At 47.9% G+C, this 71,772-nt stretch overlaps 2 protein-coding genes and 1 pseudogene across 3 annotated transcripts; all 3 read left to right on the forward strand.

The window, feature by feature from the left end:
* Positions 1–6,057: 6,057 nt before the first annotated feature.
* On the forward strand, positions 6,058–7,312 carry LOC147979816 (uncharacterized; annotated as a pseudogene).
* Positions 7,313–9,150: 1,838 nt separating this feature from the next.
* On the forward strand, positions 9,151–11,477 carry LOC147979817 (uncharacterized). The gene is made up of 3 exons (XM_087515358.1): positions 9,151–9,987; positions 10,291–11,193; positions 11,355–11,477. Exons 1-3 carry the CDS (start codon positions 9,151–9,153, stop codon positions 11,475–11,477), a joined length of 1,863 nt encoding a protein of 620 aa, XP_087371484.1.
* Positions 11,478–56,552: 45,075 nt separating this feature from the next.
* On the forward strand, positions 56,553–61,704 carry LOC125544106 (kinase with adenine nucleotide alpha hydrolases-like domain-containing protein). 2 transcript variants are annotated; one of them, XM_048707672.2, is made up of 10 exons: positions 56,553–56,813; positions 57,690–57,935; positions 58,222–58,361; positions 58,547–58,641; positions 58,735–59,747; positions 59,937–60,100; positions 60,441–60,517; positions 60,595–60,742; positions 61,005–61,154; positions 61,256–61,704. In XM_048707672.2, the coding sequence occupies exons 2-10, from the start codon at positions 57,710–57,712 to the stop codon at positions 61,487–61,489; spliced, it is 2,247 nt and encodes a 748-aa protein (XP_048563629.1). In that variant the 5' UTR covers positions 56,553–56,813; positions 57,690–57,709; the 3' UTR covers positions 61,490–61,704. The 2 variants fall into 2 exon arrangements, with proteins under 2 accessions (XP_048563629.1, XP_048563628.1); XM_048707671.2 differs by lacking the exon at positions 56,553–56,813 and adding an exon at positions 57,044–57,535.
* The last annotated feature ends 10,068 nt before the right edge of the window (positions 61,705–71,772 follow it).

The following is a 71,772-nucleotide window of genomic DNA, read 5'->3' on the forward strand; positions in this document are numbered from 1 at the left end:
TGAGAATTGAGAAGGGGCTGGCCACCCTAACTCAAAACTAGGAGAGCTTGGAAAGAATCGTGGAGCAGAAATTCTATGACTTGGATGTGAAGGTAACTGAGATTCAGTCTGTTGTGGAGCAACTTCAAGATGATATGCAGGAGAGGAAGGGCAAGACAACCACTGATGCATTTGCCAGAGTGCCTAGAGCTCAGAGGTCTGCTGCAGTGCCTGTTCCAGACACTAGAGCCACGTCATCTGCACCAGCTACAACTTCAGTGCCACCAGCTCCAGCACCTACTCCATCAGCTCCATCTACTTCGACTGAAGCCTTCGTTATTGGAGTTATGCGGACACCACCACCTGAAGACCAAGCCTGAGAGACGATTTAGTGCTATGCATTTTCTAGGAACTTTTTGGTAACTTGTTGCCGAAGGGGGAGAAAAATGTATGGATCATAGGCTTCGAGAGAGAGTGTTGCTTTTTATTCTCTCTTGCTTTGGTGGTTGAACTTTATTTGCTTTGCTTGTTTGAGATACCTTTTGTCTATGTGATACTTGGATGATCATGTGTTTGATCATATGCTACATTAATGCGTGTTGGATGACATTATCTTTTATCCCTATATATTCATTCACTTTGCTTGGTGATGAGTGCATTCATTTAATTATTATCATTTTGAGCGCTCCACCAAGATGTATGTGACATGGAAGAGTAACCCATGAGCCTAACTCTTTGTGCATTTGCAGTCCAAAGCAAACTATAAACTATGCACAAATTTAGGGGGAGCTCTTGCCTTTCACATACTTCTCAAAGCGAAAATGTTTTTCACTCTTATTATCATTGTCGAAGCTTTGATCTATATGTTGTCATCAATTACCAAAAAGAGGGAGATTGAAAGTGCATCTATCCCTAGGTGGTTTTGGTAATTCCTAACAACATATAGCTCATTGAGCTAATGCTATTCCATGATTAATATTTCAGGAAAAGCTCAATGAATGGAATGGCATGGATGAGGAATGTGGACCCCTCAAAATATTAAGGACAAAAAGATTGGCTCAAGCTCAAAGCTCAAGACTCTACATTTTATATTTTAGTGATCCAAGATCACATTGAGTCTATAGGAAAAGCCAATACTATCAAGGAGGGATGAGGTGTTGTTTAATGAGGTTCCTGCTTCATAGTGCTTAGTGATACGCTCCAAAACCCTCAACTACCTTCCCACATCCACATATGACCTAAACCAAAAGTCAAACTCGGCCCTACCGATTCTTTCTATCCGGCGCCACCGAGTTTCAAATGTCATAGCCACTTCCACAAACCCTAGGCAAATCGTTCTTACCAATAGGGATTTCGGTCACACCGAGATGGGGTTGTAATCTCTCAGTTTCCCTTCGTAACGTTTCGGTCCTACAGAGATGAGCGATCGGTCCCACCGAGATTGCAATGTAAACTCTCTGTTTCGCTTTCGTAACATTTCGGTCCCACCAAAATGAGCGATCGGTCCCACCGAGTTTACCTGACCAACTCTCTGGTTAGCTTCTTACCAAAATCGGTCCCACCGAGTTTGTGTAATCGGTCACACCGAGATTACGTTATGCCCTAACCCTAACCATATCGGTCCTACCGAGTTGCATCTCAGTCCCATCGAAAATCCTAACGGTCACTAGGTTTGCTAAATCAGTTCGACCGAGTTTTTCACTTCGGTCTCACCGAGATTGGTAAATTGTGTGTAACGGTTAGTTTTTGTGTGGAGGCTATATATACCCCTCCACCCACTCTTCATTCGAAGGGAGAGCCATCAGAACATACCTACACTTCCAATACACATTTTCTGAGAGAGAACCACCTACTCATGTGTTGAGGCCAAGATATTCCATTCCTACCATATGAATCTTGATCTCTAGCCTTCCCCAAGTTGCTTTCCACTCAAATATTCTTTACACCAAATCCATATCATGTGAGAGAGAGTTGAGTGTTGGGGAGACTATCATTTGAAGCACAAGAGCAAGGAGTTCATCATCAACACACCATTTGTTACTTCTTGGAGAGTGGTGTCTCCTAGATTGGCTAGGTGTCACTTGGGAGCCTCTGACTAAGATTGTGGAGTTGAACCAAGGAGTTTTTAAGGGCAAGGAGATCGCCTACTTCATGAAGATCTACCGCTAGTGAGGGAAGTCCTTCGTGGGTGATGGCCATGATGGGATAGACAAGGTTGCTTCTTCGCGGACCCTTCGTTGGTGGAGCCCTCCGTGGACTCGCCCAACCGTTACCCTCCGTGGTTTGAAGTCTCCATCAATGTGGATGTACGATAGCACCACCTATCGGAACCACGACAAAAACATCCGTGTCTCCAATTGCGTTTGAATTCTCCAAACCCTTCCCTCTACATTCTTGCAAGTTGCATGCTTTACTTTCCGCTGCTCATAGACTCTTTGCATGCTTGCTTGAATTGTGTTAAGATTGCTTGACTTGTGCTAAGATAGCTAAAATCTTCCAAAGACTAAAATTGGGAAAAGGATAGATTTTTATTTGGTCAAGTAGTCTAATCACCCCCTCTAGACATACTTTCGATCCTACAGGTTCCTTAATGATAGCAAAAAGATTGGGATGAATACTTATAGATTTAAGATCCGCAGTTCCCTTACTAGATGATTCACCCTTATTTTTAGGAACATACATAAGCTTGGCAATTTTAGTAGGAGGACTTGGAGTATTCTTTATGGAAGAAAAAGTGGTTCCCAAGTTCGTAATGATACCCTCAAGTTTATCGATTCTAGTAGAATCTAAGTTTATTTTCTCATTAACTATGGGTTCCTTTTCCTTAATATTTTTCAAAGTCATTCCTACCTTAGATCTATATTGGGTAATTTGATTTTGGATATTTTTATCTAGATTTTCAATTAATTCAATAGTAGCAACTTTATTTTCAATAATTTCAAGTCTTTGCATGACATGCTCCAAAGTTAACATAGTTCCATTAACCAAAAGAGGTGGTGAGCCAAATAAATCTAACATAGCATTATAAGAATCAAAAGTATGGCTACCCAAGAAGTTCCCTCTGGTAATGGTATCAAGGATATATCTATACCAAGGATTAGCACCTACATAAAAATTGCGGAGAAGAACTGAAGTAGATTGCTTCCTGGTAGATCTATTTTGAGCATTGCAAATTCTACACCAAGCATCTTTTAGATTTTCTCCCTCCCTTTGTTTAAAATTTAGAACTTCATTCTCGGGAGACAACGGAGAAGATATGGGACTAGCCATGACGACAAGCAAACAAACTAACACACGAGCAAACAAACTGGCAGAAGAGGCAAATATAGTGAGAGAGAGAGGGAGGATAGAGAGAGGCAGAGGGGGAATAAAACGACAAGGGCGAAGTGGGGGAGAGGAAAACGAGAGGCAAATGGCAAAAATTGTAATGCGGGAGATAGGGATTGTGATGGGTACTTGGTATGTTGACTTTTGCGCAGACTCCCCGGCAACGGCGCCAGAAATTCTTCTTGCTACCTCTTGAGGACTGCGTTGGATTTCCCCGAAGAGGAAGGGATGATGCAGCAAAGTAGCATAAGTATTTCCCTCAATTTTTGAGAACCAAAGTATCAACCTAGTAGGAGGCTACGCTCGAGTCCCTCGTACCTACACAAAAACAATAGCTCAATGCAACCAACGCGCTTAGCGGTTGTCAGTCCCTTCACGGTCACTTACGAAAGTGAGATCTGATAGAGATGATAAATAATATTTTTGGTGTTTTTGGTATAGAGATGCAAAGTAAAAAGTAAAAGCAAAGTAAAAGGAAAGCAATAATAAAGTGATGGAGATTGATATGATGAGAAAGAGACCCGAGGGCCATAGGTTTCACTAGTGGCTTCTCTCAAGAGCATAAGTATTCTACGGTGGGTGAACAAATTACTGTTGAGCAATTGACATAATTGAGCATAGTTATGAGAATATCTAGGTATGATCATGTATATAGGCATCACGTCCGAGACAAGTAGACTGAAGCAATTCTGCATCTACTACTATTACTCCACTCGTCGACCGTTATCTAGCATGCATCTAGAGTATTAAGTTAAAAACAGAGTAACGCCTTAAGCAAGATGACATGATGTAGAGGGATAGTTTCATGCAATATGATAAAAAACCATCTTGTTATCCTTGATGGCAACAATACAATACGTGCCTTGCTGCCCCTTCTGTCACTGGGAAAGGACACCGCAAGATTGAACCCAAAGCTAAGCACTTCTCCCTTGGCAAGAAAAACCAATATAGTAGGCCAAACCAAACTGATAATTCAAAGAGACTTGCAAAGATAACCAATCATACATAAAAGAATTCAGAGAAGATTCAAATATTATTCATAGATAGACTGGATCATAAACCCACAATTCATCGGTCTCAACAAACACACTGCAAAAAGAAGATTACATCTAATAGATCTCCACGAGAGAGGGGGAGAACATTGTATTGAGATCCAAAAAGAGAGAAGAAGCCATCTAGCTACTAGCTATGGACCCGTAGGTCTGAAGTAAACTACTCACACTTCATCGGAGGGGCTTGGATGATGATGTAGAAGCCCTCTGTGATCGATGCCCCCTCCGGCGGAGCTCCGGAACAGGCCCCAAGATGGGATCTCGTGGATACAGAAAGTTGCGGCGGTGGAATTAGGTTTTTGGCTCCGTCCCCGATCGTTTGGGGGTATGTGGATATATATAGGAGGAAGAAGTACGTCGATGGAGCTTCGAGGGGCCCATGAGGCAGGGGGGCCTGCCTTAGGGGGGGCGCGCTCTCCACCCTCATGACCACCTCATGGCTGTCTTGACGGAGGGTCCAAGTCTCCTGGATCTTATCTGATGAGAAAATCAAGTTTCCGAAGGTTTCATTCCGTTTGGACTCCGTTTGATATTCCTTTTCTTCGAAACCCTAAAACAGGCAAAAACAGCAATTCTAGGCTGGGCCTCCGGTTAATAGGCTAGTCCCAAAAATAATATAAAAGTGGAAAATAAAGCCCAATAATGTCTAAAATAGTAGATAATATAGCATGGAGCAATCAAAAATTATAGATACGTTGGAGACGTATCAGTCGCCCGGCTGCGGGCCCCCTGTTGGGCCAGGCAATGGGCCTGGGCCGATCTTGATGCATTCAGGCCCAGCCTAGTTTTCGGACCTGGTGGGTCGGCCTGCCCTGCCATCCGACCTATTTGGCCTCCGGCGGGCTTCCCTCACCCCCTCACTCAATCGTCCCGTGCCCTAACCCACGCGCACCCGTCTCCTGCCGCCAGCACCCCGCACCCTCCCCCGTCGCCGCCGAATTCGCCGCCGGCCGCCATGCCCCGCAATTGGAACGACGCAGAGCCGCGTCACAAACGTCGCGCCGCCGATCGCTGACATGACGCCCCCCTTGCGGTGGAGCGGCACGACCCCAGCCGCCCGTCCCCCAACTCGCTCCGCCATGAGGCCGATCTCCGCCGACACATGTCTTCCCGCGGCGACCGCCGGTCTCATGCACATGACGTCCACCGCTCCCCTCCCCGCCGATCTCCACCCCGAGCTGACCGTCGTGGTTGTTCTCGCTCCCGCTCGCCTCCCCCGGTCGCGGACCGGCGCGAGTCGCGGCGCAGGTCGCCTTCCCCGACGCGCCGGCGGGAGGCCAGCCGCTCCCTGGCTCGCGGCGGCAGGCCTCGCTCCCCCGCCCGTTCCCAAGGCCAGCAAGCCCCCCTCCCACAGCTGCCTCAGTTTGCTGGTACCAGCCACCTCGGGAGGAGCCGAACTTCCCCCCGGCCGGCAATGGTGCGGGCCGGGGCCGCCCCGGTGGCAAGCACAAGAAGAAGCGCGGCCTTGGGCGCGCCAATGCCGCCGCCCCGGGCAATGGCTCCACCCGTGACCTAGCTGCCTCGACTGCGACCACTCTCCTCCCCGACAATTGCTCCTCCAACCTCGTGAAGTGCTTCAAATGCGGCCTCTCCAACCATTCCCAGGTGGCATGTATGCGCCCTCAGTGTTGCTACCTCTACTCGGACCCCGGACCACCCCGCCTTCCTTCGCCCCGACCGTCCGGTGGCGGAGGAGTTGATGATGTATGGGCACGGGATTGAGGGCCTCGGCTACTTCCACATCGAGGTGCCCGACATCCCCGTTCCCTCACCATCGCTCCTGGGCATTGTCACCATGAAGGATGGGGTGGCCTCACTGGAGATGATTGAGGCCAAGCTCAACCACCTCTACCATTGCACCTGAGATTGGCAGGTCACCATGCTGGCTGGAGGCCAGTTCTCGATCGTCTTCCCGAACATGGTCAGCCACGGATACGGCACCCGCAGCGGAGACATCACCCTGGCCCTCAATAAGCTAGTGGTGGACATCTCTGTGCCGGTGCGGGACCCCCTGGCGGTCGCGGTCCTAGACACGGCCTGGATCCTCATTGGTGGCCTTCCGGACATCGCCCGCTCCAAGCAGGTCATTCGGAACATGTCTCGCATCCTCGGCAAGGTGGTGGTGGTCGACGAGCTTCCCTTCGCAAGGAGGAGGAGGTCCGGGTCAAGGTCAAATCCCTCGACTCTTCCAGACTCCGTGCCACGATCCGAGTGTTCTTCAACGACCAGGGCTTCGACCTCCGCATCTCCCCTGAGCCTCCCAACCACATTGGCCGCCCCCGCATCGATGACATCTTCTTGGGGGGCGGCACAGATGGGGGAGGTGCCGGCGACCACTGCAGCGACCGAGACCCCCGTCACGGCCACCCCTCTAGCTCAGATGAGGACGAGGATGATGACTTCGAGGACAGCCCCCCCCCCCCATGACCAACCTCTTGCGCCAGCCGCGAGGGTGGTGTTGGGGCGGGCCGTACCCACGTTGCGGCTCCACCGTCCCCCGATGACGGCCTCGATGCCTCAGATGCTAGCCCTCAGGTCTTCCCGGCTTCTTCGCCCCGCTCCCCGACGTCTCCTCCCTTGGCATCTTCGCCTCCTCCCCCGCCCGGGCCGTCCCGGCGCTGCTCACTCCGCCCTCTCCTGCTGCTGCCAATCTCCATATGGAGCCGTTGGGGCGACGGACTCGGCCCCGGTCTCGCCCCATTCGGTGCTCCCGGAGATGGAGGCCGGTCCGGCTGCGGGGTCGGTCATTCCGCCTCCGATGGATGACGTGACTACGGACCCGCCGTCTTCCTCTGGCGCTCCCTGCGTGATGATTCCTGCTCCTTCCCTGGCGCCTCCGTGCTCCTCTTCCGAGGGACTGGCGGTGGTGGTGACCACCCCGGTGGCCGGTCCTCTGCCTCCCCCTCGGACTGTGGCCTACTCCAGGAGGGTTCGATCGACCTCAACCCCGGTGACCTCATCGCGCCGCAGTGCTCGGATTGAGGCGCCAGACTGGTGGGTAGCCCGGCTCTACCTATCCCCGAGCAGGCCGCCGCCCGGAACCTCGAGCCAGGTACCACGACCATCCCGGCCACCTCTCCTACTTGCTCCTTTTCTGCTTTGGAGTCGGCTCCGCTTGGCCACCTTGCTAAGATGGCAGCGGACTCGACCATAGTGTTCAGGGGGGAGGTTGCCCCCCTCACCCCCGCTAGTTCAGATCGAAGCCATCCGTGCACGGGAAATCCTTGATGGTCGGCTTGCCGAGGCCCATGCACGCCTCCATCCCTCCTCGGGAGCTCCGTCCGAGGCTGCCCCGAGCGCCCCTCCTCGCGTGGCGGCCGCTTCGGCTGAGATCTGGGGCCGCATCCGCTCCCGTACCGCAGCCCTCCGTGCCTAGAGCGCCTCATGTGTCTTGGGGTCAAGCAGCCCCCCGATGGATGCGTGATGCAAGCCCTATTCTGGAACATCCACGGTTTCGGCCAAGATGGTCGTCGCCGCCAACTCATAGAATACATGCGAACCGAGCGAATCGACATTGTGGCCATTCAAGAAACGATGCATACGGAATTCTCCCTGTCGGAACTTGAACATCTGAGCTCTAACTTGTTCGTCTGGCACTAGCTCCCTTCTAGTGGGAGTACGGGCCACTCGGGTGGCATCTTCCTAGGAGTCAAGGATGCCACCCTTGAGGTGGGGAGCATGGACCAAGGCGAGTTCTTTGTTAGCATGGAGGTCTTCGAGCGGGCCCTAAACTTCCAATGGGAGATCATTGCGTTTTATGGTCTGGCCGATCACCGCCGGTCTGAGTCCTTCCTTGCTGAGCTCCGGAGGAAGGTAGCATCGGCCCAGCTACCGGTGGTAGTGGGCGGCGATTTCAACCTCATCCGGACAGAAGAAGACAAGAGCAATAATTTAGTGAACTTTCCTCGGATGCAAATGTTCAATGATTGCATCGCTGATATGGGGCTGCGTGAGCTCGATCAAGTCAGGGCCAAGTTCACTTGGACTAACCACCAAGTTGATCCGACTCGCTCAGTCCTTGATCGAGTCTTCGCCTCCCCTAAGTGGGACATTCGGTGTCCCCTAGCCTCGCTTCGGGCGATTACGCGGATTGGCTCTGACCATGTTCCCCTACTCCTCTCTTCGGAGAATGAGCGCCCACCCCTCCCTCCGCGCTTCCGCTTCGAAACCTTCTGGTTGCGTCAGCCTGGATTTACCGTAGTGGTGGCTGCCAGGTGGCACGAGGCGAGGGATGCCCCCACCGGGCCCTGTCAGCCATTGATTCCTGGCATTTCTGCGCCAAGCGATCACGACAATTCATGAAAGGGTGGGGTGCAAACGTGGGCCGGCACATCCGTGAGCGGAAGAAAGCCCTCCTTCAGGGCATCCAGGCCCTCGATCTGCGGGCTGACACCGCTGGCCTCTCGGCAGGCGAATGGATGCTTAGATACTACTTGGAAGATTAGCTCACGGTCATCTACACTGACGAGGAGGCATACTAGCGCTTGCGGGGTACGCAGAATTGGTCCTCAAGGGGGACGCTAATACTGCCTACTCCCAGGCTATTGCTAACGGCCGTAGACGCCATAACTCCATCCCCCTCCCGTGGGACGAACCGACCCTCCTACAGCGGCTGGAGGACATCCGGGCACATGTCGACGGCTTCTAAAGAGACCTATTCTCTGCCTCCCCTCGGGGAGGTCTTGCACTAGCGCAAGACATTTGGCCTGCTCACTGTTGTGTCTCGCCTGCGGATAACGCGGCCCTCATGGCGCCGTTCTCTGAGGAGGAAGTGTAGGAGGCAATTAAGGGCATGAACCCTTCCTCGGCTCCCGGCCCGGATGGCCTCCCAGTGAAGTTCTTCCAGACCTTCTGGGAGGTGATAAAACTTGAGGTGATGGCCCTATTTGACGATTTCCTTGTTGGGTCCATTGACCTCGCCCGGCTAAACTATGGGGTAATCACTCTCATCCCTAAAGTGACGGGAGCCTCGGACATCCGACAATTTCGACCAATTACGGTGATTAATGTCATCTTCCGCATCCTCGCGAAGGGGTACTCCATTAGGGTGGCCCCTATTGCCGACCGGATCACTCACCCTGACCAGTCGGCTTTCATCCAGGGCCGATATATCATTGATGGAGTCTTGGTGTTCCACGAAGCTCTCCATGAGGTGCACGCCAAGCACCTCAAGGCAGTCTTCCTGAAACTGGATTTCCACAAGGCCTATGACACGGTCAGCTGGGCCTTCCTTCGGGAATGTCTACTCCGTAAGGGCTTCGACGATAGGTGGGTGACCAGAGTGATGCAGATGGTTTCCTCGGGCCGCACCGCGGTGAACATTAATGGGGAGATTGGCCCATTCTTCCCCACGTTTTTTGGGGTGCGCCTGGGCGACCCCTTCTCCCCATTCTTGTTTAACATGGTTGTCGATACGCTGGCGGCCATCCTGGATAAGGCCAAGGCGGCGGGTCACATTAAGGGGATAGTTCCGCATCTAGTTGGAGGCAACGGGATCTCCCTTCTCCAATATGCGGACGACACCATTATCATGGTGGAGGGGTTGGAGAGTGATATTTCAAACCTCAAGTTCCTCTTATTGTGCTTCCAGCAGATGTACGGCCTTCGGATCAACTTCGACAAGAGTGAGGTAATGGTCTTGGGTTACGCCCAAGACGAGAGACGGAGCATAGCGGATCGGCTTAACTCCCAGCTCGGGTGTTTCCCCACGACATATCTGGGGATACCCATTAGTGACTCCAGGCTTACGGTGGCCGAGCTGCGCCCCATAGTGGGGAAGCTCTAGCACCGTATCGAGCCCTGGCAGGGTTGGTGGCTCTCGAAAGCGGCCCGTACGGTGCTCATTAACTCGTCCCTCTCCAGCCTCCTATTATTCATCATGAGCTTCTACAACCTTTCGGAGACCTTACATCATGAGATTGCCACCATTCAGGGGCGTTTCTTCTGGGCTGGTGAGGGTCATAAGCAGAAGTACCACATGGTCAGGTGGTCTGAGATCTGCAAACCTCGCGACCAGGGTGGACTCGGGATCATGTCCTCCAAACGCATGAACATTGCCCTTCTGACTCGGTGGCTCTGGCGGATAGCCAACAGATATGGTGGCATGTGGCTTCGCATCATTCAGCAGAAATACCTCCACGGCCAGCCTCTCGCCTTCTGCCAGCGATCTGGGGGCTCCCAGTTCTGGCTATCCATCATCCAGCTCCTCCTTGTCCTCTGGATCGGGACCTCGATTGAGATTGGTTCCGGCAACGCCACACTGTTCTGGTTCGATCGCTGGACTGGTGACACGCCCCTTGCGGCCCGCTTTCTAGACCTGTTCTCCATCACGGTTGCCCCGCAGATCTCCGTGGCGACCGCCCTTATTGACTTAGGGCAGATTGCGTTCCGGAGACCTTTTGGCCCAGCTGAGAATGCGGGCTGGCAGGAGTTGCTTGACTGTATTGCACTCCATGAGCTTGATCTCACGACAGACGATGACCGTGCCATATGGCGCCTAGAGCCTTCTAGTCAATTCTCCACCAAATCGCTCTACCTGGCCATCGCCCCCTCACTTGGCCATGAGGCGCTCCCCTCCATTTGGGAGATTCGCCTTCCCCTGAAAATTAGGAACTTCTTGTGGCAATGGATTCGCGGCTGCCTTCCATCTGACGTAGAGGTTTTGAAGCGCAATGGCCCTAGTGATGGGCGTTGCCCGCTCTGTGGGCCGGAAGAAGATTCTAACCATATCTTCTTCACCTGCGTGTCTGCGCAGTTCCTTTGGAGCTGTTTCCGCGAGATTGTGGGTGGAAGCTGGGACCGTAACAACTTCCCCGCTCTCTTTGCTAAACTCCAGGCAACCCCCCCCCCCCCCCCCCCGTGTTGTGCCACATTAGGTGGCTGACCATTGGGTTCCTTGCCTGGACGCTGTGGACTGTTAGGAATAAACTTGTGATTCTGCATATTCCTCTTCGCCGTGCTATTGACGCTTTGTTAAAATGGTCTGGTTACTTGCAGCTTTGGCAGCCTCTTAGCCGTCCCAGGGAGAGAGACGCCATCACCTCCATCATCACCCAGCTTCGCGCGATGGCTCTCCGGTTGGCTCCACCGCTTCCCCCGCCACCACCAGAACCAGATTAGTTTGTCGTCTTCTCGCCGCTGCCACCGCCATCTAGGGGTGTTTCGTTGTGAGTCTGTGTTGGGCTTGTTGTGTTGTGCCCACAACGGAACTTGGGTCTGTTTGTGTTGGTTTGTGTGTGAGTATTGGACCTTGTCTGCAGTGGTGTTGTGTTGGTTTGTTGTATGTTATGTTGTTACCTGTTACTTTGTGCTTGGTGGTTGCTTTATTTATAAAGCGGGGAGAAAGTCTTTTTTGGTAATGCATGTATGTTCCTATAGCTTTGAGAAAGCAGTGTACATAACGTATACGTATGTAATGGATTAGACAGATAGTTTGGGCCTAAAGAGCAAAAATGGTACACACAGAGACCTTTTACGGAGTGTTATAAGTCCTCCCTTAAATCCTCTCCACCCCATTAATTTCACCCGGGTGGGGTCACTCACCCCCCCTATGCAACGAAAACATGCCAATTGAGCACCATCGCGTAAACCTTAAGTAATTTGCCCGTTGATGTAGCATTTCTCGCCTAAAAGGGATATAAAATAGTTTAGCAGAATGAAGCATGTGGGTAGCGCTTTTCTTGTGTGAGCAGATGTCTCGGGATTGAAACCCGGTTACAATTAATTTCTCTTGGTTGCTACTCAGATGGATCCACATGATGACAGAGAAGAGAATGTGGACTTGCTGGCGTGCCATGCAACGACAAGTGACGGAAATGTACTCAAATGTTATCGAAACTCAAGTTATATGATTGATTTGTGTCATTTTCCAAGTTGTTGTATGAGTTTGTACCCACCATGAAAGTTTGTCTACCATAGATGTAATTAACTCTACAACAAATGTCGAGATATGATGAGCGAAATTTATTTGATTTTTTTATCCTTTCGTAATCCTTATAGCGGAGTTATTCCCATATTGACAGTATTACTTATATAATCCTAGTATCCAAGGAATTTAATACCTTCCCAAGAGTATGGAGATAAAACAATAGTAGATTATCAAGCTTTTTATATATGGTAATATTACTTTTAATGTACACAAAGAGGTGCATAAAATCCATATACTAATCAAGTGACTTTTCGCTTAAGATTATCATTCCTCACCATCCTCCACTCTACGCAATGATCGTGAATCTTATTGGCTACCGCGGTAGTAAGTAGAGAGAGTGTAGAGAGCAGAGGATCGCGAAGTTAACACCTTTCCTCAGCTTGGGAGAGACGCCGTATTAAAGAGCCAGCCACCAGGTGAGGACGTTGCTAGTAGTGTCAGGCGTCTAATTCGGCAGGCGGATCCATCTCAGGACATGAGCCTATACCTCATCCGCAAATACACAACACACCAACAAGTTCTTGATCATTTCCATGCCCTGGCAACAAAGCATGCAAAAGGCTTGGTGAGGAAGGGCATGCTTGGCAAGGCGATCGGATGACCACACATGGTTGCGGAGAACAAGACAAGCGGACGATCCATTGCTTCCAAATGTGGAGATCTCAACTCCAATCGATGTGACCAACGAAAGACATTTCATACACCAATCTGGTAGAATGCAACCCAGATGGCGTCCACTTCCACGTACAATTGTTCGTGCTAGGAAGTAGGGGGTAACAAGAGCAATAGTCAATGAGTTTGAGTATAACTACATTCGACAAACGTCCCCGTAGGTCATCCATCTAGGAGGTTGTACAAGAGCTTGTACAATATTATTAGTTCTATGGTCTAATAACAAGAGGTCGTAATATCTTAATTGTAGTTGCTCATACATATCTTATTTATTTTCATATATCTATAAATCTCTACAAGGGATTGCTGCTAGTTTGCTTTGATATAGGTTTATGGGTTTTTTACACATGGCCGAGCTTAGCCTTGGCTACAATACAATGTTCCGGCCTTAGGATTGGGCCTAGGCTTGACAGTTGAAATTCGGGCTTGTAAATTTACAAGAGTATGCATAGGTTTACTACATCCTAGGGCTCTTTACTTGTTTGTATTAGTTGGGGTGCTTTTTTACAAAATGAGGAGAAATGCCTTTTGGACTCTACATCAATTGACGCACATTACCTTCTCTTGTTGCAACGTTCCAACACCCAACTTGTTAGTCATGGCGCATGCGTGGAACAAGGTATATGATGCTAGAAACAGTTGTGTGTTCCTATTTACGATTGTGATTTGTTGTTAATGTTAAATTTCTTTGAATATGCATGTTAAAATGTTTCATTGAGATAAGATGATGAAGTCCAAGTTTTGACTAATTTCGAACAAGTAATATAAACGTTGATCCACAAATTCAAGTGGTGGTTGCAGATATATTCAAGATTTTAAGCAAAATCTGATGTGTTTCTGGATTGTTGCTGTTATATTTATTTGCAAGGTGTGACTCAAACATCAACATATACCACACGAAGGCCTCAATGACATTGTCGGGCCTGCCCATGGCGACATTTATATACTTTTTGGTTGTCACCACTTGGAGCCCATTTTTCAAAGGCTGGATTTAGGATACCGAGTAGTTTGCGGATTATAGAGCATGGGAGCGAGGGATCTCTCTGTACCGCACCGAAACACCCACGATGCAGCTATATCTCCCACATGTCGGGGCATGACTTAGAGGCATAACCGCATGGTAGGCATGTCGCAAGAGGGGTAATCTTTACACATCCCATGTACTGAATAACAAAGGGATAAAGAGTCAGCTTACAATCGCCACTTCACACAATACATAATATAACATACATCATCCAGAATACAATCAAGGTCCGACTACGGTACCCAAAATAAAGAAATACAACCCCAAATGCTAGATCCCCGATCGTCCCAACTGGGCTCCACTACTGATCAACCGGAAAGACACAAAACAACGGACAAGATCTTCATCGAGCTCCCATTTGAGCTGGGTTGCGTCACCTGCACTGGTATCATCGGCACCTGCAACTGTTTGGAAGTATTTGTGAGTCACGAGGACTCGGCAATCTCACACCCGCGAGATCAAGACTATTTAAGCTTATGGTAGGAAAAAGGTAGTGAGGTGGAGCTGCAGCAAGCACTAGCATATATGGTGGCTAACATACGCAAATAAGAGCGAGGAGAGAAACAATGCACGGTCGTGAACTAGAAGTGATCAAGAAGTGATCCTGAATCTACTTACGTTCAAACATAACACAAGAACCGTGTTCTCTTCCCGGACTCCGCCGAAAAGAGACCATCACCGCTACACACGCGGTTGATTCATTTTAAATTGAGTTAAGTGTCAGGTTTTCTACAACCGGATATTAACAAATTCCCATCTGACCATAACCACGGGCACGGCTTTCGAAAGTTCAAAACCCTGCAGGGGTGTCCCAACTTAGCCCATCACAAGCTCTCACGGTTAACGAAGGATATTCCTTCTCCCAGGAAGACCCGATCAGACTCGGAATCCCGGTTACAAGACATTTCGACAATGGTAAAACAAGACCAGCAAAGCCGCCCGGATGTGCCGACAAATCCCGAAAGGAGCTGCACATATCTCGTTATCAGGGCACACCGGATGAGTCAGACGTCGGGTTGGCATAGACCCTGGTTGCCCAGGGGGCGCCGGACATCACTCAGGTTGGACCAACACTTAGAGAAGCACTGACCCAGGGGGGGTTAAAATAAAGATGACCCTCGGGCTCCGGAAACGCAAGGGCAAAAGGCTAGGTGAGGCAAAAGTAAAACCAAGCTTGGGCCTTGCTGGAGGAGTTTTATTCAAAGCGAACTGTCAGGGGGTTCCCATAACACCCAACCGCGTAAGGAATGCAAAATCAAGGAACATAACACCGGTATGACGGAAACTAGGGCGGCAAGAGTGGAACAAAAAACCAGGCATAAGACCGAGCCTTCCACCCTTTACCAAGTATATAGGTGCATTAAAGTAAATAAGATATAATGATGATATCCCAACAAATCCATGTTCCAAACATGGAACAAACTTCATCTCCACCTGCAACTAGCAACGCTATAAGAGGGGCTGAGCAAAGCGGTAAAATAGCGAAACAAAGGTTTGCTAGGAAAGGCGGGTTAGAGGCTTGACATGGCAATCTAGGAGGCATGATATAGAAAGTGGTAGGAATCGCGACATAGCAATAGAGCGAGCAACTAGCAAGCAAAGATAGAAGTGATTTTGAGGGTATGCTCATCTTGCTTGAGATCCCGCAAGGAAGAAGAACGAGTCCATGAAGAAGACAAGCGGATGTAGTCGAACGGATCCTCACTAACGCGACGTTATCGGAACTAACCCGAAGAAGCAATACTGGAAAGAAGCAAACAACATGGTAAACAACCATCACATAAACATGGCATGATGCACAACCAAGTATGATGCATGTCCGGTTTAATGAGGCATGGCATGGCAAAGTGCACAAACAATACTACAAGTTAAGTGGGGCTCAATATGCAATGAGTTGCATATTGACAAAACACCACATCAATTATTTAGTTCACTCCCGATTATGCACCCAACAAAATTAAATGTTCTTAACATGGCAAGAGGTGGAACATGAGTAGAATACACAGTTAGGCATTTTAAATGAGGCCGGAAACATCAAACAACAATTCCAGTAAATCCCCATATGCATTTAGCAATTTAATGCAAACAACAATTTTAAACATATTAAATGTTATTATCATGATGCGGATGACATGTGCAAGTTTTATGCAAGTTTTAATGAAAATGTTGACATGAGCATGATATGAAGCATTTCTCATCGTGGCGGAAAACGAAAGGGGTGCCACGGTAATGACAACGAAAATGGTGCCACGGCAACATTCCGGTTCCGGTAACTCGATTGAGATGCCGGTGCAAAAGGAAGTGTGACAGGAGCGTGACATGCAAGATGGTGGGGTGGTCCCGGTTGCCGGGTTCCCACGGGTGGATGGCATGGCAACGGGAGGACCATGCAAGCGACAATTTCAGACACGGTGCAAACGCGGGGTTCATCTCATACACCACAGGCAATCGTTCTCGAATGGTCGTCTCGGGGTTATACCTTCGAAGCGTATCGAGTTCGTCAAGGGAAGTAGACGGAAGTAGTTGTTCGCGGAAGTCGTGGGAGCCGTGGTACATGCTTGAGAAGCGGTAGAGGTACGGGTCTTCGACAACAGTCGTCGTACACGTTCCGAGGTCGTCGGTACAGGTTCTCGTGATCTCGACGACGGTAGTGGTACACGTTCGTTTTCAGAGAGGTACTTGATGAGTCCAACGTTTTCGGGACGACGGTAGTGGTACATGTCATAGGTAGTGGAACTTGACAGATCCGAGCTCTTCGAGGGTCGTGGTGGTACTCGTTCATGTTGTAGTCGAACATGTTCAAGAAGAAACTTATGCGGCGTCGTGGAACTTGGCACATCCAAAGGGTACTTGACGGGTCCGAGGTCTCCGACCGTAATGGAACTTGGCGAATCCCGAAACGTTCTTGACGATCCAAAATGGCACAAGTGAGATGCACATCCACGGAGTCTTCCGGCTTGGGCTACGGGTAGGATTTGAGGGTCTCGTTCAGGAGCACTTGTGCAGAGAAGTGCCCGCGACCTGGTGGTGCTCGCTGGAGTAGCGGTGGCGAGGAGAAGAACCTCGGGTGGCTGAAGGCGCCAGCGAGCGCAGGGCAATGCAGGGAGCAACGTCAGCTCTAGGTACTTGACGTGGCGATGAAGCCGTCAGCAAGGAGAAAGGAGCAGGGGCACGCCGGAGTAGCTGGTGGCGCCTGGTCACCGGCGAGGAGACGAGCGCGGGGTTAGGCGCTGCTGCGGGGGTACTCGGGACCTGACGACAGCATGGCACGGGTGCCGGGTCCGCCGGAGTTGGCCCCTCGGGTGGTGGCGCGGGGAGGACTCGGCCGCGAGTCGACGAGCTCGACCAGCGAGTTCGCGCGGCGGGGCGAAGCGGCGTCCGGGCGGCGAGGCAGGGCGCGGCGGCCATGGAGGTGGGGCGCGGCACAGTGGCAAGATGGCGTCGGCTGCAGGGCGCCAGCGGCGGGCCGGATCGAGGAGGAAGGAGGCGAGGGGATCGGGGCGAGGGGTGCAGCGCGAGGAGGGAGAGATGAGGAGCGAGCGTTGCGGGAGGGAGAGATGGGATCGAGGGAAGGGAGTGGCGGCGCAAGGGAGGAGAGCAGGAAAGAGATGGACCGGGAGAGAGTGGAGTCGGGCTAGGGTTACGCAGTGGGGCTGGCTGGGCCTTGGCCTTGGGCCGGCGCGAGAGGGAGGGAAGCCCAGGCTGCTGGGCTTGACAGCGAGGCCCAAGGGCACTACTGCTATCTCTCTCTCTCTCTGAAATATCTTATTTTTTAGCAGAGGAAAGAAAGAAAGAAAAGAGAGACATGAAAGATTAGGGAACGAACTTGGGCAACGGATAATTTTCTTGAGCTCGCAAAAATGTGCTTGTTCCGAGAAAATAGAAAAGGCCAAGATTGAGATATTTAAATTCAAACTCATTTGATTTAAATTCAAATGATTTGAATAGGAAGTGAGGGTTGGGAAGGTCCCAAAATGTTCGGATTTTTGGGGAAGCTCTGGAATATGATGGAAGAAAAATATGGCAAGGTTTGGGGAACAAACTTGAAATAGAAAAGGCCTGGGGAATATTTGCAAGTGTGTTAGAATATTTATTATAGCTCCCTAATAATATTGGGAGACTTTTATATGGTGTAAAGAGAAATCACCATGTGCATTTCCCTCGATTTAAATGGATCGAAGATCCATGCAATTTATTTGGTTGAGTTTTAAACCGGGTTGCATGATGACATGATGCAATGCACATGATGCAATAATGAATGCAACGAACCAAACAACTCACACGACGAAACCCGAAAATCAAGGAAGGCATCTGAAGCTCCGGTCTTGGGGCGTCACAACACTCCACCACTACGAGAGGATCTCGTCCCGAGATCTAGAATGGCACCAGAGAGAAGCAGGAGAGGAAGAGAAGAGGTAAAACTAAGTTGCTTCTTTGACAAACGAGAGAAACCAAAGAACCTTGAGAGGTTGAACAAATTGAAAAAAGAATACAACGAAGATGAACGAGGTTGAAAACACTCCGTTAGAAAGGAGGAACATTACGAGAACCTTGTGGGTTGAAAGACATAAGAAAAGGTTACAATGGACAAGAAGTAGATGCAAGCACTCCAATTGAAACAAGATGCAAGACTTTATAAGACGAAAAGAACTTGAGCAGATGACACAACACTCCGGTTAAAACAAGACAGAGAAGGCATAATAATGATATAATTTGGAGAGCACTTCGGTAGAAAAGAGAAGAAAACTTGATAAGATGAAAAGAAATTGAAGGGATGACACAACACTCCGGTTGAATGTATAAGCAAAGGAAAGAACATGATCTTTGACCAAACTAGATGATGGGTGAAAATAGCAACAACATCACAAAGCCTCCGGAAGAAATGGAAGAATGAATTAAAAGAACGGAGAAGAAAACAACATCTTCTACCTCAAATGAGCTTGAAAAAGCATCTTTAGGAGAAGGTTCGAACGGAGCTGTTGGAAAACCAACAACGAAAAGAGTAAGCTTGTTGTGGGCTTATGGAAAACATCTCGAAATCATGAGGTGAAATTCTGCCACTAAAGGAAACAATAGATTGGATTGATATGAACAAGGAGACGAGAAACTTATTTCACCAGGAGGATAAGTGAAGAACTTGGGTCCTTTATAAGCACCATGATAGCAACAATCCTTAGGGAAAGCTTTAGGTGAAATATAACCCAATATAACTCCAATGAAGAGATTGATGGATTGAAAAGATGTCTTGAGCGAATAGAAAATGATGGATTTAGATATGTCACTCTAAAAAACTTGTGAATCATGAAACACGAAGGAAAAATTATCAACAATGACGTAACAACACCTCAAAAGATAAGTTAGAAAGAATTGCACTTTGGAATACAAGATGAAGAATGCTTGAGCTCCTTTGAACAGAATCTCGATGAACACTTCGAGAAGGAATTAAATCCTTGATGAGGCGTCATGTAGAGCCTCCTTGAAGAACTCTGGTAATAAAAAGGATAACGAAAAGAAAGAGAAAATGAAAACACAAGGTGAAGCCTTGCGATGATTTAGATGGAGCTTCGTGACGAGATAAAGTGGAAGACCTGAAACTCCGGAAAAAAAGATGAACAAAAGAAATCAAGAATTTTGATGAACCTCTGGAATAAGGAATTGAATTTACTCGATGAAACAAGAATAAGAATTACATTATGCTTATCCTTCACGAATTTAAATTGATGACAAGCAACGGATTTGGCATACTACTTGTTCTCGTAGAAAAGATTAAGAGAGATATAGCGCAAACTTGGGAAGGTCTTCAACGAATCGTTGGTAGGATTTGGAAGAACGAAAGAGTTGATACGATAACGAAGGAATGGAGATCTTGAACGAACCACCGTACGAATTGAAAATGAACAAAGAAAAGATAAAGAAACACCGGGGATAATTTGAGAACGAATGACGATACTTGATGGAAATTTGGATACATGAGAACGAAGATCTCACGAGCAGACTAGAGAATACTTGAACGATGCACCGGCAAGATTTGGAGAACAAGAGCTGAAAGCTAAGAATGAATAAACTCGAATTGATGGCCTTCGGAGAATCAAACTGAAAAGACTCTTGAATTGCTCCGGAAGGGTGAAAAGCATTCTCACAATCGAAAACAATTATGAGAGGATGGCATCAAGCTTTAACTTCGCATCTTTGGAAGAACGGGTAAGAATTTAAGAGGAACTCTTCTTCGGTCTTCAAATCCGAGAATGACAAGAAGAACACCGCCAAATTGTTGAGACACTCCGGAATAATGAAGAAGTTGAACCAACACTGACAAGGATTTGAAAGATCTTGGAGAAAGGCATTTGACTGATGATAACTCATTCTTACGTCGAACTTTGAGAAAATTTGAGGATAGCTCCAGGAAAATTACAAGAGTCAGGTAAGATCCTGGGAAAAGACCTATGGGTTAGGGCCCACTCAAAAGAAACACCATTGAACGATTTAAAAGAGAGATTGCGCCGGTTGAATTAAATGACCTGAATGGGATAACGTCCTCAAAAGAACTTGAATGAATTGAGCATGGAAACTAGAATCTTCTGAGATATCTTCAGCACTCCGGAACAAATGAATAGCGAGAGGTGAATAAAATAAGAGAGTCTTCGATAAGAATTTCCAACATGGAAAACATGTGAACCAATGAAAAAGATAAGATCAACACCGAAAGCTTGCATTGAATCCACCGGAGAAGGAAAAGAACGAAGAATGATGAACTTGAAGCTCCGTTAGAATCTTCATGAGAATCACCGGATAAGAACATTGACAGAAAAGAATGGAGAGGTTTCCCATCAATAAGATGGATACTTGATTAAGAAATCCGAGTCCTTGAAGAAAAAGAAAGGGTGGGAGGGCGGGAAAACAAAGACAACTTGGAACGGATGAAGCAAACACCGTTGCAAAGAACTGAGAATTGATCTCGCGAATGTTGAAATGATCGGATCCACTTGAAGAGAAACACGCGGGTTGAAAAGGATTGGCATGACCATCTCGATGATCGAAAAGGATTAGTATTCACATAGAAATATGAGAACACCTCTTAGGAAAAAGGCATGGAAACAACACTGGACTTCGAAGCAACTCGAATACCACAATCAATACAAAACAAAGGATTGGCTTGCAAAATAAGCCGGAACAAACATATGATAGAAATTTCGTCCGAAGTTTTCGTGGTGGGGCCCACATGGGCTCGATCGTACAACACCATCATGTACAAGGCAGTGCACATGACATATGAAGCGCCCCCGAGTCAGCATAGCCAAGGACTCTTTAAGACACAACGAGACCACTGTAAAACCAAAAGTGGATAGGCAGACCACTAGACGTCGAACCCCAATCTCAAATCATGCATCTATCAGAAAGATATCCTAGGAGCTACTTGAATTCCCACTTATAAACTCCCGAAACTTTCCGGTTATGCAATCAGGTGTTGGGGATATAGGGTAAGCATAATATCTCACCCAAAACTAACAAATCCTACATCCAGCTATATCCGTCCTTCAACACATAACCAAGAAACCTTCAGAAATCATTTACCTCAACCTTCGAAAAGCATCTGTTATACGAGTTGAACTTCCACCCCAGTACTGGGTGGCGTCAAGGTTATCTCACCAACAACTGCATAAAGGAGATTTTCGATGTCGGCGAACTCAGGTATTCCAGAACTGCAACGATAAAATTATGACGACAACACCTCGGAGCTCAACTCCCCGGGACACTGCCACAACCCCTAAATGTCAGGAGGCACCAAGAACAATGTTCTCGTCACAAAACTATCGGAACGATTCCAAGATACCCGCGTGATCCCAAAAAAAATCGTGAAATTTGAGGAGAGGAGAGTCAAAACTTCTACGTCAGGAGGCCTCACCAGAGCGACGAAGGGACTGAGGAGTAAATAGAATCCTACTCTCCGATATATATAATCCTAAGACACAAAACATTTTGTTCTAGACTCAACAATGTCAGCGATTCGATCAAGTAGGGGGATCCTAAGTCGGGGATGGCTCTGATTACCAACTTGAAACACCCACGATGCGGCTATATCTCCCACGTGTCGGGGCACGACTTAGAGTCACAACCGCATGGTAGGCATGTTGCAAGAGGGGTAATCTTTACACATCCCATGTACTGAATAAGAAAGGAATAAAGAGTCGTCTTACAATCGCCACTTCACACAATACATAATATAACATACATCATCCAGAATACAACCAAGGTCCGACTACGGTACCCAAAATAAAGAAAGACAACCCCAAATGCTAAAGGAAATATGCCCTAGAGGCAATAATAAAGTTATTATTTATTTCCTTATATCATGATAAATGTGTATTATTCATGCTAGAATTGTATTAACCGGAAACATAATACATGTGTGAATACATAGACAAACAGAGTGTCACTAGTATGCCTCTACTTTACTAGCTCGTTGATCAAAGATGGTTATGTTTCCTAACCATAGACATGAGTTGTCATTTGATTAACGGGATCACATCATTAGGAGAATGATGTGATTGACTTGACCCATTCCGTTAGCTTAGCACATGATCTTTTAGTTTGTTGTTATTGCTTTCTTCATGACTTATACATGTTCCTATGACTATGAGATTATGCAACTCCCGTTTACCGGAGGAACACTTTGTGTGCTACCAAACGTCACAACATAACTGGATGATTATAAAGGTGCTCTACAGGTGTCTCCGAAGGTACTTGTTGGGTTGGCCTATTTCAAGATTAGGATTTGTGACTCCGATTGTCGGAGAGGTATCTCTGGGCCCACTCGGTAATGCACATCACTATAAGCCTTGCAAGCATTGCAACTAACGAGTTAGTTGCGGGATGATGTATTACGGAACGAGTAAAGAAACTTGCCGGTAATGAGATTGAACTAGGTATTGAGATACCGACGATCGAATCTCGGGCAAGTAACATACCGATGACAAAGAGAACAACGTATGTTGTTATGCGGTCTAACCGATAAAGATCTTCGTAGAATATGTAGGAGACAATATGGGCATCCAGTCCCGCTATTGGTTATTGACCAAAGAGGTGTCTCGGTCATGTCCACATAGTTCTCGAACCCGTAGGGACCGCACGCTTAACGTTTGTTGACGATATAGTACTATATGAGTTATGTATGTTGGTGACCGAATGTTGTTCAGAGTCCGGGATGAGATCACGGACATTACGAGGAACTCCGGAATGGTCCGGAGATAAAGTTTGATATATGGGATAATAGTGTTTGGTCACCGGAAGGGTTCCAGAATTCACCGGAAGGGGTTCGGATGTTTCCCGAAATGTTTGGGTACGAGAACACTTTATTTGGGCCAAAGGGGAAAGCCCACAAGGTTTTTGGAAAGCCCAAAAGGAAGTTTTGCGGAGTCCAAGGGCCAGACGCCAGGGTCCCTGGTGTCTGGGTCCAGACGCTAGGAACCCTGGTGTCTGGGTCCAGACGCTGGGAACCCTGGCGTCTGGCCCTGGAGTCCGAGAAGGACTCTTGCCTTTCGGGTGAAACTGACTTTGTGGAGGCTTTTACTCCAAGTTTCGACCCCAAGGCTCAACATATAAATAGAGGGGTAGGGCTAGCACCCAAAACACATCAAGAAACACCAAGCCGTGTGCCGGCAACCCCGTCTGAAGAAAATATGCGCTAGAGGCAATAATAAAGTTATTATTTATTTCCTTATATCATGATAAAAGTTTATTATTCATGCTAGAATTGTATTATCCGAAAACATAATACTTGTGTGAATACATAGACAAACTAAATGTCACTAGTGTGCCTCTACTTGACTAGCTCGTTAATCAAAGATGGTTATGTTTCCTAACCATAGACATGTGTTGTCATTTGATTAACGGGATCACATCATTAGGAGAATGATGTGATTGACATGACCCATTCCATTAGCTTAGCACCCGATCGTTTAGTATGTTGCTATTGCTTTCTTCATGACTTATACATGTTCCTATGACAATGAGATTATGCAACTCCCGTTTGCTGGAGGAACACTTTGTGTGCTACCAAATGTCACAACGTAACTGGGTGATTATAAAGGAGCTCTACAGGTGTCTCCAAAGGTACATGTTGGGTTGGCGTATTTCGAGATTAGGATTTGTCACTCCGATTGTCGGAGAGGTATCTCTGGGCCCTCTCGGTAATGCACATCACATAAGCCTTGCAAGCATTGCAACTAATGAGTTAGTTGCGAGATGATGTATTACGAAACGAGTAAAGAGACTTGCCGGTAACGAGATTGAACTAGGTATTGAGATACCGACGATCGAATCTCGGGCAACTAACATACCGATGACAAAGGGAACAAAGTATGTTGTTATGCGGTCTGACCGATAAAGATCTTCGTAGAATATGTGGGAGCCAATCTGAGCATCTAGGTTCCGCTATTGGTTATTGACCGGAGACATGTCTTGATCATGTCTACATTGTTCTCGAACCCGTAGGGTCCGCACGCTTAATGTTACGATGACAGTTTCATTATGAGTTTATATATTTTGATGTACCGAAGTTTGTTCAGTGTCCCGGATGTGATCACGGACATGCCGATGAGTCTCGAAATGGTCGAGACATAAAGATTGATATATTGGACGGCTATATTCGGACACCGGAAGTGTTCCGGGTGATTTCGGAGAAAACTGGAGTGCAGGAGGGTTACCGGAACCCCCCGGGAGATGTAATGGGCCTTATGGGCCCTAGTGGAGAGAGAGAGGGGCGGCCAGGGTGGGCCGCGCGCCCCTCCCCCTCTGGTCCGAATTGGACTAGGAGAGGGGGGCGGTGCCCCCCTTTCCTTCTCCCTCTCCCCCTTCCTTTCCCCCTCCTAGTAGGAGTAGGAAAGAAGGGAGTCCTACTCCTACTAGGAGGAGGACTCCTCCTTGGCGCGCCCCAAGGGCCGGCCGGCCTCCCCCCTTTCTCCTTTATATACGGGGGCAGGGGGGCACCTCTAGACACACAAGTTGCTCTTCGTGATCGTTCTCTTAGCCGTGTGCGGTGCCCCCCTCCACCATACTCCTCGATAATATTGTAGCGGTGCTTAGGCGAAGCCCTGCGACGGTAGAACATCTAGATCGTCACCACTCCGTCGTGCTGATGGAACTCTTCCCCGACACTTTGCTGGATCGGAGTCCGGGGATCCTCATCGAGTTGAACGTGTGCTAGAACTGGGAGGTGCCGTAGTTTCGGTGCTTGATCGGTCGGGCTGTGAAGACGTACGACTACATCAACCGCGTTGTCATAACGCTTCCGCTGTCGATCTACGAGGGTACGTAGACAACACTCTCCTCTCTCGTTGCTATGCATCACCATGATCTTGCGTGTGCGTAGGAAATTTTTTGAAATTATTACGTTCCCCAACAGTGGTATCAGAGCCTAGGTTTTATGCGTTGATGTTATGCACGAGTAGAACACAAGTGAGTTGTGGGCGATATAAGTCATACTGCTTACCAGCATGTCATACTTTGGTTCGGCGGTATTGTTGGATGAAGCGGCCCGGACCGACATTACGCGTACGCTTATGCGAGACTGGTTCTACCGACGTGCTTTGCACACAGGTGGCTGGCGGGTGTCAGTTTCTCTAATTTTAGTTGAACCAAGTGTGGCTACGCCCGGTCCTTGCGAAGGTTAAAACAACACCAACTTGACAAACTATCGTTGTGGTTCTGATGCGTAGGTAAGAACGGTTCTTGCTAAGCCCGTAGCAGCCACGTAAAACTTGCAACAACAAATTAGAGGACGTCTAACTTGTTTTTGCAGGGCATGTTGTGATGTGATATGGTCAAGACATGATGCTAAATTTTATTGTATGAGATGATCATGTTTTGTAACCGAGTTATCGGCAACTGGTAGGAGTCATATGGTTTTCGCTTTATTGTATGCAATGCAATTGCGCTGTAATGCTTTACTTTATCACTAAGCGGTAGCGATAGTCGTGGAAGCATAAGATTGGCGAGACGACAACGATGCTACGATGGAGATCAAGGTGTCGCGCTGGTGACGATGGTGATCATGACGGTGCTTCGGAGATGGGGATCACAAGCACAAGATGATGATGGCCATATCATATCACTTATATTGATTGCATGTGATGTTTATCTTTTATGCATCTTATCTTGCTTTGATTGACGGTAGCATTTTAAGATGATCTCTCACTAATTATCGAGAAGTGTTCTCCCTGAGTATGCACCGTTGCGAAAGTTCTTCGTGCTGACACACCACGTGATGATCGGGTGTGATAGGCTCTACGTTCAAATACAACGGGTGCAAAATAGTTGCACACGCGGAATACTCAGGTTATACTTGACGAGCCAAGCATATACAGATATGGCCTCGGAACACGGAGACCGAAAGGTCGAGTGTGAATCATATAGTAGATATGATCAACATAGTGATGTTCACCAATGAAACTACTCCATCTCACGTGATGATCGGACATGGTTTAGTTGATTTGGATCATGTGATCACTTAGAGGATTAGAGGGATGTCTATCTAAGTGGGAGTTCTTTAGTAATATGATTAATTGAACTTAAATTTATCATGAACTTAGTACCTGATAGTATCTTGCTTGTTTATGTTTGATTGTAGATAGATGGCCCGTGCTGTTGTTCCGTTGAATTTTAATGCGTTCCTTGAGAAAGCAAAGTTGAAAGATGATGGTAGCAATTCACGGACTGGGTCCATAACTTGAGGATTATCCTCATTGCTGCACAGAAAAGTTACGTCCTGGAAGCACCGCTGGGTGCCAGGCCTGCTGCTGATGCAACTGACGACGTTAAGAACGTCTGGCAGAGCAAAGCTGATGACTACTCGATAGTTCAATGTGCCATGCTTTACGGCTTAGAATCGGGTCTTCAACGACGTTTTGAACGTCATGGAGCATATGAGATGTTCCAAGAGTTGAAGTTAATATTTCAAGGAAATGCCCGGATTGAGAGATATGAAGTCTCCAATAAGTTCTATAGCTGCAAGATGGAGGAGAACAGTTCTGTCAGTGAGCATATACTCAAAATGTCTGGGTATAATAATCACTTGATTCAATTGGGAGTTAATCTTCCAGATGATTGCGTCATTGACAGAATTCTCCAATCACTTCCACTTAGCTACAAGAGCTTCGTGATGAACTATAATATGCAAGGGATGGATAAGACAATTCCCGAGCTCTTCGCAATGCTAAAAGCTGCAGAGGTAGAAATCAAGAAGGAGCATCAAGTGTTGATGGTCAACAAGACCACTAGTTTCAAGAAAAAGGGCAAAGGGAAGAAGAAGGGGAACTTCAAAAAGAACAGCAAGCAAGTTGCTGCTCAGGAGAAGAAACCCAAATCTGGACCTAAGCCTGAAACTGAGTGCTTCTACTGCAAGCAGACTGGTCACTGGAAGCGGAACTGCCCCAAGTATTTGGCGGATAAGAAGGATGGCAAGGTGAACAAAGGTATATATGATATACATGTTATTGATGTGTACCTTACTAATGCTCACAGTAGCACCTGGGTATTTGATACTGGTTCTGTTGCTAATATTTGCAACTCGAAATAGGGACTACGGATTAAGCGAAGATTGGCTAAGGACGAGGTGACGATGCACGTGGGAAATGGTTCCAAAGTCGATGTGATCGCGGTCGGCACGCTACCTCTACATCTACCTTCGGGATTAGTATTAGACCTAAATAATTGTTATTTGGTGCCAGCGTTGAGCATGAACATTATATCTGGATCTTGTTTGATGTGAGATGGTTATTCATTTAAATCAGAGAATAATGGTTGTTCTATTTATATGAGTAATATCTTTTATGGTCATGCACCCTTGAAGAGTGGTCTATTCTTATTAAATCTCGATAGTAGTGACATACATATTCATAATGTTGAAGCCAAAAGATGCAGAATTGATAATGATAGCGCAACTTATTTGTGGCACTGTCGTTTAGGTCATATCGGTGTAAAGCGCATGAAGAAACTCCATACTGATGGACTTTTGGAACCACTTGATTATGAATCACTTGGTACTTGCGAACCATGCCTTATGGGCAAGATGACCAAAACACCGTTCTCCGGTACTATGGAGAGAGCAACAGATTTGTTGGAAATCATACATACAAATGTATGTGGTCCGATGAATGTTGAGGCTCGTGGCGGATATCGTTATTTTCTCACCTTCACAGATGACTTAAGCAGATATGTGTATATCTACTTAATGAAACATAAGTCTGAAACATTTGAAAAGTTCAAAGAATTTCAGAGTGAAGTTGAAAATCATCGTAACAAGAAAATAAAATTCCTACGATCTGATCGTGGAGGAGAATATTTGAGTTACGAGTTTGGTGTACATTTGAAACAATGCGGAATAGTTTCGCAACTCACGCCACCCGGAACACCACAACGTAATGGTGTGTCCGAACGTCGTAATCGTACTTTACTAGATATGGTGCGATCTATGATGTCTCTTACTGATTTATCGCTATTGTTTTGGGGTTATGCTTTAGAGACGGCCGCATTCACGTTAAATAGGGCACCATCAAAATCCGTTGAGACGACGCCTTATGAACTATGGTTTGGCAAGAAACCAAAGTTGTCATTTCTGAAAGTTTGGGGCTGCGATGCTTATGTGAAAAAGCTTCAACCTGATAAGCTCGAACCCAAATCGGAGAAATGTGTCTTCATAGGATATCCAAAGGAAACTATTGGATACACCTTCTATCACAGATCCGAAGGCAAGACTTTTGTTGCTAAATTCGGAAACTTTCTAGAGAAGGAGTTTCTCTCGAAAGAAGTGAGTGGGAGGAAAGTAGAACTTGATGAGGTAACTGTACCTGCTCCCTTATTGGAAAGTAGTACATCACAGAAACCGGTTTCTGTGACACCTACACCAATTAGTGAGGAAGCTAATGATGATGATCATGAAACTTCAGAACAAGTTACTACTGAAACACGTAGATCAACCAGAGTAAGATCCGCACCAGAGTGGTACGGTAATCCTGTTCTGGAAGTCATGCTACTAGATCATGATGAACCTACGAACTATGAAGAAGCGATGGTGAGCCCAGATTCCGCAAAATGGCTTGAAGCCATGAAATTTGAGACGGGATCCATGTATGAGAACAAAGTGTGGACTTTGGTTGACTTGCCCAAAGATCGGCAAGCAATTGAGAATAAATGGATCTTCAAGAAGAAGACTGACACTGACGGTAATGTTACTGTCTACAAAGCTCGACTTGTCGCAAAAGGTTTTCGACAAGTTCAAGGGATTGACTACGATGAGACCTTCTCACCCGTAGCGATGCTTAAGTCTGTCTGAATCATGTTAGCAATTGCCGCATTTTATGATTATGAAATTTGGCAGATGGATGTCAAAACTGCATTCCTGAATGGATTTCTGGAAGAAGAGTTGTATATGATGCAGCCGGAAGGTTTTGTCGATCCAAAGGGAGCTAACAAAGTGTGCAAACTCCAGCGATCCATTTATGGACTGGTGCAAGCCTCTCGGAGTTGGAATAAACGCTTTGATCAAAGCATTTGGTTTTGTACAAACTTTTGGAGAAGCCTATATTTACAAGAAAGTGAGTGGGAGCTCTGTAGCATTTCTGATATTATATGTAGATGACATATTACTAAATCGCAAATGATATAGAATTTCTGGATAGCATAAAGGGATACTTGAATAAGAGTTTTTCAATGAAAGACCTCGGTGAAGCTGCTTACATATTGGGCATTAAGATCTATAGAGATAGACCAAGACGCTTAATTGGACTTTCACAAAGCACATACCTTGACAAAGTTTTGAAGAAGTTCAAAATGGATCAAGCAAAGAAAGATTCTTGCCTGTGTTACAAGGTGTGAAATTGAGTAAGACTCAATGCCCGACCACTGCAGAAGATAGAGAGAAAATGAAAGATATTCCCTATGCTTCAGCCATAGGCTCTATCATGTATGCAATGCTGTGTACCAGACCTGATGTATGTCTTGCTATAAGTCTAGCAGGGAGGTACCAAAGTAATCCAGGAGTGGATCACTGGACAGCGGTCAAGAACATCCTGAAATACCTGAAAAGGACTAAGGATATGTTTCTCGTATATGGAGGTGACAAAGAGCTCATCGTAAATGGTTACGTTGATGCAAGCTTTGACACTGATCCGGATGATTCTAAATCGCAAACCAGATACGTGTTTACATTAAACGGTGGAGCTGTCAGTTGGTGCAGTTCTAAACAAAGCGTTGTGGCGGGATCTACATGTGAAGCGGAGTACATAGCTGCTTTGGAAGCAGCAAACAAAGGAGTCTGGATGAAGGAGTTCATATCCGATCTAGGTGTCATACCTAGTGCATCGGGTCCAATGAAAATCTTTTGTGACAATACTGGTGCAATTGCCTTGGCAAAGGAATCCAGATTTCACAAGAGAACCAAGCACATCAAGAGACGCTTCAATTCCATCCGGGATCTAGTCCAGGTGGGAGACATAGAGATTTGCAAGATACATATGGATCTGAATGTAGCAGACCCGTTGACTAAGCCTCTTCCACGAGCAAAACATGATCAGCACCAAAGCTCCATGGGTGTTAGAATCATTACTGTGTAATCCAGATTATTGACTCTAGTGCAAGTGGGAGACTGAAGAAAATATGCCCTAGAGGCAATAATAAAGTTATTATTTATTTCCTTATATCATGATAAATGTTTATTATTCATGCTAGAATTGTATTATCCGGAAACATAATACTTGTGTGAATACATAAACAAACTAAATGTCACTAGTGTGCCTCTACTTGACTAGCTCCTTAATCAAAGATGGTTATGTTTCCTAACCATAGACATGTGTTGTCATATGATTAACGGGATCACATCATTAGGAGAATGATGTGATTGACATGACCCATTCCATTAGCTTAGCACCCGATCGTTTAGTATGTTGCTATTGCTTTCTTCATGACTTATACATGTTCCTATGACTATGAAATTATGCAACTCTGTTTGCCGGAGGAACACTTTGTGTGCTACCAAATGTCACAACGTAACTGGGTGATTATAAAGGAGCTCTACAGGTGTCTCCAAAGGTACATGTTGGGTTGGCGTATTTCGAGATTAGGATTTGTCACTCCGATTGTCGGAGAGATATCTCTGGGCCCTCTCGGTAATGCACATCACATAAGCCTTGCAATTATTGCAACTAATGAGTTAGTTGCGAGATGATGTATTACGAAACGAGTAAAGAGACTTGCCAGTAACGAGATTGAACTAGGTATTGAGATACCGATGATCGAATCTCGGGCAACTAACATACCGATGACAAAGGGAACAAAGTATGTTGTTATGCGGTCTGTCCGATAAAGATCTTCGTAGAATATGTGGGAGCCAATATGAGCATCCAGGTTCCGCTATTGGTTATTGACCGGAGACATGTCTCGGTCATGTCTACATTGTTCTCGAACCCGTAGGGTCCGCACGCTTAACGTTACGATGACAGTTTCATTATGAGTTTATATATTTTGATGTACCGAAGTTTGTTCAGTGTCCCGGATGTGATCACGGACATGACGAGGAGTCTCGAAATGGTCGAGACATAAAGATTGATATATTGGACGGCTATATTCGGACACCGGAAGTGTTCCGCATGATTTCGGAGAAAATCGGAGTGCCGGAGGGTTACCGGAACCCCCCGGAGAAGTAATGGGCCTTATGGGCCCTAGTGGAGAGAGAGAGGGGCGGCCAGGGTGGGCCGCGCGCCCCCTCCCCCTCTGGTCCGAATTGGACTAGGAGAGGGGGGCGGCGCCCCCTTTCCTTTTCCCTCTCCCCCTTCCTTTCCCCCTCCTAGTAGGAGTAGGAAAGAAGGGAGTCCTACTCCTACTAGGAGGAGGACTCCTCCTCCTTGGCGCGCCCCAAGGGCCGGCCGGCCTCCCCCCTTGCTCCTTTATATATGGGGGCAGGGGGGCACCTCTAGACACACAAGTTGATCTTCGTGATCGTTCTCTTAGCCGTGTGCGGTGCCCCCCTCCACCATACTCCTCGATAATATTGTAGCGGTGCTTAGGCGAAGCCCTGCGACGATAGAACATCAAGATCGTCACCACTCCGTCGTGCTAACGGAACTGTTCCCCGACACTTTGCTGGATCGGAGTCCGGGGATCGTCATCGAGCTGAACGTGTGCTAGAACTCGGAGGTGCCATAGTTTCGGTGCTTGATCGGTCGGGCCGTGAAGACGTACGACTACATCAACCGTGTTGTCATAACGCTTCCGCTGCCGGTCTACGAGGGTACGTAGACAACACTCCCCCCTCTCGTTGCTATGCATCACCATGATCTTGCGTGTGCGTAGGATTTTTTTCAAATTACTACGTTCCCCAACACCGTCCCCTCTAGTTTATCCTCCGTCATAGTTTTCGTAGTGCTTAGGCGAAGCCCTGCGAAGATTGTTCTTCACCAACACCGTCACCACGCCATCGTGCTGCCGGTACTCATTTACTAATTCGCCCCTCTTGCTGGATCGAGAAGGTGAGGACGTCACCGAGCCGAACGTGTGTAGAACTCAGAGGTGTCGTGCTTTCGGTACTTGGATCGGTCGGATCATGAAGACATACGACTACATCAACCACGTTGATATAACGCTTCTGCGAACGGTCTACGAGGGTATGTAGACAACACTCTCCCCTCTCGTTGTTATGCATCACCATGATCCTGCGTGTGCGTAGGATTTTTTTTGAAATTACTACGTTCCCCATCAGTGGCATCCGAGCTTGGTTTTATGCGTAGATGTCATATGCACGAGTAGAACACAAGTGAGTTGTGGGCGATATAAGTCATACTGCTTACCAGCATGTCATAATTTGGTTTCGCGTTATTGTTGGATGAAGCGGCCCAGACCGACATTACGCGTACGCTTACGCGAGACTGGTTTTACCGCCGTGCTACGCACACAGGTGACTAGCGGGTGTCAGTTTCTCCAACTTTAGTTGAACCGAGTGTGGCTACGCCCGGTCCTTGCGAAGGTTAAAATAGCACCAACTTGACAAACTATCGTTGTGGTTTTGATGCGTAGGTAAGAACGGTTCTTGCTAAGCCCGTCTAACTTGTTTTTGCAGGGCATGTTGTGATGTGATATGGTCAAGACGTGATGAGATATAAGTTGTTGTATAAGATGATCATGTTTTGTTGAAGTTATCGGCAACTGGCAAAAACATTATGGTTGTCTCTCTATTGCATAAGATGCAAGCGCCAAATAATTGCTTTACTTTATCGCTATGCGATAGCAATAGTTGCAAGAGCAATTGTTGGCGAGACGACCATGTGACGACACATTGATATAGATCAAGATGATGGAGATCATGGTGTCATGCCGGTGATGATGGAAATCATGACGATGCTTTGGAGATGGAGATCAAAGGCACAAGATGATGATGGCCATATCATGTCACATATTTTGATTGCATGTGATGTTTATCTTTTATACATCTTATTTTGCTTAGTTCGACGGTAGCTTTATAAGATGATCTCTCACTAATTATCAAGGTACAAGTGTTCTCCCTGAGTATGCACCGTTGCGAAAGTTCTTCGTGCTGAGACACCATGTGATGATCGGGTGTGATAGGCTCCACATTCAAATACAACGGGTGCAAAACAGTTGCACATGCGGAATACTCAGGTTAAACTTGACGAGCCTAGCATATAATAGATATGGCCTAGGAACACGGAGACCGAAATGTCGAGCGTGAATCATATAGTAGATATGATCAACATAGTGATGTTCACCATTGAAACTACTCCATCTCACGTGATGATCGGACATGGTTTAGTTGATATGGATCACGTGATCACTTATAGGATTAGAGGGATGTCTATCTAAGTGGGAGTTCTTAAGTAATATGATTAATTGAACTTAAATTTATCATGAACTTAGTCCTGGTAGTATTAGCATATCTATGTTGTATATCAATAGCTCGCGTTTAGCTCCCCTGTTTTATTTTTGATATGTTCCTAGAGAAAACTGAGTTGAAAGATGTTAGTAGCAATGATGCGGATTAGATCTGTGATCTGAGGTTTATCCTCATTGCTGCACAGAAGAATTATGTCCTTGATGCACCGCTAGGTGACAAACCTATTGTAGGAGCAGATGCAGATGTTATGAACGTTTGGCTAGCTCAATATGATGACTACTTGATAGTTTAATGCACCATGCTTAAACGGCTTAGAATCAGAACTTGAAAGACGTTTTGAACGTCATGGACCATATGAGATGTTCCAGGAGTTGAAGTTAATACCCGAGTTGAGAGATATGAAGTCTCCAACAAGTTCTATAGCTAAAAGATGGAGGAGAATAGCTCAAGCAGTGAGCATGTGCTCAGATTGTCTAGGTACTACAATCGCTTGAATCAAGTGGGAGTTAATCTTCCAGATAAAATAGTGATTGACAGAATTCTCTAGTCACCATCACCAAGTTAGTAGAACTTCGTGATGAACTATAATATGCAAGGGATAACGGAAACGATTCCCAAGCTCTTCGTGATGCTAAAATCGACGAAGGTAGAAATCAAGAAAAACATCAAGTGTTGATGGTAAACAAAACCACTAGTTTCAAGTAAAGGGACAAATGGAAGAAAGGGGAACTTCAAGAAGAACGGCAAGTTACTTGCTGCTCAAGTGAAAAAACCCAAGTCTGGACCTAAGCCTGAAACTGAGTGCTTCTACTGCAAAGGGACTGGTCACTGGAAGCGGAACTACCCCAAGTAATTGGCGGATAAGGAGGATGGCAAAGTGAACATAGGTATATTTGATATACATGTTATTGATGTGTACTTTACTAGTGTTTATAGCAACCCCTCAGTATTTGATACTAGTTCAGTTGCTAAGAATAGTAACTCGAAACGGGAGTTGCAGAATGAACAGAGACTAGTTAAGGGTGAAGTGACGATGTGTATTGGAAATGGTTCCAAGATTGATATGATCATCATCGCACACTCCCTATACTTTCGGGATTAGTGTTAAACCTAAAATAAATGTTATTTAGTGTTTGCGTTGAGCATGAATATGATTGGATCATGTTTATTGCAATACGGTTATTCATGTAAGTTAGAGAATAATTGTTGTTCTCTTTACATGAATAAAACCTTCTATGGTCATACACCCAATAAAAATGGTTTGTTGGATCTCGATCGTGGTGATACACATTTTCATAATATTGAAGCCAAAAGATGCAAAGTTAATAATGATAGTGCAACTTATTTGTGGCACTACCGTTTAGGTCATATTGATGTAAAGCGCATGAAGAAAATCCATGTTGATGGGCTTTTGGGATCACTTGATTATGAATCAGTTGATGCTTGCGAACCATGCCTCATGGGCAAGATGACTAAGACTCCGTTCTCCGGAACAATGGAGCGAGCAAAAGATTTGTTGGAAATCATACATACTGATGTATGTGGTCTGATGAATATTGAGGCTCGTGGCAGGTATCATTATTTTCTGATCTTCACAGATGATTTGAGAAGATATGAGTATATCTACTTGATGAAACACAAGTCTGAAACATTTGAAAAGTTCAAAGAATTTAAGAGTGAAGTGGCGAATCATCATAACAAAAATAAAAGTTTCTATGATATGATCACAGAAGTAAAATATTTGAGTTACGAGTTTGGCCTTCAGTTAAAACAATGTGAAATAGTTTCACTACTCATGCCACCTGGAACACCACAGTGTAATGGTGTGTCCAAATGTCGTAACCGTACTTTATTAGATATGGTGCGATCTATGATGTCTCTTACCAATTTACCACTATCGTTTTGGGGTTATGCATTAGAGACAGCTACATTCATGTTAAATAGGGCACCATCTAAATCCGTTGAGACGACACCGTATGAACTATGGTTTGGCAAGAAACCTAAGCTGTCGTTTCTTAAAGTTTGAGGTTGCAATGCTTATGTGAAAAAGTTTCAACCTGATAAGCTCAAACCCAAATAGGAGAAGTGCGTCTTCATAGGATACCCAAAGGAGACTGTTGGGTACACCTTCTATCACAGATCTGAAGGCAAGACTTTTGTTGCTAAATTCGGAGTTTTTCTAGAGAAGGAGTTTCTCTCGAAAGAAGTGAGTGGGAGGAAAGTAGAACTTGATGAGGTAACTGTACCTGCTCCCTTATTGGAAAGTGGTTCATCACAGAAAACGGTTTTTGCGACACCTACACCAATTAGTGAGGAAGTTAATGATGATGATCATGAAACTTTAGATCAAGTTGTTACTGAACCTCGTAGGTCAACCAGAGTAAGATCCGCACCAGAGTGGTACGGTAATCTTGTTCTGGAAGTTATGTTACTAGACCATGACGAACCTACGAACTATGAGGAAGCGATGATGAGCCCAGATTCCGCGAAATGGCTTGAGGCCATGAAATCTGAGATGAGATCCATGTATGAGAACAAAGTATGGACTTTGATTGACTTGCCCAATGATTGGCAAGCCATTGAGACTAAATGGATCTTCAAGAGGAAGATGGACACTGATAGTAGTGTTACTATCTACAAAGCTAGAATTGTTGCAAAAGGTTTTCGACAAGTTCAAGGTATTGACTACGATGAGAGTTTCTCACTCATATCTATGCTTAAGTCTGTCCGAATCATGTTAGCGATTGCCACATTTTATGAAATCTGGTAAATGGATAAACAAAACTGCATTCCTTAATGGATTTATTAAAGAAGAGTTGTATATGATGCAACCAGAAGGTTTTGTCAATCCTAAAGGTGCTAACAAAATATGCAAGCTCCAACGATCCATCTATGGACTGGTGCAAGCATCTCGGAGTTGGAATATACACTTTGATAAGTTGATCAAAGCATATAGTTTTATACAGACTTGCGGTGAAGCCTGTATTTACAAGAAAGTGAGTGGGAGCACTACAACATTTCTGATAAGTATATGTGAATGACATATTGTTGATCGAAGATAATGTAGAATTATTCTGCAAAGCATAAAGGAGTGTTTGAAAAGAGTTTTTCAAAGAAAGACCTCGATGAAGCTGCTTACATATTGAGCATCAAGATCTATAGAGATAGATCAAGACGCTTGATAAGTTTTTCAATGAGTACATACCTTGACAAGATTTTGAAATAGTTCAAAATGGAATGGTCAAAGAAAGAGTTCTTGCCTGTGTTACAAGGTGTGAAACTGAGTAAGACTCAAAGCCCGACCACGGCAGAAGATAGAAAGAGAATGAAAGTCATTCCCTATGCCTTGGCCATAGGTTCTATAAAATATGTCATGCTGTGTACCAGATCTATTGTATACCCTACACTGTTTTTGGTAAGGGAGTACAATAGTGATCTAGGAGTAGATCACTGGACAGCGATCAAAATTATCCTTAGTGGAATAAGGATGTGTTTCTCGATTATGGAAGTAACAAAAAGGTTCGTCGTAAAGGGTTACGTCGATGCTAATTTTGACACTGATCCAGATTACTCTAAATCTCAATCTGGATACATATTGAAAGTGGGAGCAATTAGATAGAGTAGCTCCGTGCAGAGCATTGTTGACATAGAAATTTGCAAAATACTTACGGATCTGAATATGGCAGACCCGTTGACTAAACTTCTCTCACAAGCAAAACATGATCACACCTTAGTACTCTTTGGGTGTTAATCACATAAATGATGTGAACTAGATTATTGACTCTAGTAAACCCTTTGGGTATAGGTCACATGACGATGTGAACTATGGGTGTTAATCACATGGTGATGTGAACTCTTAGTGTTGAATCACATGGCGATGTGAACTAGATTATTGACTCTAGTGCAAGTGGGAGACTGAAGGAAATATGCCCTAGAGGAAATAATAAAGTTATTATTTATTTCCTTATATCATGATAAATGTTTATTATTCATGCTAGAATTGTATTATCCGGAAACATAATACTTGTGTGAATACATAGACAAACAGAGTGTCACTAGTATGCCTCTACTTGACTAGCTCGTTAATCGAAGATGGTTATGTTTCCTAACCATAAAAAAAAGAGTTGTTATTTGATTAACAGTATCACATCATTAGGAGAATGATGTGATTGACATGACCCATTCCATTAGCTTAGCACCCGATCGTTTAGTATGTTGCTATTGCTTTCTTCATGACTTATACATGTTCCTATGACTATGAGATTATGCAACTCCCGTTTGCCAGAGGAACACTTTGTGTGCTACCAAACGTCACAACGTAACTGGGTGATTATAAAGGAGCTCTACAGGTGTCTCCAAAGGTACATGTTGGGTTGGCGTATTTCGAGATTAGGATTTGTCACTCCGATTGTCAGAGAGGTATCTCTGGCCCTCTCGGTAATGCACATCACATAAGCCTTGCAAGCATTGCAACTAATGAGTTAGTTGTGAGATGATGTATTACGAAACGAGTAAAGAGACTTGCCGGTAACGAGATTGAACTAGGTATTAAGATACCGACGATCGAATCTCGGGCAAGTAACATACCGATGACAAAGGGAACAACGTATGTTGTTATGCGGTCTGGCCGATAAAGATCTTCGTAGAATATGTGGGAGCCAATATGAGCATCCAGGTTCCGCTATTGGTTATTGACTGGAGACGTGTCTCGGTCATGTCTACATTATTCTCGAACCCGTAGGGTCCGCACGCTTAAGGTTTCAATGACAGTTATATTATGAGTTTATGAGTTTTGATGTACCGAAGGAGTTCGGAGTCCCGGATGAGATCGGGGACATGACGAGGAGTCTCGAAATGGTCGAGACATAAAGATCGATATATTGGACGACTATATTCGGACATCGGAAAGGTTCCGAGAGATTCGGTTATTTTTCGGAGTACCGGAGAGTTACGGGAATACGTATTGGGCCTTATTGAGCCATACGGGAAAGAAGAAAAAGGGCCTCAAGGGTGGCCGCACCCCTCCCCTTGGTCTGGTCCGAATTGGACTAGGGAAGGGGGGCGCCCCCTTCCTTCCTTCTCCTTTTCCCTTCCTCTTTTCCTATTCCATATGGGAGGTGGAATCCTACTAGGACTAGGGAGTCCTAGTAGGACTCCACACTTGGCGCGCCCCCTCCTAGGGCCGGCCTCCTCCTCCCTTGCTCCTTTATATACGGGGGCAGGGGGGCACCTCTAGACACAAGTTGATCCACGTGATCATATTCTTAGCCGTGTGCGGTGCCCCCTTCCAGCATAATCCTCGATAATATTGTAGCGGTGCTTAGGCGAAGCCCTGCGACGGTAGTACATCAAGATCGTCACCACGCCATCGTGGTAACGGAACTCTTCCCCGACACTTTGCTGGATCGGAGTCCGGGGATCGTCATCGAGCTGAACGTGTGCTAGAACTCGGAGGTGCCGTAGTTTCGGTGCTTGATCGGTCGGGCCGTGAAGACGTACGACTACATCAACCGCGTTGTGCTAACGCTTCCGCTGTCGGTCTACAAGGGTACGTAGATCACACTCTCCCCTCTCGTTGCTATGCATCACCATGATCTTGCGTGTGCGTAGGAATTTTTTTTGAAATTACTACATTCCCCAACACAAGCCACAGAGCTCTTTGGCAATAAGACTCTTGTTACAAGAACATGTTGTGATCAACACGATCAGTGTGTGTGCAGATAGGACGACCAGTGACCGAGCAGATCTTTGAAAAAAAATTGCTGACCGATACGTAGCATGCGCCATAAGATAAAGAAGCCATCAGAATTTGGGAGCCAAAATTCATCTCTTCTTTTTTTCATATAACTTCTAATCTATCCGTCTTCAATCGTGATAGTATAACAAACACTAGAAATAATGAAATTACATTCAGATCCATAGACCACCTAGCGACGACTACCAGCACTGAAGCGAGCTGAAGGCGCGCCGCTGTCATCGCCCCTCCCTCGCTGGAGCCAGACAAACCTTGTTGCAGTAGACAGTCTGAAAGTCATCGTGCTAAGGCCCCATAGGACCAGAGCACCAAAACAGTAACCGTCGCCGTTGAAGAGTAGTATAGATCGGAAAGATCCAACCTGAAGACACATGAACATAGATGAACTACGACAAGATCCGAGCAAATTCACCAATGACAGATCCATCAGAGACACACCTCCAAACACCCACCGACAATGCTAGACGCACCACCGGAACAGGGACTAGGCCGGGAGAACCTTATTCCATCTTCAGAAAGCCGTCTCCGTCTCATATTTTCGAGTGGGACACAAAGCCTAACGAAACTTGAAGGAACATCTAAAGACGGAGCCCTCCGCGGACAAGGGCCGTGACCACCGCGCCGCCATGGCCCTAAGACTACTGGAGACGAGGCGGCCGGCAGCGGAGCCGGCAGGAGACGGAGGAAACCTAACCTTTTTCTTTTCTTGGGGGAGCCTGTCAATCTATTCTACACCTCCATCTTCCTGGATATCCTCTACACGTCCATTTATGTATAGTGAGTATTTTTTTCATGGTAATATGTGTCCCATCCATATCATAAAGAATAAAGTACAAGTCACGTAAAGACCGATATGACAAAACTGAAAATATAGCAGAACATCTCTGAGCTTGACACCAACGCCCGTCACTTGCCTCCGCCACCACCACAGCAGCCACCGAAGAAAAAAAATGACAAATCACCTCCTCAGCCGAGCTCGAGCGGCTCCATCGCGGACCTCCAAGGTGGCTCACCAAAAGTGAAGCCATTGCCGTTGAACGAATCAGACCGGGGAAACACCCCGGACACGCCATCGAACTCTAGATCTGACACCCCACCACGACTAAGACACCGAAGGAGGAAACCATACCTGCCATCCACGAACCACGAAGCCAGCACACGTTTTCGTCTTCCAGATGTCGTCAATGCAGACTGATGAAGTTATGTACCTAGGGTAGGGTCATGGACCTGTCCTACCTACCCTACCCGAGGACATCTCTAGAAGAAATCACCTTTCAATCGACTTGAAGGTGTTCCACTCGACAGACTCGAAGACACTCGACAGACTCGAAGACACTCGACCAAGAAGCAATCACTTGACCAAGATCCAACCACTCGACGGCCAGGAGACCTAAAGTCACTCCGCACGCTAACGGTCGGTCATTAAATAGCTTTTTATGGTCATCATAGCACTTTATTACTAGCGTTACCAGTAACGCCTCACCTTAATGAACATTGAACCCTTGGTAACGTGGGCTAGCCGGGGGCCTGGCACACTCTATATAAGCCACCCCCCCTCCGAGACAAGGGTTCGCACCTCTGTAACTCATACACGCATAATCCAATCGACCGCCTCCGGGCTCCGAGACGTAGGGCTATTACTTCCTCCGAGAAGGGCCTGAACTCGTAAACCTTGCGTGCTTACAACTTCTCCACAGCTAAGATCCTGCCTCTCCATACGTACCCCCTACATCACTGTCAGGCTTAGAACCACGACAGTTGGCACCCACCGTGGGGCCGGTGTTTTAGCGTTTTGTTGGAGGAGTTGCGATCTTTTCCGACCCGAATCATCATGGTTTTCGACGGAGTTTTGGTGGAGGGCCGCGAGATCCGTCTCGGCGCGCTCACGTTCATCGCCGATGACTCCACCTGGCTTCAGGAGGCTTCGCTCGACGTGGACGCACTCCCTGTCCACGGGGCAACGCACTTTCGCGCGTGCGTCCGCGGTGTTCTCCTGCGGCAACCGTCGACCCCTTACCGGTCGGCTCCTGTGCTGTCCTCCCTCCCTGTTTCCCGCCGACGCAAGCGCTCCGGTCGGTCGAGACTTCAGCGGTGGGTGAGACACGCGGTGGCCCATCAGTCGGCCATCCCTCAAGTCGCGGCGATCGAGCCCGACGAATCCCTCTACTGCCTGTTCGATCTGTCGACTGGCTCCGTAGAGACCGCATCCGAGTGCGGCAGCAGCGATTCGGCGGTGGAGGTTCTGATGGCCGATGGACCACCCAGTCCTCCCGGTTTTCCCCGCACCGACGGAGGCACGGGCGGAGGCGACCCGTCGCGTCCCCGTGAGGAATATCTTCCCGAGCCTCTCACGTCGCTGCAGAGGGAAGAACTTCGCCGCCGGAACATGGATGCACTGCACACTCCTATCATTGGAGAAACCCCCGAGGCTCGCGCCTGGGAGGACGCGCGCCTGGAAAATTTGGCCGAGCGTGCTCGACTGGAAAACCTCCAGCGAGCACTCGACGAGCGGGCACGACAACGGGTTCCCGAATCCAGTCGACGTCAACTTTTCCCGCCCCCGCAGGTATATCGAACTCTGATTCAGAATTTAGCAACTGCAGCCCGCATAGCGGAGTCGATTCAGCCTTCCCAGTCGGAGGCTGGCAGAGGCTTGCTGCAGATCAGAGCGTTGCTCCGGGTAGAAGGAGATCAGAATTCCGCTGTTTCTCAGTCGCAGAACAGGATTCACAGCAGATCCGTTGCTGCGGACACAGTCCAGTCGGCTCACAGCCCGAGACCGCCCCCGAAGCGTGAGGGACGTGGGGACCGGCGTGACCAGTATGGGAACCATGAACAGTATGAACACCGAGTCGGTCGTGACGGTCGGCGTCGAGTGCCCACGCCTCCCCCGAGGAGCGGGTCGTATCTGCCTCGCCAGCAGGATGACAGGCGCACTCATAGTGGTGGGCAAAGGGTTTCAGTCGACCCCAGAGGGCCAGGCTTTGACGCGAGATCCATTCTCGTCCAAGGTTTGGTCGACCGGAACAGGGCTCACCGAGAAGGTCACGACAGAGATGCCCCTACCAACAGCAGAGTGCATGTATCGGGGCCAGAGTGCTTTAGTCGAGCCATCAGGGCCATTGTGATTCCTCCCAACTTCAGGTTGGCGACTGGAGTCAGTAAGTTCACTAGCGAGTCCAAGCCCGATACTTGGCTTGAAGATTACCGAGTGGCCGTCCAGATCGGCGGCGGCAATGATGAAGTGGCCATGAAGCACCTGCCTCTCATGTTAGAGGGCTCGGCCAGAGCGTGGCTGAACCAGTTGGTGCCTAGCAGTATTTACACTTGGGAGGATCTCTCTCGAGTGTTCGTCACCACATTCGAAGGCACGTGCAAGCGACCGGCAGGGCTGACGGAACTGCGGTCTTGTGTACAGAAAACAAATGAAATTTTGAGGGATTACATCCAGAGGTGGATCACGTTACATCACTCGGTGGAGAATGTGCCTGACCACCAAGCGGTTTGTGCTTTCAAGGAGGGCGTCAAGTACAGAGAACTGAGCTTGAAATTCGGTCGAACCGGAGAGATGTCCCTGAATCGGATGATGGAGGTTGCCACCAAGTACGCTAATGGTGAAGATGAGGATCGACTCCGGAGCGGCAAGCTGAAGTCAGTCGCCCAAGAAACCAGAGGGAATGAAGCGGAAAGCCGAGCCAGCTGCTCCCGGGGAAGCCTTGGCTGTAACTCAGGGAAAGTTTAAAGGGAAACCTAAAGGGCCTTGGAACCCCAAAAAGGTTAAAGACCAGGACGGAAATGATGTGTTGGACTTGCCATGTCTCGTCCACACGAAGAAAGATGAAGAGGGTAATTTCATTTATCCGAAACATACCACTCGACAGTGTCGACTCTTGATCCAACAGTTCCAGGGTAAGCAACCCAAGGGTAAGGAAAAGGAGTCGGACAAAGTCGAGGACAAAGAGGACAGTGACGACGGATACCCTCAAGTCAATTCCACCTTGGTGATTTTTGCTGATGTTGAGAGCAAAAGTCGACTGAAAGTCATCAATAGAGAGGTGAATATGGTTGCTCCGGCGACACCAAGTTATCTGAAATGGTCCCAGACTGCCATCACATTCGACCAGTCCGATCACCCAACGCATATTGCCACCCCTGGGAGGCAAGCTCTGGTGGTCGACCCAGTGGTTGAAGGCACTCGACTGACCAAATTCCTAATGGATGGTGGCAGTGGTTTGAACATATTGTATGCAGAGACATTGAAAGGGATGGGCATTCCGATGTCCAGACTCAGCGCCAGCAACATGAGTTTCCATGGAGTCATTCCTGGGAAGAAGGCTGAATCACTCGGCCAGATTGCCCTTGATGTGGTTTTTGGTGATTCCAAGAATTACCGGAAAGAGAAGTTGACATTTGAAGTTGTAGACTTCCAGAGTGCCTATCACGCTATTTTGGGCAGGCCGGCTTATGCACGCTTCATGGCCCGACCATGTTATGTGTATCCCAAATTGAAGATGCCTGGTCCCAAAGGTGTGATCACCATTACAGGCAATCGGAAGAAAGCAGAAGAGTGTTTTCAGAAAGGCTCAAAGATTGCTAATGCTCAGATGGCAGTGGTCGAGCTGCAAGAGTACCAGAAGACTGCTGATCCGAGTGAGTTACTACGAGCCAAGAAGCCTGCTTCAGAATCAGCTTTTCAGTCGTCCGGTGAAACGAAGCCAGTTCAGATTCACCCGACCGATCCCAATGCTTCTCCGACTCACGTCTCAACGACGCTCGACTCCAAATAGGAAGAAGCGCTCATCCAGTTCCTCCGTGAGAACTGGGACATCTTCGCATGGAAGCCCTCTAACATGCCGGGTGTTCCCAGGGAGCTGGCTGAGCACCGCCTAAGAGTCGACTCAAAAGTAAAACCTGTCAAGGAACATCTCCGACGGTCCGCCATCCAGAAGAGAAAGGCTATTGGCGAAGAGGTAGCTCGGCTTTTAGTGGCGGAGTTTATCCGAGAAATCTACCACTCCGAGTGGCTCGCCAATGTTGTCATGGTTCCCAAGAAGGACAAGTCACTTCGCATGTGCATTCACTTTAAACATATCAATCGGGCCTGCCCGAAAGATCATTTTCCTCTCCCCCGCATCGACCAGATAGTCGACTCGACTGCGGGATGTGAGCGACTGTCTTTTCTAGACGCCTATTCCGGGTACCATCAGATCCGTCTGTATGGACCTGATGAGATTAAAACAGCTTTCATCACCCCATTCGGGTGCTTCTGCTATGTTACCATGCCATTCGGCCTCAAGAATGCCGGAGCCACGTTCATGAGGATGATTCAGAAGTGTTTACTCACCCAAATCACTCGGAATGTGGAGGCATACATGGATGATATTGTGGTTAAGTCACGGAAGGGTTCCGACCTGCTGACTGACCTTGCTGAAACCTTTGCCAACCTTAGGAGGTATGATATCAAGCTCAATCCATCAAAGTGCACATTCGGAGTTCCAGGCGGAAAGCTACTCGGTTTTCTCGTTTCCGAACGGGGAATCGACGCCAATCCTGAAAAAATTGGTACTATACTCCGGATGAAGCGTCCTGTGCATGTGCATGACGTCCAGAAGCTTACAGGTTGCTTGGCCGCTTTGAGTCGATTCATCTCTCGTCTCGGTGAAAAGGCATTGCCTCTTTATCGACTGATGAAGAAATCTGACAAGCTCGAGTGGACTCCGGAAGCAGATGCAGCATTTGCAGAGCTCAAAGCTCTGCTCTCCACCCAGCCGGTGCTTGCTGCCCCAATCAGCAAGGAGCCTTTACTGCTTTACATTGCAGCCACAGGACAAGTTGTCAGTACAGTACTCACGGTCGAGCAGGAAGAAGAAGGAAAGGCCTTCAAAGTTCAGCGCCCAGTATATTATATTTCTGAAGTCTTGACCCCATCGAAGCAAAGATACCCTCATTATCAGAAGCTCGTATATGGGATTTACATGACTACAAAGAAAGTTGTCCACTACTTCTCTGATCATTCCATTACAGTCGTCAGCGACGCTCCGTTGTCAGAGATCTTGCACAACAGAGATGAAACTGGTCGAGTGGCCAAATGGGCGATTGAACTCCTTCCCCTAGATATCAAGTTTGAGGCAAAGAAAGCTATCAAGTCCCAAGCAATTGCAGATTTCGTCGCCGAGTGGATTGAACAGCAACTTCCGACTCAAGTTCACTCGGAGCACTGGACCATGTTCTTCGATGGATCTAAGATGCTGAATGGTTCCGGTGCTGGGGTAGTATTGGTTTCCCCCCGAGGAGATAAGCTCAGATATGTTCTCCAGATTCACTTCGATTCCTCCAATAATGAAGCAGAATATGAAGCACTTTTGTATGGGTTGCGCATGGCCATTTCACTCGGCATCCGTCGCCTCATGGTCTATGGCGACTCAGATTTGGTGGTTAATCAGGTGATGAAGGAGTGGGACGTCAGAAGTCCAGCTATGACCGGTTATTGTAATGCAGTAAGAAAGTTAGAGAAGAAATTCGAGGGGTTAGAGCTTCATCACATCCCCGACTGAAAAATCAAGCAGCTGATGATTTGGCAAAGATAGGCTCCAAGAGAGAAGCCATCCCTAGCAATGTGTTTTTGGAACACATCCACTCGCCGTCAGTCCAAGAAGATCCTTTTACAGATGAAGTCCCACAGCCAAAGAGTGCCACGGATCCGACTGAAGTCGAAATTCCAGCGGTGGTCGACCTAATCATGGAAGTCTTGGAAATCACCCCCGACTGGACGATACCGTACATCGCGTATATCCTGAGGAAGGAACTCCCGGGTGACGAGGAAGAGGCTCGACAGATCGTCCGTCGATCCAAGGCCTTCATAGTCATAAAGGGACAGTTGTATAGAGAAAGCGCGACTGGAGTCGGTCAGAAGTGTATAACACCAGAAGAAGGTCAGATAATCCTTGATGAGATCCACTCGGGGACCTGTGGTCACCATGCGTCCTCTCGGACCATTGTGGCTAAAGCATACCGAGCGGGTTTTTACTGGCCAAGAGCAAATGAAATGACAAAAGAGATAGTCGACAAGTGTGAAGGGTGCCAGTTCTACTCCAACATGTCGCACAAACCCGCATCAGCCCTGAAGACCATTCCACTCATCTGGCCCTTCGCTGTTTGGGGGTTGGATATGGTTGGTCCATTGAGAACAGGCAGGAGTGGTTTCACACATGTGCTTGTGGCAGTCGACAAGTTTACCAAATGGATTGAAGCCAAGCCTATCAAGAATCTTGATGCTTGCACTGCCATCAGTTTCGTCAGGGAGTTAACATTCAGATATGGGTCCCGCATAGCATCATCACTGACAATGGGTCAAACTTTGATTCAGACAAGTTCAAAGCTTTTTGCGCCTCTCAAGGCACACGAGTCGACTACGCATCGGTCGCCCACCCCCAGTCGAATGGGCAAGCAGAAAGGGCAAATGGTCTGATTCTCAAAGGACTAAAACCTCGGCTGATGCGTGATCTCAAGCACGCAGCAGGTGCATGGGTCGACGAGCTTCCGTCAGTTCTGTGGGGATTGAGGACCACCCCGAATAGGTCGACTGGAAGAACCCCGTTCTTTCTGGTTTACGGAGCGGAAGCAGTCCTGCCGAGTGATCTACTTCACAATGCACCCCGAGTCGAGCTTTACACCGAAGATGAAGCAGAACAAGCCCGGTAAGACGCAGTCGACCTCCTGGAAGAAGAAAGAGAAATGGCTATGATCCGATCGACCATTTATCAGCAAGACTTACGTCGGTTCCATACCAGAAATGTGAAGAGTCGAGCCTTCCAAGAAGGAGATTTGGCCCTCCGAGTGGATCAACAGAAACCACACAAGCTCGCTCCTACTTGGGAAGGCCCCTTCATCGTCACCAAAGTCCTCCACAATGGAGCGTATCATCTTTACAATGTCGATCGCCAGATCGATGAGCCACGAGCCTAGAATGCGGAGCTACTCCGCCCCTTTTATACCTAAATTCTCACTCGGATGAGATGTAATAAGAAAAACTCCTGTAGTTTATTTATCAAAGACAAGAGCGTTATAATTTTCCCAGTGATTATTTTTTTTTTGTTTGCGTAAGAAATCCCCCAGTGGGTGGCTTAGCTGCGAATCCGCTTCGCCTAAGTTTGTAAAAACAGTTTCCTACCAAGTGGCGAGCCAGCCTCCCACTCGGGGGGCTTAGCTGTGAATCCGTTTCGCCTAAGTTTGAAAAAAATCCTACCGAGTGGCGAGCCAGCCTCTCACTCGGGGGCTTAGCTGCGAATCCGTTTCGCCTGAGTTTGAAAAAATCCTACCGAGTGGAGAGCAATCCTCCCACTCGAGGGCTTAGCTGCAGTCCAGCACTCGCCTAAGTTCTCCCACTTAGAGACTTAGCTGCAGTCAGGCACTCGCCTAAGTTTGAAAAAATCCTACCAAGTGGAGAGCAATCCTCCCACTCGGGGGCTTAGCTGCAGTCCAGTACTCGCCTAAGTTCTCCCACTTAGAGACTTAGCTGCAGTCAGGCACTCGCCTAAGTTTGAAAAAATCCTATCGAGTGGAGAGCAATCCTTCCACTCGGGGGCTTAGCTGCAGTCCAGTACTCGCCTAAGTTCTCCCACTTAGAGACTTAGCTGCAGTCAGGCACTCGCCTAAGTTTGAAAAAAAATCCTACCGAGTGGAGAGAAATCCTCCCACTCGGGGGGCTTAGCTGCAGTCCAGCACTCGCCTAAGTTCTCCCACTTAGAGACTTAGCTGCAGTCAGGCACTCGCCTAAGTTTGAAAAAATCCTACCGAGTGGAGAGCAATCCTCCCACTCGGGGGCTTGATTGCAGTCCAACACTCGCCTAAGTTCTCCCACTTAGAGACTTAGTTGCAGTCAGGCACTCGCCTAAGTTTGAAAAAATCCTACCGAGTGGAGAGCAATCCTCCCACTCGGGGGCTTGATTGTAGTCCAACACTCGCCTAAGTTCTCCCACTTAGAGACTTAGTTGCAGTCAGGCACTCGCCTAAGTTTGAAAAAAATCCTACCGAGTGGAGAGCAATCCTCCCACTCGGGGGGCTTAGCTGCAGTCCAGTACTCACCTAAGTTCTCCCACTCAGAGACTTAGCTACAGTCAGGCACTCGCCTAAGTTTGAAAAATCCTACCGAGTGGAGAGCAATCCTCCCACTCGGGGGCTTAGCTGCAGTCCAGTACTCGCCTAAGTTCTCCCACCTAGAGACTTAGCTGCAGTCAGGCACTCGCCTAAGTTTGAAAAAACCCTACCGAGTGGAGAGCAATCCTCGCACTCGGGGGCTTAGCTGCAGTCCAGTACTCGCCTAAGTTCTCCCACTTAGAGACTTAGCTGCAGTCAGGCACTCGCCTAAGTTTGAAAAAATCCTACCGAGTGGAGAGCAATCCTCCCACTCGGGGGGCTTAGCTGCAGTCCAGTACTCGCCTAAGTTCTCCCACTCAGAGACTTAGCTGCAGTCAGGCACTCGCCTAAGTTTGAAAAATCCTACCGAGTGGAGAGCAATCCTCCCACTCGAGGGCTTAGCTGCAGTCCAGTACTCGCCTAAGTTCTCCCACCTAGAGACTTAGCTGCAGTCAGGCACTCGCCTAAGTTTGAAAAAACCCTACCGAGTGGAGAGCAATCCTCCCACTCGGGGGCTTAGCTGCAGTCCAGTACTCGCCTAAGTTCTCCCACCTAGAGACTTAGCTGCAGTCAGGCACTCGCCTAAGTTTGAAAAAACCCTACCGAGTGGAGAGCAATCCTCCCACTCGGGGGCTTAGCTACAGTGCAGTACTCACCTAAGTTCTCCCAAACACATCTCAATCCTCAAGGACGGCGAGGGGCAGGTCGACTGCCACCTTCTCCTAGAGAGCTTCGCCACAAATACAATGTGCGCTCCGTCCCACTCTGCAGTAACAGGGTGTGGGTCGACCGCCGCCCGCCCCTGGGGAGCTTCACCACAAATACAAGGCATGGGTCGACTACTTCCCCCTCCTTCGGAGCTGTGCTGCGAATACAGAAAGTTGTCTCGAATAAAGGTTGGGTTCACTCAGCAGGAGATTCATAAAGATATTCAACGGTAAACCGAGTTCAGATAAAATCCTAAAGATTCTGGATCACGGATCGAGGTACTCGGGCATGCGACCTGAAAAAGTTTAACGGTTACAAAAACCACTCGGCATTCCAAGGCAAATTTAAGGTGGGACATAAGAGTTTGTTCACTCCGCGGGAGGAGGGCTGGCAGGCTCGACGAACTCATCCAGGTCGACGCCGTCGGCTATCTGAGTGGCTGCAGCGATGAAAGTCTCCATAAAGGTTCGGAAGTCATGCTTCTGGGTGTTGGCGACCTTGATTGCTGCCAGCTTGTCTTGTCGCACCTCCTTGCAGTGGACACGAACCAAAGACAGAGCCACATCAGCGCCGCACCGAGCAGAAGACTTCTTCCACTCCTACACTCGGTCAGGGATTCCGTTAAGACGAGTCATCAGAGACTCGAGATCATTTTGGAGCGTAGCCTCTGGCCAAAGTGCCGGGTCGATCCGTGACATGGCGACCTTCAGTCGAGCCAAGTAGTCCACGGCACCGTCAATGCGAGATTCCAGTCGGAGCAAATTCATGGCAGCTTCATCTTTCATGGGAGAGTTGATTGGATCCAAACCTGGTTCAATCTGCCCAGTCTCCTCTTCAAAGTTCTCGCAAAACTCTGCATTCACGATCCAAGAATAAGTCAATTTTCATACACTGAGTCGACACAAAAAAATCAGTCGGAACTAAATGTGCACCTTCAAGCTTGATATACAACTTCTTGGCAAGGCTCCTCAAGTAGCTCTCCAGATCGTCCCTCCTGCGAGAAATGCCTTCCATCTTTTCGTTCAGGTTGAGGTTATCCTTCTTCCAGCGTGTACACTCCCTGTTGGCTTCATTCAGAGCGGTCTTCAGCCTGGTATTCTCTTCTTCTAACTGGCCGACCGAAGCCAACTTCTGTTCGGCCAGAGCAGTCTTGTCGTCAGCCTCCTTACGGGCAGCAGCCAAGTCTTGATCCTTTTTCGCCAGAGCTTCTCTCAGTTTTTCTGCAAAGAAATGATGATTGATTCGGAAATAGCAGAAGGGTACTCAAGCCTAAAACTAACCAGTCGGCAAAATAATCTTACCTACGGCGCCGTCTCTGGCCTTTTGCAGCTCTGTCCTGGCCAGCTCCAGATCAAGGTTCAGTTGAATCTGCTGCTTCTCCAAGTCAGCAAAGCGAGCTCCAAGATCGCAAGATTTCTGAAGTCAAAGGGGAGAAGTTATTTTACAGCGAAAAACAACAAAGGCAATAAATACTAAGACTACGGTCGACTGCCAGCAGTCCACCATAGCCTCGGGGACTACACCCAGTGGGTGCACTTAGCGTGCCCCCACCGGTTCTGACCCCACTCGACCGGCACGCCGAAGTCGAGTCCAAAAAAAAGAGAGAAAGAACTCAGACTACAGTCGACTGCCAGCAGTCCACCGTAGTCTCGGGGACTACACCCAGTGGGTGCACTCAGCGTGCCCCCACCGGTTCTGATCCCACTCGACCAGATCGAGTGGAAGAGACAAACTATACATTCGACAAAATACTAAGACTACAGTCGACTGCCAGCAGTCCACCGTAGTCTCGGGGACTACACCCAGTGGGTGCACTCAGCGTGCCCCCACTAGTCCAAGAATTCAATCGACGCACCCAGTGGGTGTGCAGATGCAAAGATTTTTGGAAAGACTCTTCAGGTAGCATATCCTAACAGAACAAGCGGCAACCAACTAACCTGAACGTTGCTCTGGAGGGCCGAGATGGCATCATAGGCGGCTTGGCTGGCGTCCCGCACCGCCTTCATCTTCTCCATCATAATGCCCGCTTGACGAATGGCTTCCCTAGCAGCATTCACCTCGTCCTCCGGGACACGATGGGTCGCAAAAATTGAAGGCGGGTCGACAGGGGCCTGAGCAGTTGATGAAGAAGGCAAAGCACTCGACAGCGGCTCAGCGAAGGTAACAGGACCCCGATTGACGTCGCGAGTGTCCTGAACAACTGGTTCCGCCCTCGGCGTCGTCTGTAGCGCCCCGCTTGCAGGATCTCGCCTGTTCTTCCTTGTCAAAGGCCTCTCGGGCTCTCCTTCATCATCAGGGAGGTCAATAATGTTGGGAGCTGTGCAAGGTTCAAATTGCCAAAAGCACGTCACCCAGTGATGCACGATACAATTGAATCGACCAAAAAAAGATAGTATGGCAGAAATCATACCCGGATTAGAAGTGACCGCATCCTCCATCACCTCATCATCATCCCTGTAAGCTGAGGTTCCGGAAGTGGCAGCGCTAACAATTCCAAAGTTCGTCTAGTTAAAACAAGAAAAACAAACAGGGCAGAGCGTCGAGTGAATACAAGGAGAGACACTCACGCGGAGGCGACAGGGATATCGATCTTGATCTTTGGCAGCGCCTTCCGAGTCTTCGGCTCTGCAACTTTGGGGTGCTTTGGCGCCTTCCCAGTCGGAGTTGGTGAAGAGATCCGAGGGCGCTTCGAAGACTGACCAGCCGGAGCAGTTGCCTTGTCGCGAGCACTCGGCCGTTCTTGGTCAAGCTTGGATCGCCTCTCCCTGCGAGGAGGCGACTCGACTTCTTCTCCAGTGCTTGAGTCGTCGCTCCCTCTGTCCCCTTCACCATCGGAAGCCCCCTCGCCGCTTTCGCCGCCACTCGCCTCGCCTTCCAGAGCTTGCTCTTGCTCCCCGTTGGGCATGGAATACATTTCAATAATGGCCTGAAAGAAAGCAGGGAGAACAAAGTCAGTCGACGTAATACAGACGGCTGCGCGAGTGAACTCAGATTACAAGCAAAAACTCAGAATCAGACCTGCTCGGGTGCGTGGGACTGGTCGAATGGAGGGACTCTCCTGGCTCCCCTGGGATTGTCCTTATTCCCGGTAATGCCAGACAGCCACTTCTCCAGCGTGTCGTCGTCGACCTCCTCCGGGTGGATCCGAGTGGAGTCTTCAAGACCCGAATACATCCGCATCGGATGGTCTCGGGCTTGGAGAGGCTGGATGCGCCGCTGAAGGAAGACCTCCAAGAGATCCATACCAGTGAGCCCGTCGCGAATAAGCTGGACCACTCGGTCGACCAGCACCTGCACGTGCTCCTTCTCCTCCGGGAGCACCTTCAAAGGGGAGGGTTTTTCCACTCGGTCCATGGTAAAAGGAGGGAGGCCAGTCGATTGCCCTGGCGTCGACTGGTCTTTGCAGTAGAACCAAGTCGACTGCCATCCGCGAACTGAATCGGGGAGAATCATGGCCGGAAAGGAGCTTTTTCCCCTCGTCTGGATGCCAAGACCCCCACACATCTGGATCACTTGGGTCCTCTCGTCACTCGGATTAGCCCTTTTCACTGTCTGGGAGCGACAAGTGAAGATATGCTTGAAAAGACCCCAGTGAGGTCGACAACCCAAGAAGTTCTCACACAAGGAAATGAACGCGGCAAGATAAACGATTGAGTTGGGGGTAAAATGGTGGAGTTGAGCCCCAAAGAAGTTCAGAAACCCTCGGAAGAAAGGATGAGGAGGCAAGGAAAACCCACGGTCGACGTGGGTGGCAAGAAGAACGCGCTCACCCTCCCGAGGCTGCGGCTCGGATTCCTTCCCCGGAAGCCACGCCGCATCGTAGGGGATCAGCCCCCCTTCGGCCAAGTCGTCGAGGTCGTCTTGGCAGATCCTCGAGTGGATCCAGTCGCCCTGGATCCAGCCCTTCGGCAGGCCAGACCGCGAGGAAGATCCTCCCCGGCTGGTCGCCTTCCCCTTCGACTTCGCCGTCGCCTTCTTGGCCTGCTCCAGAGCCGCTGTCTTCTCCCTCCCCATTGTCGCCGGCGAGGCGCGTGCGGTGCGGTGGTGTTAGGGCGAGAGCGAGCACGGCGGAGGGACGTGAGGGAGAGAAGAGGTAATGGGATGCACTGCTCGGGGGACTCCGGTCCAGGCGCTTTATATCAGGCCGCTCCCGAGTGGCTGACGGGTAGGCCCAGGCAGCCCTGTCAAATCCCACAACGACCGCACGAGCGATACGTGGCGAAAAAGGTGGCGCGGGGATCGAGGCGGCTCCGCTCTATCTTGTCGGATTACTGCGGCCTCCCCCGTCCCGCGCGCTTCCCAAAATTCGGATCCCACTAAATCCGCGGGCAGCGAATAACTTGTCAGACCAAGGATCTCCTCCACACCATCACTCGGAGCCTTACAAGTAAAGAAACCCACTCGACGAGGAATTAAGAATGGATCAAGGCGACTGGAAAGGAAGTTGCTGCCATCACTCAGGCCCGTTGATCTGAAACTAGATATGCTCATGACATGAAAAACGAGTCGGAGAAGCTCTCAAATCCTTCCTCACTCAAACCTCGATCCATTCGGGGGCTAATGATGAAGCTATGTACCTAGGGTAGGGTCATGGACCTGTCCTACCTACCCTACCCGAGGACATCTCTAGAAGAAATCACCTTTCAATCGACTTGAAGGTGTTCCACTCGACAGACTCGAAGACACTCGACAGACTCGAAGACACTCGACCAAGAAGCAATCACTCGACCAAGATCCAACCACTCGACGGCCAGGAGACCTAAAGTCACTCCGCACGCTAACGGTCGGTCATTAAATAGCTTTTTATGGTCATCATAGCACTTTATTACTAGCGTTACCAGTAACGCCTCGCCTTAATGAACATTGAACTCTTGGTAACGTGGGCTGGCCGGGGGCCTGGCGCACTCTATATAAGCCACCCCCCCCCCTCGGAGACAAGGGTTCGCACCTCTGTAACTCATACACGCATAATCCAGTCGACCGCCTCCGGGCTCCGAGACGTAGGGCTATTACTTCCTCCGAGAAGGGCCTGAACTCGTAAACCTTGCGTGCTTACAACTTCTCCACAGCTAAGATCCTGCCTCTCCATACGTACCCCCCTACATCACTGTCAGGCTTAGAACCACGACACAGACCACAATCTGTATCCGCTCCTGGACTATCTCCCAAGCTCCGCGCCGACGCTTGAGCAAAAGATGTCGCAGAGGCGGAGCCCGAGGACACAGGTCCACCACAAGGCTGCCGCCGCCGCCACGCCATCCTTACTTGAACAGACTGATCTCCAAATCCACCCCCATCCATAGGACCGATGACCTCGTCAGGGAAGGATCCGAATAATCTTTATTCAGCGCCGTCATCGTCGCCGCCGAAGCCAAGACGATGTACATCCTAAAAAGCTAAACTACAAGGGAGTAAAAACGACCCACGCGCGTGGATCCGGCGACCCCCCTTACCACCGACGGCCGAGGTTGCCGGCAGAGGGGAGCCGCCGGAGCAGTGGCGAACCCACACATGAGCTGTGTAGTCCATTGACTACACATCTTTTTTGTAAAAAAAAAAACGTTCTACAACAAATAAACATCATGCAAAAAATCTTAAAAATGCACTCCTGACTACACAAGATTCAATTGACTACACATGATTGAATTCCTCGCACCGCCGCTGCGCCGGAGGACGGCGCTGAAAGATGGCCTCTCGACGGCTAGGGTTCCAGCCACCAGGACCAGCTCCACTATGTTTGCTGATCAAGGCACGATGGGCCCAGATGTATACATAGTGAGTATTTAATTTGAAAGGATAGTGAGTATTTCTTCTGGATGTTGTATACGTATTGCGCAGATGGCTCTTTAGTGTTGGGTTTGGTGAGGACACGTATTATACGTTTAGCGTGCAAAGTAGTGTTACAAGACAGACAAGAATAAACCTATCATGATTCTTGATTTAATACGGACGGTTAACTGCACGTACCTACACACCTACTACGGATTGGAGGGCCATAGAATTGTCTGCGTGCGTACAATCAGTACCACTTAACTGGGACATCAGCGGTACTCCCTTTGTTTCAAAATAATTTTGTACTATAGTTAATACAAAGTTAAGTCATCTATTTTAAAACGGAGGAAGTACGTTTCAAAGGGCAGCCGGAGCTTATCATATTTTCTTGTACATATATATAGTGCACACAGTATACACGCTGACACATAGGTAGATAATTGGATTGTTAAAACGACACGTACATAGCCAAACTGTTGGGTTGCAATCATCTTTTGGGCGTCGCCAACGGTACACGGCTCTTTGCATGCTCACTTAGATAATAATACTCTCTCTGATTCAAATTAAATAACACAGCTCTAATACAACTTTGATATGTAGTATTAATATTCCTGCAGTGTAGTGATATCATCTACGGAGTAAAAACAATCTACCTGGGTCTTCATCTCATGTTTTCATTTTCTTCCAGTCGAATGGCCAAGGCAAAAACGTTTTGCACCTGAGTAGATAAGAGTACGTAAAAAGCGTTTTAACCCAGAGCCTTGTCACCTTTTACTAGTTTTAACCCATAGCATCCGTTCGTCGATAGTACCACTGCTCTCACATCACATCGCAACGGAAAGTACAACACATAATAAACACAAAAAAACAGGTTGCGTTGCTGCATCCATCCAAGGGAAGAAAAGCCTGTAAAAAGGCTGAGAAATTTTCCGCCAAACCGCAGCAAAAGTTCAGAAATCAGATCAACCCTGTAGTAGGAGTAGGAAGGAGGCGACGGCGATGGCCCACCAGGACCATGTCAGCGCCCTCCTCGTGCACCGGGGCCACACCGGGGCCGTGCACTGCCCGACACTGTCGCGTGGTCCCCACCTGGAAGCAGGGACCGTCTGCTCACGAGACAGCACCCTGAGCCGCATTCAATCCTGCGAGACTCCTCGGCCGTCCGATCCCAATCAGATGGCCGGCGACGGCGACCGGTTTTCAAACGCGTTGCATTCGAGTGGCAGTGCCGTTAATGCGACCAAGCCTGAAGGGTAGAACGGGTAGCCTCCCCCTGGACGGCGAACGACGGTACCACTAGTAGGAACTGAAGCCTGAAGAGGTTAGCGTCACGCACAGCAATGGAGGTTTAATTGCTTGCGCTCCTTGGCTCTTTAATGGCCACCGCCTCCACCCGCCCCCGCTCCCGCTCCCGCTCCCACGCGTACGGCACTATAGCGCCCTAGGTTTCGCATCGTACCCAGGTCGTAGGAGGGGGCGGCAGCGCACGAGGCGGAGCTTCCTCTTCGTCGTCTTCTCCGGCAGCGGGCCGGGCCGGGCCGGGCGCTCCTCGTCTTCTCTTCTCGGTGGGTCTCTTCTCTTCCCCCCATTTTGATTGAGCTGTCGTTTTCGTTTTTGATGATAGCTTCGATTCGCGTCGGTTCAGATGCCCCCGAACTCCGCCCTGGTATGGCGGGCAAGTTTCCCGGGTATTTGGGAAGGGTAGGTGTTCGTTTATGGAAGGCAATGCGAGTCAAATATCGCGTCGGAGATCTGCTTGCATATGGAATGGGGAAATTTCCGTAGAAATTGACTCCGTTTTGTCCCACTCGTGGTCGTGGAGGCCGATTTCGAGGCGGAGAGCGCGGCGAGATCTGTGCGAAGATTCGAACGATTTTTCAATGATTTGGGGATTCCTACGGCGTGCTGGGAACCGTGTAGGCTGGGAGGACGAGGCGGCACTGTGCAATCTGACCGGTTTGGCGCAACGGGGAGGCGGGGTCACCTCGTCGTCTCATCCCAGACAGCGAGAGCGAGCTGGAGCTGGGCTCTCTCCCCTTCCCGGTGTCCCTATTCCGGCTACAGTGGCGGCGAGGACATTCACAGGCGGCAGTGGCGCCCGCTCTGCGGCCAGCCATAAAGTGGGCGATCTTTCTCTCAATCCGCAGCAGCTTGGTCGTCGAGAATCCGGGACCCAGTTGAGGGGGAAAGGCCGTCTCCTTTTTACTGCCTTGCCGCCATCTTTACTGGTCTTTGGCTGCCTTTTGGTTCTGTGAACAGAGTTCGATGTCCAACGCCGCTGGCAACTGTCAGTGGCTCCTCCTATCTCATTTGCATTTAAGCACTTGGTGCTGGTTGTTGCGTTGTTTGTACTAGGCATTATTACTCCTACTTGTTTGCTTCTTGGGTTTGGCCAGCACTTCCGTGGTTCAGCTGTTTAGAGGGAGCTTCTTGATTTGTAGGCATCGCCGGAGAGGAGGTGATGGCGAGCTCTATCAAGCACCAGCAGCTGCTGTTGCAGCAGAGGAAGGGGAAGGCCGTGGCCGACAAGGGCGCACCGGCTGCTGCTGCCGAGGAGAAGGTGGTGGTGGCGGTGCGTGCTGCCATTAGGGAGATCTCCAAGACAGCCATCGTCTGGGCTTTGACGCACGTCGTGCAGCCCGGCGGCAGCATCATACTACTCGTTGTCATCCCGGCACAGAGCTCTGGTATTGTTTCCTTTCCTTGCAATCCTATCCGTCCTTCGCAAATGCAGTTTTGTGCTTTTGTTGTACCGCGGTGTTGTTTTGGGGGCTTAGCTATAATAGTGCATCCTATATGCACATTAGTTGCACAGCTAAATGCATATATGGGTTGCCATAATTGGTCTCTAAACTCTTCTGTTACCATGATCACTGAAGTTGCTGCACTTTGTCCAGTAGCTTCCACGAGTTCTGGGTTGAGTTTTGAATTTTGTGGTAGCGGCTTCAATGCACTATGGTTTCCCTCTTTCAGGCAGGAAGTTCTGGGGCTTTCCTCTATTTGCGGGAGATTGCGCAAGTGGCCATAAGACCATGTTTGATCAGAAGTCAGATGTCTCAGAGCTGTGTTCGCAAATGATGCTCAAACTTCATGATGTTTATGATGCAAGCAAGGTTTGTACATGCTTCTGTACATGTTTTTTTTTGTCCGGTGGAAATGGGAGCTTTATTGATTAAGTAACAGAATAACAATCGGTAGCCAGCAGGCTAATCAGGATCACTGTTAATGCTTCTGTACATGTTTTCTTGACTCCTATCACACACTGCAATCTTTTTTATGACGATTCTCATTTGTGCAGATAAATGTTAAGGTTAAGGTTGTTTCTGGATCTCCTCCTGGTGTCGTAGCTGCTGAATCTAAGCGAGCACAAGCAAGCTGGGTTGTGCTAGATAAGTAATGATCAACACTTACTACTGTAATTTTCTTTTGTACGTTCAGGTATCTTGTGTTTTCTCTTTGCTTAGCTGCCCATGCTGCTGCTCTTAGGGAGTTGAAGCATGAAGAGAAGCGTTGCATGGAAGAGTTACAGTGCAACATTGTTGTCATGAAGCGTTCTCAGCCTAAAGTTCTCCGTCTGAATCTTATGGGATCTCCTGATAAAGAGTCCAAAGGATCCTGTTCACTTCCAGCAGTGTTGGATAGTTCTGTTGGTAAAACAGCAACTGATGTAAAGGAGCCGCGAAGTTCAGTTCGAGGACCAGCTGTAACACCTAATAGCAGCCCAGACTTAGAGACGCCTTTTGGAAGTACCGAAGCGGGAACATCCTCAGTCTCAAGTTCAGATCCAGGGACTTCCCCATTTTGTGCTTCTGAAACAACTGTTTCTCTAAAGAAAGAGGTACAAGCAACAAAGGATAAGATCCAGCATTCGGATGTCAATATTTCTGATACCGACAGTGAAATATTGAGTCCCTCAGCAACCTTCTCGCTTCAGCCATGGATGGTCGACATTCTACAGGGATCTACATCCTCAAAACCACCACGAAAAACTCGCACCCCAACTGCAGATACTTTGCTTGAGAAGATCTCCAAGTTAGATCTTTTGCATGAAATAAGTTCTATGAGAAGCAGATCAGACTTAAACTTTAGAGGAAATGTCAGGGACGCTGTCTCGTTAGCAAGGAGCGCACCTCCTGGGCCGCCTCCATTGTGTTCGATATGTCAGCACAAGGCTCCTGTGTTTGGGAAACCTCCTCGGTGGTTTAGTTACGCTGAACTTGAACTTGCAACCGGTGGTTTCTCCCAGGCAAATTTCCTGGCTGAAGGTGGATTTGGATCTGTTCATCGAGGCGTCCTTCCTGATGGTCAGGCAATTGCTGTCAAGCAACATAAGCTTGCTAGTTCCCAGGGTGATGTTGAATTTTGCTCAGAGGTGGAAGTTCTGAGTTGTGCACAACACCGTAATGTTGTAATGCTCATTGGTTTTTGTGTTGAGGAAAGGAGGCGTTTATTGGTTTATGAGTACATCTGCAATGGATCCTTGGACTCACATCTTTATGGTATGATTTTCTCTCTCTCTTGCATGTCTGTATAGACACATTTTCCAGTCTGCAGGCTCACTATTGCACTTAGTATTCATTACATGCATATTGTTGTCCTGCCTTTTACCAGTAGCAAGCAAAAGTTAGTGATATTGCAATAAATCTATGTTTGTTTACCTGTTAAGCTGTTTGTGAAATATCTTTCAGGTCGCAATAATAAAGACACACTGGAATGGGCAGCTAGACAAAAGATTGCTGTTGGCGCTGCTCGAGGGTTGCGGTATCTACATGAGGAATGCAGAGTTGGCTGCATTATCCATCGGGACATGAGACCAAACAACATCCTTGTCACACATGATTTTGAACCTCTGGTATGGACTGCACTATTGGAATTTACTAATTGGCATTTGTCCTCTGGGATTGCATTGAACGTCTTTCCAGATATGATGTTAAATTTGTGTGCCTGATGGATGAAGCCATTCTGTATACTTAATTGGGTTGGCCTATCTTGTAACTACACTTTTCTAGACCATAATAGCGTCTTGTCTTGTGTAAATTTGACTAAATTGCAATACTTTCTGTTTAACTTCCCCAGAATTATCTTACAGACACCTTTTTTTAATTATGCCAATATCCAGTCTTATATTATGCATGGCCACCAAGCATATAATTTCCTGACAGGGTTGTGTGTTTTCAATCACGTTCTGATAGGTTGGAGATTTTGGTCTAGCACGATGGCAACCCGATGGAGACATGGGTGTTGAAACAAGAGTCATCGGCACATTTGGGTATGTACTGGAATTTCCAATAATTTGTCACCTTAAGTAATTTGGAGCACTCAATGATTCTTAGCGACTCGTTGCAGTTATCTGGCACCAGAGTATGCGCAGAGTGGACAAATAACAGAGAAGGCTGATGTATACAGTTTTGGTGTCGTGTTGGTAGAACTTGTCACTGGGCGCAAGGCTGTTGACATTAACCGACCTAAGGGCCAGCAGTTTTTAACTGAATGGGTGAGTTTCTTTGTAAGACGACTCCTTTTTGCATAGTTAGCACGCTTAAGGTTGGTGTTAATGATATATGGTCTATGGCCTCCATCTTCTTGCAAGTTGTCATAGTTTTTGTTGCGAAATCGCAATCAAGTCTTTTTGACTAATAAAACTTATGCTCAAGGATTTCAGAGTTGGCTACAATGCTAGTGCTGCTATGTCAAAACTGTGTGCACTGTGTGATTGGAGTATTAATGAGTATTAATGAAGTTTTTATGTATGATAGGCACGCCATCTCTTGGAGGATAATGCAGTCGACGAGCTCATAGACCCATGCTTGGGGGACCGATACAGCGAAACTGAGGTCCGTTGCATGTTGCATGCCGCAAACCTGTGCATACGACGTGATCCTCATTCAAGGCCTCGCATGTCTCATGTAAGTTCTTTCTGGGCTCGACCTTCAGTTATTTTGTGTAAATGCCTGTTGGGAAACTAAATTTTGCCAATTTGTACCGTTTTTCCATATCTTTCTTTTAGGTTCTTCGCTTGCTCGAGGGCGACATGGTTGTCGATTCCGTCTCCGTTTCGGCCCCAAGTAGTGATTCTGCGAGCAGGAGCTGGCGAAAGGCAAATGAGCAACAGCATTATCAGGACTACAGCAGCCCAGCCCGGCAAGATTCACAGCGAGTGGTTGGAAGGAAACAACAATCTTATGACGCTTTGAGGGCTGCCTGGGACCGAGACAAGAAGAGCATCTCTAACCGATATTAATGCTCACCCCTTCCCTTAGCAACTCAATTATGTATTATTCCCTCCTCCTCTGCTTTTGAGTAATCGTAGGCCCAAAGCTTTTGCTGCTACCTTGTCCTGGTGTATAGTAGGAATGCCAATAGGTTTACAAGTATATTGAGCTCTGAGTTAGCTCTTCTTTTGTGTATCAGCCGACGAAATGACATCTAGTTGTGCGAAGATCTTAGTTGTGATAACTGTTGCAGTCGTCAGTCACCCTGATGAGAATGGCAGCCATGCAGTGTGTGTGCCGTTTGTAGATCTCGATATGGTCTCCGCACTGCTGCGCCTACTGGGCTTCGGGGGCACTGCCCGCTGTTTGTCAATCAATCATGGCGTTGTTTTGTTTTGTGGTGGTATTTTTCTTTTCTTCTTTCGGGGGTGCATGTAAATCAGTTGGTTCTCAGCAAGGTCACATGGCATGAATAGTTGCCTCACACTGATCGGAGAAGAGGAGAGGGGCCCTGAGCTGTTATGTTTGTGCATATGGCAGCTCGAAAATCTTGGACGGAGATACGCAGCAGTGTGGCCGGTGGGGGTGCGTGCGACTATTCAAGGGTCTTCTTGTACTACTCCCTGTGGACCAACCAATAGTATGCTGAGGGACCTTCTTGTATCCAAGGATCTTGATCCTCCACTTTCAACATACCAAGGGCTTTGGCCAAAGATGGACATCATGGATGATGGCGCTGCTACAATCTGCTAGTACCAAGGTTGTTGTGAATGAAGCTAAAAAAAAAGGTTGTTGTGAATGGAGTGCCCGGCCAGAAGATTCTCCAAGTTTGCGGGCTGAGACAGGGTGACCTAATTTCGCCAATGTTGTTTGTTATCGCCATGGATGTGCTGACCGCGTTGATCAACAAGGCCACGGAGATGGGGGTGATCAGTTTGTATAGTGGGATCTCCAGTACCCAGAGGCTATCAATCTACGCGGACGGCGTTTTGCGCTCTTCGTCAGGCCAACGCCCTCGGACCTGGCTGCTGTCCGGGCGATGCTGGAAGCTTTTGGGGCGGCCTCAGGCCTGATGGTTAACTGCCGCAAATCCTTGGCGATTCTTATCAGAGGCGATGAGGAAGACAGAACTCGGGTTGCCGAGAAGCGGTAGTATGAAGCCACTTGGAGCTATCTTTGTGCAGGGTATAACTAAGGTGGCCGACCTAATGGTTGAGACCGGAGATGCTTGGAACCAGGCCATAGTCGATGATATGTTCTCGCCGGATGATGCGCTAGATATCAAACAGATTGCTATTGGGGGGCTGGCAATGGAGGACTGCTTAGCATGGAACTACACAAAGAACGGTATGTTCACAGTGTGTTCCACTTATCACCTCAGGATGACCATTAATAGGCTGAAAACCGGACGGCCGGAAGCAGCGTCTTCAGTTAACAAACATCAAGGGTACTTGGGTCTTTGGGATACAAACGCATCAAATAAAGCTAAAATTCACATGTGGAGGGTCATTAGGAACGGTCTGGCTATTGGTGCGGAGCTATTTCGATGGAGAATCAAGCCAGGAGTATTTTGTGTAGTGTGCGGGCGGGAGGAGACTATCATGCACAGATTTTGGACGTGCCAACACTCTGTCCAGTTTTGGGACCAGTTACACTCGAAAAAGGGAGTTTCGGTGCCAGCCCCACCGGTTTTCACATGCTCTTAGAGCGAGCTGGCGAATTGGTTGCTTGGGTGGTTTGCTGAAGCCCAAGAAGATGAGAGGCAGGCGATGATCCATGATGTTTATGCTTTGTAGTTGGCACAGAATGAGACGAAGAATGGAAAGAAAATTGATGCACCACATGAAATAATGGAGAGGGTTTTCTCCTTCATGCAGGAATGGCGAGAGGTTCATGAGAAGCTGAGACGGGAGACCAAACAAACGATTCTGCAAAGGTGGACAGTGCCAGAGGAGGGATGGGTCAAAGCTAATACCGATGGAGCCACGTCAAAGTTCGGAGGCAAGAGTGGAGGAGGAGTTGTGCTTCGAGATCATCATGGTGCCTTTCTGGTGGGAGCGAGCCATTTCTTTCCTCACATAGTGGAGGCAGAGGCTGCGGAGATCATGGCATGCAAGACGGCCTTGTTGGTGGCAGCGGAGGCTAATGTTCAGAAAATACAACTAGAGCTGGACAACCAAGCTCTAGTTCAGATGATTAACAACCCAGGTAGGATTTTGGCGCCGACGGGTTCATGGGTGGAGGAGATCAAGATCATGCTTTGATCCTTTGGGGATTTTAAAGTTTCATGGGTGAGGCGTTCTGCTAATGTTGCCGCGCATAGATTAGCTAAGTTAGGTGTTGGTGAAGAACTTTGTAAGGTTTGGCTTGGATCACCCCCAGATTGCATTCTGGAAGTGATCGCAGGCGAGATTCCGAACTTGTTTTAAGTTTTAAATAAAGGCGGTGACGTTAACCCTAAAAAAAAAGAACTCAGGTTGCCGGAATCCTGCAATGTGGCCTAGCAGAGTTTTCTTGCAAATACCTTGGATTACAGCTTGCTATCCGGAGCTTAACTCGGGCATATTGGATGCCCATGCTGGACCAGGTGCGGCGATGTGTGCCGGCCTGGCAACGAGGTCTCATTCAGCGACCAGGAAGGCTTATCCTTGTGCAATCTGTCATTGCGGCAAGACCGGTCCACCACCTAATGATCTCGGATGCTCCGGATTGGGTCTTTGAGGACATGAACAAATGGATGCGACCGTCCTTATGGGCCGGGAAAGACAAGACCAATGGAGGGCAATGCCTTGTGGCGTGGGACAAGATCTGTCAACCGAAGAATCTGGGAGGGCTTGGGATCAGAAACTTGAAAGGACAAGCGCTAACCCTCCGCGTTCGATGGGAGTGGCTGAAGAGAACTGACCCCAACAGGCCATGGCAGGGGCTGCCCATGATTGAAGACCCCAACGCGCATGCGGTCTTCGATGTGATGGTCAGCATATCTATGGGCAGCGACGACAGAGTGCTGTTCTGGAGGGACAAGTGGATTCATGGCTTTGGGGTTGCGGATATCGCCCCCCTGTTGGTAGCGCCAGTACAAACTAGAATCATCAACAGCCGTACGGTTCAGCAGGCCCTCCTTGAGGATAGATGGATGGAGGATTGCAACATCACTGCCTCTTTCACGGCCCAGCTGCAAAGAATGCATCTTTGCAATGCGATCGCCACGGTGCATCGAGTACCTACTGAGCCGGACAGATTCTCTTGGCCTGCGTCGGCTAACGCGAGCTACACAGCTAAATCAATCTATGAGTATCTATGTTCGAGTCTTCCCAGCTCCCCCATGACAAACTGTACTTGGCAAAGTTGGGCGCCTCTCAAGTGCAATATCTTCATTTGGTTGGCTCTGCAATATAGGCTATGGACTTCGGACAGGAGAGCGAGACATGGTCTACAGGACCAACCTTCGGCTTGCTTCACCTGCTTGCAGTGCGAGGACAACGTTGACCACATTCTTGCATAGTGTACCTATGCGCAGGAAGTGTGGCATAGAGCATTTGACCTCCTCAGTATCAACGTGGTCGGAACGACGCAGACTGACGTGTTTTCCGCTTGGTGGCTCAGAGAGAGGAAGAAGTTCACGAAAGCGGACGGGAGAGGTTTTGACACCCTTGTCAGCGCGGTCGCTTGGAACCTGTGGAAGCAAAGAAACGCCAGGGTATTCAACAGAGTGAACCAGTAGAAACCGGCACCCCTCCTTCCAACCTTGGTGCTGGAGGTGGCACTTTGGCGAACTGCGGGGATTGGCGTAGGAGGCCTCCAACGTTTTGTGAGGAGTTAGCTTTAGGTGTCTTGGAGTTCGGCGTTGGCGTTGGGTTCCCGTCTTAGATTGTTCGCATCAGAGACGGATTCTTGTAATTAAACTCTCTTTTCTTCTATAAAATTATGGTAGGCCATTGGCATACACTAAAAAAACATATTTTTTTGCTCTCTTTGCTGAAAAAAGAGATCTACAATTCTGCCATTTCTATAAGAACACAAACTCGCATTTGAGATGACTTGAACCTAGGAGGCTGGGTTGTATATGCAGGACGCAGCTTCTGGCTTTGTGAAGCCAAGTCTCGCCGTAACTTAGCCTCCTCTATCAGCCCTCCATTAAATATCCGGCGTACCAGATTGACCCATTTTCGAAACTGAATTTTTTTAAGCGTTCAATTTTTTTGAAAAAAAATCCAATAAATCATAAATGTTTCGTTTTATATTTTGGGAAAGTTTCAACCCATTTGGATGTATGTTTTTGTGATTAAATAGCCTTCTAAGCTCAAATAAATAAATAAAGTTTATTCACAAACGATACGTCCAAATGGATTGAAATTTTCACATAATACAAAACGAAACATTTATGATTTATTCGTTTTTTTTTTCAATTTTTCTAAAAACTTTAAAATATTCCATTTGGAATATGGTCAATCCGGTATGTCGGATCTTTAATGGATGGCTAATAGAGGGGCTTAAGTTATGGTGAAACTTGGCTTCATGAAGTCAGTGAAGCTGAATCTGTATTGTAACACCCCGGATGTAATTTACCTTATCTGTATTCCAACTCTTGCCGTTTTCGGCCTAAGTTATTTTATTTTCCTTGGTGTCGGGTTTTTGTCTCCTTGTGTTTTTGCCTTTGGCATGCATCTCATATCATGTCATCATGTGCATTGCATTTGCATACGTATTCGTCTCATGCATTCAAGCATTTTCCCCGTTGTCCGTTTTGCATTCCGGCGCTCCTATCTCCTCCGGTGGTCCTTTCTACTTCTTTTCGTGTGTGGGGGTTAAACATTTCCAGATTGGACCGAGACTTGCCAAGCGGCCTTGGTTTACTACCGGTAGACCGCCTGTCAAGTTTCGTGCCATTTGGACTTCGTTTGATACTCCAACAGTTAACCGAGGGACCGAGAAGGCCTCGTTTGTGCTGCAGCACAACACCCTTCAAATTTGGCCCAAAACCCACCAAAAACCCTTCCATAATCTAGAGCGTTCGATCACGATCGCGTGGCCGCAAACCGTGCTCAATTTGGAGCCTCCTAGCTCCTCCTACCTATAAAAAGGTCTCTCCCTCAAAAATTCCCGGATCCCCTCCTTCCAAAACCCTAAAAATCGCCCCGCCGCCATCGGACACGTCCGGCCGCCGCCGGACGAAGTCACCGCCGCCGCCCACGCCAATCGGAACCCGCCACGTGGCACGCCGGCCACCTCCCGCGTCGCGGCCCGCCCGGCCCGCGGAGGGCCCCCGAGGGCCCGAGTTTGCCGCCGCTCGCCTTCGCGCCCGCGCCGCCGCGCCGCACCCTTGCCACCTCGTCACCGGCGAAGAACCCCACCGCCCTTCGCCGACCCGGGCCGGCGCCGCTCTGCTCCACCCCGGCCCGCCTCGTCGCCGGCAAGAAGTCGCCGCGCCGCCTCCCATCTCCGATGCTGCCGTCCTCCTCTCCGTCGTCGGCGCTCCCCAGCAACCTCTCCCTCCGAGCTCCGGCCGCCGTGGACCACAACTCCGGCCGGTGAGCCTCGGGAACCGCGCCGCGCTGCTACAGTAGATCGGGCCGATCCAGATCTGGGAGTTCTTCGGTTGACCCTAACCCTAAATCCCCGTTAACTTTTTGCAAACTTTGGCATGTCGTAACTCTGCATCCGTAGCTCCGATTCGTGCGTGTGACATATCAAAATGTTCGCCTCGACGAGTACATCATTTCATCTCATTGAATCATTTTCATTTGAGCTTATCTTGATGCCTGAAATGCTGTTGGAAGAGGGCTATGTGTTGTATTGGTCAGATCTGTTTCATCAAATAGCTATTTGTCATTTTTGCCATGATTAATGTGTGCATGATATGATCCTGAGCTCTATATGAGTTTTGTTATATGCCATGCCATCTTTACAGAGGTGCTTGCCATGTATTTTTGTGATATTTTTGGTGACTAGCACAAGCTTGCAAAGTAGCATAATCGGTAATGCTGATTTTAGGGACTTAGAATTTCACCAAGTCCTTGTCCTGATTTTGTCGTTATGCCATATGTTCATGTTGTTTCCTAGTGATCCATGCCTCTTTTGTGGATGATCAGTAAGGATGTTTTGTTAACATTGTGGTGCTCTATCTATCCATGTATTTGTTTGCATTTATGGAGCATCCTAGCTTGAGTCAATCGAGCTCTCCTTTTGCTATATCGTGAATCCTGGTAGATTGTTGACATGTTTAGCGATTTTGCCGAGGATGTTGCTATTGATCCGTGCATGCTATGTTGTTGTTCTTGCCATGTATAGCTTCTATGCCATGTATTCCTGATGAGTGTATGATTAGTTTGTCATGCCATGCTCTGTAGTGAGTGCATCGAGCTCGTAAACATGCCTACTCGTTAACTGATTTGCATGCTCCAGTTTTTCACTAAGTCTGAGATCTGTTTATGTTTTTGCCATGTTCACATGCTTGCAATTGTATTTTCTGATCCCCTTTGGCTCAAGGTCACTAAGGGACTTCTGTTAAGTGCCTTGAGTAGCTTCATGCCATGCCTTTCTTTGCCATGTTAAATTCCTGTAGCTTGTAGTTTTCATGCTCTAAAGAGTGCTTCCTGATGATAAAATCTAGACTTGTGTTAATTGCACTAAGTCTGAAACCTGTTATCATTTGCACTTTTGCCATGCTTGTTTGAACCTGTTATTGGATGAACTAGCCGCAGCTCAGTGTTCACCTTTTGTCAAGCATCATGAGTGGATCCCTGCCATGTATTTTGTTGTCATGTTTGAGTGCTGTAGCATAATTATCTTGATGAATTTAGTTGATCACTTGCTGATTATTGCAGACCGGTGCCATATTTGTTTTGCTTGCCATTTCCAAACCGTGCATCCGATTCCGGTGATCTTTATATCGATTTCAACCGAAATCACCTCACCTTTCCAGTGGAACTCTTGGATTTCCATGTTGAGGCCAGGTTCAATCATTCCTTGTCAAATCTTGCATATGCATATGCATCGCATACCGCATCCCGCATATCATACCATGTTTGCATCATGTTGTTTGAGCATTGCACGTGGTTGATTGTGTTCCGTGTGCTTGTTGTTCTTGTTTGGGTAGAGCCGGGAGACGAGTTCGTGAACGAGTAGCCCGTTGAGTTCGCTTACGAGGATCAAGTCAACTCTGACAACTTTGCAGGCAAGATGATCATGCCCTCGAAATCACTTCTATCTTTGCTTGCTAGATGCTCGCTCTTTTGCTATGCCTATGCTACGATACCTACCACTTGCTTATCATGCCTCCCAAATTGCCATGTCAAGCCTCTAACCCACCATGTCCTAGCAAACCATTGTTTAGCTATGTTACCGCTTTGCTCAGCCCCTCTTATAGCGTTGCTAGTTGCAGATGAAGATTGGAGATCGTTCCTTGTGGGAACATTGTTTATTGTTGGGATATCACCATATTATCTTGTTTATCTTAATGCACCTATATACTTGGTAAAGGGTGGAAGGCTCGGCCTTTTGCCTAGTGTTTTGTTCCACTCTTGCCGCCCTAGTTTTCCGTCATATCGGTGTTATGTTCCCGGATTTTGCGTTCCTTACGCGGTTGGGTTATAATGGGAACCCCTTGATAGTTCGCCTTGAATAAAACTTCTCCAGCAATGCCCAACCTTGGTATTACCATTTTCCACCTAGCCTCTTTTTCCCTTGGGTTTCCGGAGCCCAAGGGTCATCGTTATCTAAACCCCCCTGGGCCAGTGCTCCTCTGAGTGTTGGTCCGAACTGGGCAGCCTGCGGGGCCACCTCGGGGAAACTCGAGGGTTGGTTTTACTCGTAGCTTGACCTATCTGAGTGTGCCCTGAGAACGAGATATGTGCAGCTCCTATCGGGATTTGTCGGCACATTCGGGCGGTGTTGCTGGACTTGTTTTACCATTGTCGAGGATGTCTTGTAACTGGGATGCCGAGTCTGATCGGAATGTCTCGGGAGAAGGAATATCCTTCTTTGACCGTGAGAGCTTGTGATGGGCTAAGTTGGGACTCCCCTGCAGGGATTTGAACTTTCGAAAGCCGTGCCCGCGGTTATGGGCAGATGGGAATTTGTTAATGTCCGGTTGTGGATAACTTGAAACTTAACTTAATTAAAATGAATCAACCGCGTGTGTAACCATGATGGTCTCTTCTCGGCGGAGTCCGGGAAGTGAACATGGTGTTGGAGTAATGCTTGACGTAGGTTGTTCTAGGATCACTTCTTGATCATAGTTGTTCGACCATGCATTTTCCTTCTCTTCTCGCTCTCATTTGCGTATGTTAGCCACCAAATATGCTAGTCGCTTGCTGCAGCTCCACATCATATCTTGCCTTACCTAAAAGCTTAAATAGTCTTGATCGCGAGGGTGCGAGATTGCTGAGTCCCCGTGACTCACAGTTTACTTCCAAAACCAGATGCAGGGACCGATGATACCGTTCCAGACGATGCACTTGAGCTCAAGTGGGAGTTCGATGAAGACTCTCATCGTTACTATGTGTCTTTCCCAGATGATCAGTAGAGGTGCCCAGTTGGGGCGATCGGGGACTTTGTCGCATGTGGGGGTTGATCTTTATTTTGGTACCGTAGTCGGACCATGAGTGTATTGGATGATTGTAATGTTATTCATGTATTTGTGTGACGTGGCGAGTGTAAGCCAACTATGCACCTTTTCCCCTTTTATCTATTTACATGGGTTGTTGTGAAGATTACCTTACTTGCGACATTGCTTTCAATGCGGTTATGCCTCTAAGTCGTGCTTCGACACGTAGGAGATATAGCCGCATCGAGGGCGTTACAAGTTGGTAATCAGATCCTTCCCCGACCTTAGGAGCCCCCTACTTGATCGAATCATTGGCGTTGTTGAGTCTAGAAAAATGTTTTGAATCTTTTAGGAATTATATATCGGAGAGTTAGGAATTCTTTTTACTCCCCAGTCCCTTCATCGCTCTGGTAAGGCATCCTGACGTAGAGTTTTGACTCTTCTCTTCTCAAATTTCACTAATTTTTTTTAGGATCACGCGGGTATCTTGGAATCGTTCCGATCGATTTGTGACGAGAACATTGTTCTTGGTGCCTCCTGTCATTTAGGGGTTGTGGCAGTGTCCTGGGGAGTTGAGCTCCGAGGTGTTGTCGTCACAATTTTATCGTTGAGATTCTGGAATACCTGAGTTTCGCCGACATCAAAAATCTCTTTTATGCAGTTGTTGGTGAGATAACCTCGACGCCACCCAGTACTGGGACTGGAGTTCGGGAGTATTGCCATAACTTGTATAACGGATGCTTTTTGAAGGTTTAGGTAAATGATTTCCGAAGGTTTCTCGGTTATGTGTTGAAGGATGGATACAGCTGGATGTAGGATTTGCTAGATTTGGGTGAGATATTATGCTTCCCCTGTATCCCCAACACCTGATTGCATAACCGGAAAGGTTCGGGAGTTTCATAGGTGGGAATTCTTGTAGCTCTAGTTCTTCTTCCGCGGATATTTGGTTTGAGAGTAATCCTCACCAAGTATTTGTTCTTGTTCCGTACCTTATTGTTTTTCTTCTACCTCAATTCTAAGTGGCTTCTCAATTTATGGACATGTGACCATTTCAATTGGAATGCATTCGTTCATTTTGTTCGGATGTGAAGACTTTATGTTGCAATTTCAACCCGTTTGATTCAGCTTCAATATTTGTCTGTCAATGTGCTAACGGATGTCAACCTCTTCAGGATGGATCCTCCAATGCGCACGACTCCGAATCCTGATCCGCCACCACCGCCTCCACCTCTGGAGGCATGGCAAGCTGTGATGGCCGCTACCAATGCAAACACGCAGCTGATCATGCAACTTCTTCAAGAGCGCAACCAAGGGAACCAGGGTCATGGCAACAATCAGAATCAGTTTGCTACACTCAACCAGTTCCTTGCTAACCAGCCAAAGACCTTCAACAATTGTGTTGAGGCAACAGACGCTGATGATTGGCTCGTGGACATATGCAAGCATTTCGAGTGCAGTAACGTTAGGCCTGAGGACTTTGTCAAGTTCGCTTCCTTCCAACTCAAAGACCAAGCTACAGAATGGTTTCAGCAGTACAAAGATTGCAGAGGGGGCCGTGTGATTACCTGGGATGAATTCCGTCAAGACTTCAAAGCTCATCATATTCCTCAGAGCGTGGTTGAAAGCAAGCGTGAGGAATTCTGCAACCTGAAGCAAGGCACTATGTCTGTTTACGAGTACAACAAAATGTTTCAGAAGCTCGCTCGTTTTGCTAAGCAAGACGTCCCTGACGAGAAGAGCATGATATACCAGTTCAGGGGTGGT

This window comes from Triticum urartu, chromosome 3A (genome assembly GCF_056163025.1).
Source record: "Triticum urartu cultivar PI428250 chromosome 3A, HENAU_Tu73, whole genome shotgun sequence".
NCBI lineage: Eukaryota > Viridiplantae > Streptophyta > Magnoliopsida > Poales > Poaceae > Triticum > Triticum urartu.

What these genes read in the sequence shown, in the direction of transcription:
- LOC147979817 (XM_087515358.1), top strand. Translation starts at nt 9,151, where the DNA reads ATGAACCCTTCCTCGGCTCCCGGCCCGGATGGCCTCCCAGTGAAGTTC. An exon ending in TCAACTTCGACAAGAGTGAG is followed by an intron (nt 9,988 to 10,290) that starts GTAATGGTCTTG and finishes GCCACCATTCAG; the next exon opens with GGGCGTTTCTTCTGGGCTGG. An exon ending in CTCTCTTTGCTAAACTCCAG is followed by an intron (nt 11,194 to 11,354) that starts GCAACCCCCCCC and finishes GGTTACTTGCAG; the next exon opens with CTTTGGCAGCCTCTTAGCCG.
- LOC125544106 (XM_048707671.2), top strand. Translation starts at nt 57,514, where the DNA reads ATGTCCAACGCCGCTGGCAACT. An exon ending in AGCAGTTTTTAACTGAATGG is followed by an intron (nt 60,743 to 61,004) that starts GTGAGTTTCTTT and finishes TATGTATGATAG; the next exon opens with GCACGCCATCTCTTGGAGGA. An exon ending in CAAGGCCTCGCATGTCTCAT is followed by an intron (nt 61,155 to 61,255) that starts GTAAGTTCTTTC and finishes TCTTTCTTTTAG; the next exon opens with GTTCTTCGCTTGCTCGAGGG.